General features: G+C 40.9%; 2 protein-coding genes, 1 long non-coding RNA gene and 2 pseudogenes across 5 annotated transcripts; 3 read left to right on the top strand and 2 right to left on the bottom strand.

Annotated features, from left to right (window-relative positions):
• Nucleotides 1–12,674: 12,674 nt before the first annotated feature.
• Nucleotides 12,675–13,662, top strand: LOC104598109 (uncharacterized). The gene is made up of 3 exons (XR_735313.3): nt 12,675–13,029; nt 13,120–13,175; nt 13,367–13,662. It is a non-coding gene; the product is annotated as an uncharacterized LOC104598109 (long non-coding RNA).
• Nucleotides 13,663–16,776: 3,114 nt separating this feature from the next.
• LOC104598108 (HNH endonuclease) lies at nt 16,777–38,957 on the bottom strand. Of its 2 annotated transcripts, XM_010260021.3 has the most exons (4): nt 38,515–38,954; nt 21,278–21,316; nt 17,766–17,850; nt 16,777–17,355 (listed from the first exon to the last, which is right to left on the bottom strand). In XM_010260021.3, exons 1-4 carry the CDS (start codon nt 38,893–38,895, stop codon nt 17,273–17,275), a joined length of 588 nt encoding a protein of 195 aa, XP_010258323.1. In that variant the 5' UTR covers nt 38,896–38,954; the 3' UTR covers nt 16,777–17,272. The 2 variants fall into 2 exon arrangements, with proteins under 2 accessions (XP_010258323.1, XP_010258322.1); XM_010260020.2 differs by lacking the exon at nt 17,766–17,850 and having other exon boundaries at nt 38,515–38,957.
• LOC148792048 (uncharacterized) lies at nt 34,253–38,505 on the bottom strand. Of its 2 annotated transcripts, XM_088904553.1 has the most exons (3): nt 35,516–38,505; nt 35,009–35,441; nt 34,253–34,931 (listed from the first exon to the last, which is right to left on the bottom strand). In XM_088904553.1, exons 2-3 carry the CDS (start codon nt 35,012–35,014, stop codon nt 34,317–34,319), a joined length of 621 nt encoding a protein of 206 aa, XP_088760679.1. In that variant the 5' UTR covers nt 35,015–35,441; nt 35,516–38,505; the 3' UTR covers nt 34,253–34,316. The 2 variants fall into 2 exon arrangements, with proteins under 2 accessions (XP_088760679.1, XP_088760678.1); XM_088904552.1 differs by having other exon boundaries at nt 34,253–35,441.
• A 15,450-nt stretch (nt 38,958–54,407) lies between the features above and the next one.
• Nucleotides 54,408–56,863, top strand: LOC148792049 (putative calcium-binding protein CML46 pseudogene; annotated as a pseudogene).
• On the top strand, nt 55,016–59,849 carry LOC148792050 (pentatricopeptide repeat-containing protein At4g39530-like; annotated as a pseudogene).
• The last annotated feature ends 9,440 nt before the right edge of the window (nt 59,850–69,289 follow it).

A 69,289-nucleotide genomic window follows, 5' to 3' on the forward strand; every position in this document is an offset into this window, starting at 1 on the left:
AGATACAAAACATATGCAATTATTATATTTTAATTACTATAGCGATTATTTTCTATTTTTATTTTTCAACATTAACAAAAAAGTCAATTAAATATTCAATTTTCAAATGTTTGATAATATCAAAATTACTATCATATGAAATTTATAATTTTTCTAAGATACATGTATTATTATCATATTTTACTTTTAATCTTAACTAAAAATATATCAAAATTATTAAAATTTCTAAGACGCATATCATATGAAATTCATAATTTTTAATTATTAAAGTAATGATTCCATTATTAACATTTTTATTTTCTATAGTTTTTTCTAAAATAACAATCCATTATTTATATAAATTTAAATTAGTGGATTTGATAAATTTAATTTAATATTATATTCTTGAATACTTTGTAAACAATATTTTTAATTTTTGTAAATAATAAATATGTTATTTTTAGTCTAAATTAAAATATCAATGAATAATTTATTAACAAATATTAAAGTTTGAAGATACATATAATGTACAAATTTATGAATTTTAAGTACTAAAATAATTATCTATTACTAATATTATTATTTGTATAGATTTATTGAGAGTAAAAAACAATTTTTGATATAAATGTAAATTTGATAGATTGTTTACTTCATTAATGTTTATAAAAAATAGTGATTTTAATATATATTTTTTATTTTAAGTTAGAATTATATAAAATAAAATTAATAAATTTTATTTTATTTCACTTAATATTACAAGTTGAATGATGACATAGTGGCTTATAATTTTAGCGCAGAATGGAATGGGTGCCAAGACTTGAGGTCTAATCTTCATAACAGTGTTTTTAAAACAAGACAAGAGATGCGCGCGTATCAGCATATCATGGGCCGATACGTATCATATCGGGGCCTTTCCTATACATCCCTATAGGGGGTGGGGGTGTATCGGGTCAGGCCATGGTTCAAAGGGTAGTCGGGACTTAAACCGACCCCTCTGAACCGATTTTGAAAAACATAAAACACAAAAAAAAAAGCACCAATACAAGTCAATGTTTAGAACCTTATACCAGTCATAACATATCTCATATCCATTCTTATCGATACCGATACGATACACTCGATACAAGGCATATTGTATCGATATTTTAATCCTTGGCCATTGTACAATTTTACCTAGAAAACACTTGCCCAGATAAAGTGTATTTGCCTAGGCAAATGACTTATTGAGATATGAACGATGTCTGAATTTTATTTTCTGTGGTTTAAGTGAAGTTTGAATAAATATTAGATAAGTTTAAATTTGGTTCAAAAGCTCAAAAAACTAATGTGTTTTTGTATTTATAAGTAGATGAATATGTATAATTGTTACTCATGTCAAGCTAGTGAGCTTTTGAGCCAATATTTTATTATTTAGGGGCAGAGCCAGGGGGACCCAAGGGAGCCATGGCCCCCCCTATGGTTCAGAAACTCCCCATTGAAAAATAGCTTTCCATGTAAATTTTCTTCTCTCCCCACTCTCCATCTCAATGGTTGGCCCCCCCTATGAGCCCATCCAAACTTCATTTATGTTTTGGCCCCACTTATAACAATTTCCTAGCTCCGCCCTTGTTATTATTCGAATTCAAGTTTGAAAAAATAATCAAAAATTGCCCTAACATAGAAACTCGACCAACATCAAGCTCAAGTTTGAATTGTACGATTAAAACTCAATTCAGTTTTACCCCTAATTGTGAATCCTAGTGCTTTTCACATAGCAGTGGGCTGCATATTCATTTCAAGTTCAAATTCCTTGTTGTCGTGGTCGTAGTGGTATATCCAATAAATATAAAATACATAATTTAATATCGTGTGAAGAATATCACTTGTGCCAAGATGGATTACTCATTTTACTTTTTTTGTTCGGCTTTAAAAAGAATTTTTCCTTTTTGTTCTTTTTTTTTAAATTTAGGCTCCGTTTGGTTAATGTTATGAAAATGGAAAAAAATAATACTCTTGTATATTCTTTCCTTCCAATGTTTGGTGAAATCGGCTTTAGTGCTCAGATGACCGTGCTCACCCCATTCAAACAGCCTTTTATAGCCTTGCATTGGAAATAGGGGTGGATTCGAGCCAAGCTGAGCCGAATAGCATGAGGCTCAAGCTCGGCTCGCCAATGTATTATAGGGCTCGAGCACGATTTGAGAAAAAATTATATAAAAAATATTTTTATATAATATTTAAATAAATAAGAATTATAATAATTGAAATTATAATGTTTTATTAAATATTTTATTTTCTATATATATATTCGAGCTCGGCTGAAACCGACTCGAGCCAAGCTTTTCACGAGCTGAGCTCGAGTAGCTCGTGAAGAGCTCGGCTCGTGGCCACCCCTAATTGGAAATATCTCTCCGTGAAAAAAAAAAAGCATACAAGTACGAAGGTATTCTAATGCAAGGCTGTAAAGGCTATGAGAACGTGTGAGCACGGCCTTATGAGCATTGAAACCGATCTCATGTTTGGTTTGTGCGTGTCATAAGATGGATTAAGAAAAAGGTAGGATTACAGTTCTCAATTTTTGGGAAGTATAACCATACCATTTTGATATGTAATAAGGGGGAAAGGAGGGGGAAACTTGATCAACATAAAAAACGCCTTCATTGTAGTGTTCTTAAGAGTTAATATTAGACCAATGGCCTATTAATAAATTAATTAATTATTTAACCGAAAATAAATGAAATAAGTTAATTAAATTAATAAATTATTTAAAAATATTGATTATAAAAATATTTTGATGTAAAACATAGGTGGCAAGGTTCAAAGTATTGATACCATACACCATTGATTAAACATATCGTGCTATATCTTGTGGTTGTGCACAATGATACACTTATTTTAAAGGTACTTTTCCAAATTCTTTTTTCTACTAATTAAATAACATAAAAATGGCCTCCTATAAAATTTAAAAAAAAAACTAAAGAAAAAGAGAATGACTGTTCAACTCACCCCATGACTGTTCAACTCTACCCCTATAGTCCTTGGGTATGAAGTACTTCTCGGCAAGATTCAAAATATCTTCCCTTCCAAGGACACTATATAAGTCAAAGCATGTCAGCCTCGTCCTTCAGTCTTTAGTCCCTGGCTCCTCCTCATCAGTCTCCCCCTCAGCCTCTTTCTCGTCAACGGTCACCGAGTGCACTACCAAGGAACCACCCGGGGCATCACCTCTACGAGACCTTAAGGGTCGAAGGAAAGGGAGATCCATCATATGGATGGCCGAACCATGCAGGGTGGTTAGGCGAAATTTCAAAAATTTCTTTTCTCCCTTCCAGGAATCATATTCCCAGTTTAGAAAAACTGCATTTTTCAATGATCATTCTTGCACCAAACCGGACCAGATCTGAAACCAAAAGAAAGGGAGGGGAATACCTGATACAGAATCCACACGCACAACTCCCAAAGTAGGTGTTCACGCCCAAAGAGAGTACCAAAACCCGCTTCCACTGAAGATGGCGCAGCTTGAGATGAACTAGGAATGCAGTCCTTCAACAAGAACTGCAATCCAACAGCTTGGATCAAGCAAGGGAGATGAGCATGAGTATGATCTGATATTTTCTTGCAAAAATCAGAACCAAAACTAATCTCTATCAGTTCAAGAATGGAGGTCGAATTAGGGTTAGAGCGGAAATAGCAGAAGGAGAGAGGGATAACTAAGAGCAGTGTCTAAACTTGGAGCAGTTCGCCCTCCTCTAATTATATAGGTCTTTAAAGAGCTGATCTCCTAATCTAATTAGGAGTTTCCTAATCCAAATCTTTATTTGGACCTAAACTTTTTAAGTGGATAAGACTTATCATCTTATTCTTATCTGTTGATCCAAACCCACATCCATACCCAAATTCGCCCATGCTGATTAATCCAAATAATCCTTGGGCTTTAGGCCCATTAAGCAGGTGGCTCACGTCCCTTTATTAATTGTTGGCTAACTTGGCTCTCTTTGTGTGGCATGGGACCCTAACATTGACCTCACAAAAGCCATATGGGTTTAGCCTTGCTTCTGTGACAAAACCTGGCCGAATTCACTACTAAACATAGTAAACCCCTGAGTCCATATAGTATGGGTTCTTAATGGGCCCAACATTTACACTAAATGGTCCTTGAGTCCAGCCATCTTATGAAGTCCCAAGGACAATGGTCTTAAGTGAGATTAGCCCATCAGGTATTACAACCCTAAATGGTCTTACATTTAACCTCTCAGCCCTTAATGATCAAACACTGCCCGATAAGAGATGACCTCTCCCTCGGCTGCAAGGTACAGTGTTGCACTCTTTGCTCGGATGGATCCCGGGAATTAAAACATAATATATATTTTTCATATAATTATATTTTGCAAAACAAGTATCAAACAAGTTTGAAATTGACTGCTGACTGTTTTTTATTTCCATTAGAGAGAGTGCAATCCCGGTCATTCACTTTATCTGACAAAGGGGTTGATCCTGTCATTGTGATCACCCACTCGAGTGAATTCTCCAACATACCCAGGTTTTGACCCCCTCTAAGGATCTCACTGATTGGCATATCAAAGATAGTTCAATCCGACACCCAGTGCAGTGCCATAATCAAGTCTAGGGGTTAGGTGTAACTTTCCAGTTTAGCCCACCAGTCTCCAAGGTACAGTGCATAATTGGAAAATGGTTTGGGTTCAGTGTTTCAAATAAACACAGACTACATGTGCTTCGGGTCTAACCCTGGCAGTTAAGACAATCTACCCCAACCTACTGGCAGCACATTAGTGTTAGCCTTGGCAGGATAAACTTCCACAAGTCTATCCAACGGCTGAGAACATTCTAAACTAACACAAGTCTCATAAGTGTCCAGTTTAAGGGTAATTTCCCAGAAACACACCAAATATAACACGAATCAATTATGTACTTTCACTCATTTACAATAAACGGATATATACATCAATCTGATTAGAGTTAAGGACATCGCCCCTCAGCCTTATGGACCTAGTACTCTCATCAATGGAGCCTTCACTCTTTTGGTCACACTCGGCCCACAAGCCACAACCCTCCTCTACAAGACCACCTCGGAAGGTTGAGAGGAGCCCTCGGAACTACTGCTACCCTGGGTAGGAGTGCTACTAGGGCTGCTCTAGTCCGGGAGGGAATAGACCTCGTGCCCAAAATCCAAAGTAGATATGGTGAGGGACGAGGTCTTACCTAAGTAGTGTGAAATGAAAACTCAAAAATGTTGAGCGGAAGTGGAGCGCTAGCCGAGGTGGTCTGAGAGCCCCAAGCAATCGCATGATCGACAAATGATGGGGTTTTCCCCTTCTCCTCTCCTTTTAAAGAAAATGAATGACCTAGATTTGTTCCATCCAACGGTCACCAGGGTGCCACCTCAACTGCCCACCAACAACCACCACATGGCACTGACCTTGAAATACGAAACGATGCCATGAGGCATGGTCCCGATTCGCCCAATCTCAGCAGCCCAACCTATGTCGAACTGATGCATTTACCTATCCCAATCACGGCTGCTTGCCAACATATGCCCACGCTTCCCGAACAGCACGGACTCGCTGATGGTCGAAGACTTGGAAGATTTCTTGGGCTTCCTTCTACTCCCTTCGGCCAGGACGAGGCCTAAACGAACGATCAAACGTTGACCTCAACCTCGACCTCAGCTTCAAGAGAGGGGCAAGTGATGTGGGTATGATCGTCCACTTCACCATGTGGCACCACCCAAGGGCAATCTTATAACCTCGACCTCGATTAGGGGCATTGTCGTAACTTCCCGAGTCATTTACTGTGGGAACATTTATTACAGGCGTTACGATCTCGAATTTTACTCTCTCCTACCGCGCTTATGGCGGGGTAACACTCGGTTGTCGTCCCTATAACAGCCGCACTCATGACCGACTTTCACGAGACAATTACTGACTACCCATTAATGCTCTCTCAGGCGATTCCAACTATAAAAAGGTATAGACACACATGCACACACTTGAGTTCTCTCTCTTTACTCTTGCTGTGACCTCGGCTTACCGTTGGCCATTTGACTTTAGAAGTTACCAAATTGCCCTTAACTCCAGATTTGGCAGCAACACGACCCACTAATACAAAGTGATGTGATTCCAGTTTAGTGATCGAGTGAGTCCCCAAGGCTCTGTGATCCATAAAATGCGTTTCTTATTGAAATTAAGACGTGTACGACCCATCATCAAATATAGCTTCTACTTTCGATGGGATTCTTGTTGTAGTTTCGCTCAAAGTTCATCAATGCAGAGAGGATGGTGGAAGATCGCAGCCATTGGATCTTCTCTGTCATCACCAACTGCATTAAACAACCTGCAAAGTGTGCCCATCTCACTACTAATAAACAATGACCCGTACGTTGATGTGGTTCTAAAGGACTACCGACCTTCAACAGGGGTATTAAATCATAGGTGGAGTTATTGATAAATAGAACCCAAAAATCTAATTAAAATCCTGAAGTGGACTGAATTCTAAATTTAAAGAAGATACAAACCAACTGAATATAATCCCAGTGATGTGAAATGGCTTCAGGTTAAATCTGGAAGAAAATGAAAGTTGTAACTTGTAAGAACGGCCAAGCCAATGTACTAGGCCTCCAACTCTCAAAGTCAACGCTCCACTTGTCTACCTTATCTTCTTATTTAAGTATGGTTGGTTTCACACTTTCACGGGGTGTGGGGCGCCCGGTGAAGGTCAGGTAAGGTAAGTTCTGCAGGTTATCAGATTCAGAACCACTGTACAAGTGTAGAGTGTAGAAGGATGCACCCAACCAAAAATAAATAAAGAAGGCCCAGCAGGCTCGTTAGAATGTGGATGAGAATATATATTTACGTTGGTGGGATCGAGCAACTCACTCAGTCTCAGACATCCACAACTCGTATAAAGGAAGAGGAGGTGCAGTCCGGTCCAGTCCAGTCCAGTCCAGAAATGAGTAATGAATAGAAGTAGGTGGGGGCCGGGGTTGATGTAATATTCATATTTATATATTGAAAAAAGCATATAATGGTCTAAAAGGCTCCTAATCATAAAACCCAATTCCCCAACAAAAATGTAGTCGTCCTCTCAACCTTTACTTTCTCACATAAGTCATAACCAACAACAAAAAGTTTGGGTCTGACTTGTGAGTGAAGACTGATCAAGACTTCCAATTTCACCCCTTTTCTATGTACCAGCATCACCCCCAAATTGCAATGTACCAACTGGTTGGTTGGTAAGGCATCCTGTTGGGGGATGGGCTACCTCGCTAGAGATGCGGGCATACCTTGTCTTCCACTTCCATTCCTGTTGAATTTTGAATCTTGATTGGTGAATACATTATTCTTAATCAATCAAGATCTATTCAAATTGGTAATTAAGATTTTATATTTTTTCACCCATCTTGCAATATTATTTGCCAAATTTCAGCATCATTACAAATAGTGATGTGTGGAGGCCAAAGAGTCCCATGGAGAGAAAATAGATTTATAATGATAATATTAAAATATTATTTATAATTATAATAAGATGTTTAATTAATTATTATATTTTATTACTTTACATTTATTATTTGTCTTATTGCATTATTTATTTATTTTTTCTTATTAGTATTTTAGATATTTTTTACTCATCCTATTTCAATATTAAAGTTTTAACTTAAACATTAGTATTTTTAATACATTAATGGAAAATAAAATGCATGTATTTAGAAGGTGGAGAGAGGTAGAGATAGAAATAGATAGACAAAGAGATAGGGGGAGGGAAAGAGACATTAGATTTAGATGGTTTGTTGGGTATGTGTGATAGATGAGAAAATGTTTTAGGAGAGGGAGATAGTTTAGGAAAAATTTTAGGAGAGGAGATGATCATATGATGTAGGTGATTGGAAGAGAGAGAGAGAGAGAGAGAGACAAAGAGAGATTTAAGATTTGAATAGTTGAGAGGAAAGATGAAGTGGAAGGATAAGATAGGCTTAGGAATGGTGACAGAGTAGGTTCGAGAAGGGTTTTGTAAATTCTAAACCCTACCCGCCTTCTGAAACCGCCCAGCCCATAGCGGGTTTGATTTTGAGAATCCAAACCCTCCCTACACATGAAAATGCAAAACTCTCCCCAACCCAATCCCTCCCAGCATTCAAGGATAGGGTGGGTTGGCTTTGAACCCTCGTATAATTTCTTATTATTTTTTTGTTACATAAAAACAACAAATAAGTAAAATAACATAAACAAACAACAAAATTTTCAATTATTTGATTATGACATGTAAAAATCACATAGGCTATCAATTATCCTTCACATAAAATTCAAACAATTATTAAATTCAACACCTAATAGATAAAGTTCATTTGCTTTTCAACAATATGCAGGTCATGGAGGGCCAGGTTTAGCCTAATACAGTGACCTACTGGTACCAAAATGGGTTGTAGAATTACAAAACCTGTCCCCGCCCAAAAATCTATTCTTCAAGTAAAAAAGGGGCAGGTATCCACAAGATAGGGTAGAAATTGCCATCCCTAAATTGGCTTAACCCCTGAGTTCAATTTGGAAGACTACAAATACAAATATGTAAAGTGCAAAACCTTATATTTTTGTATTATTTTGTATGTATTTGTGCTGTACATATTTGTATTTATACGCCTTTCAAACTGAGTTCTAGTGACTTAAGTAGGGGGGCTGGGAAAGGGGACAGAGAAATAAAGAAAAAAAAAAGGGTTTAGAGAAAGAAAAATGCTAACATGAACCACTTTACTTTTTACTTTATATATATTGTATAAATGAGGATACCCATTACCCAACCCAGCGTAGTATTTCTTTTAATAAAATTTACCTATTTAATTTATTATTCATTGTGTTTTGTTAAAATGGTACGCGTTAATTCATTCTATTGATACCCTGCACTGATGCAACAAAATATATCTTTCGACGTTGAGGGAATAAACCCAGATTATATTTTCTTATTCTTATTATTTTTTCAAGTAATATTTTAGTGTTTGAAGTTTTGGAGACAGCTAAGTTGAGTTCATTTACCACAACAAACCAACCACTTTGTAATCACAACATTTTATACGTTAACAACCCACATTTATCAAATAATGTATTGAAGAACCAACCTGGTTTCATGATTCCTAACTTTACAAGGATTGCTAATAAGCGCGATTATTTTTATCTTGCACTGCATTCGCCATTTGGTTTCTTAAAAAAAAAAAAAAATCCTTACTTAACTGTGGTTGCAAATGAATGAAAATAATATTAGCTGTGCCTTCAAGCAAATTGGAAGGCTATAGAACTGAAATCATGAAGCCACTACGCTACAAAACTATGAAGAACGACTTTGACTTATCAATGTTACCAACGAAAAGCCCAATATCAAGATGGATCAGCAGTTTTCGATGCACGCCAATGTGAAGTCAAATCATTTTAAAATTGGGCTTTGTTAGGGATCCCACTCTTAGCCCATAATGTCAATCATCCATCTCATCCAGAGGCCTGATGGAGGAAAATGGAACAAAACCTGAACCAGGAATTTATTTTATGGATTAAACCTCATTTTCTAGTACAGCCAGTAAGAAGATTTTGTAAGCTAGGTCCTTTAACTGTACAAAGTGATTAACCAGTTATGTTCTCGACTCAATGACTAAGACTAACTAGGCCGAGTTACGTAACTACCAAAGATCAAACTCAATTTGAAACCTTTTTTTATTCTTGAGTTTTGGGCCGTGGGAATTATAAAAATAAGCCAAAAAGTTCTTTGACCGTTTGGTAGGAGTTACTTTTAAAATTATAATAATTTAAAGTCAAAACACTTTTAATGTCAGAAGCACAAACCCTAAAGTTGGGCTTCGTGCTCTTCTTGGGCTTTAAAGTTTATCTAAACACAACCTTAATTTATTGATTGTGATCTTATACGTTGTACTCTTTTAATTTTTGACATTAACACAGCAATTCGTCGGCTCATTCTTATGGGGCTGTCTACTGTTTTCTTCTTTTCTTTTTTAACCTTCACAAGGGCCTTCTGTGAAACAGGAAATAGGCTTCTACTTATTTGTTATCTGTGTTGTCTGACTCGGATCGTAGCTTTTTTAATGCTCTATTCTTTTAATTTGTTCATTTTATTTTATTTTTATTTGAACAAGATGAGTGGTTAATCGGACCATCTGACTGCCAATCCGTAACCCGATATGACTATAGTGGTTTTATATCGGATCCAACTTCACAATAGTAATTTTATTTATTTAAGACACTCCAGTTTTTTATTCTCTTAAACTTACTCTTACTTTTTAATGCCTCCAATGACCCCTTATTGGACATTTGCCATTGGAAACCAAGGTTTTGTAAGATTACAATTATGTCCCTCCCTTCAAATTCCATCTTTTGAACCAAAATTCTAAAAATAGGCTTTTCCATACGCTCAAAATGAACTCTTGATGGATAAAAGGAATGGGTGGTGGGTTGTGAGATGAGTTAACATGAAATAGTCAATGAAATAGGGTAAAAAAAATAAACCAAGGGTATTTTTATTATGTAAAAATAATTAATAAAATAGACTGGTTGGTTAAGGTTAACTTTGTCATTAAAAGATAAAAATGGCACATGTAGACCAGTTCTATCAAGGTCTCCACTAACAATAATTTCACCGAAGGTACATATGTTATAAATAGAAATCTGTGACAGTAGGCTCTCGAAGGTAAGTGCAGGCGCTTGGACCAATCAAATGCTCAACCCGAATCCACCCAAGTTGCAGTTGTACTCTGGAGGTGTCTAGAAGGCAGAAGAAGGATAAATTTAAGGGGGTATTATTTTTTTGGAGTTTGAAAGGGAGGAAAGTTGATCAATGGGATTTTGGTTTTTATTGACCAAAAAATACATGTTCTTTTTTTTATATTTATGTGGGGATCACGGAAAATTTATTTTCTTGGGTAAGTGATATCCATCTCCTTTCCTATCTGGGGGAAATTGTCAAACTTGAATAGAACAAAAATATCTCTTTTAATATTGGATTTTTGAGGTTAAAATGGTCATTGTCTTATTTACCTGAGAAATAAAAGAACATGGATAAATACACTTAGTTATTTATTTGGAAAAGAAGTTGAAAGCATTCCACATTTATATTTCATCTGCATAGATCTGTTCATGGTCTGGGTTTAGACTTATTTTTGCCAAATTTTTTAAATGGGCCTAACCCAGAACCCCAATCCAAAATAGGGTAAAATATTTATGGGCCAAGCTCAAAGCCTGGTCTACTTCTGCACCTTTTTCTACGTAAGAAACTTGATCTCAAAGTTACTTAAATGTCAATAAACACTCCTTTTAATCCTTTGCCCATTTTTTAGTTAAGGCTCAGTTTGAGAAGAGTATAAATACAAATATTTTACAGTGCAAATGTAAAATTTAAAACTAGCACCGTTACATATTTATATTTATATTCTTTCCAAATTGAGCCTAAAAGTCAGAGGAACGGTATTGGGCAAAAGTGGATTCTAGGAGGGTATGCATAAGCCATAACCAGTCCAGAGGGTCCGGGTCCACATGGTTATTCCACGTGCAGAATGGGTGGTACAGAAATATAAGTTTAATTAGCCCGAATTAAACCTATCTTTTTCCTTTTTTATAGTGAATGAATTAAAAGCAACTTATAATATGAGATTTTGCTATTAAATGCATGCAGGAATTAATGCCTTATAATATTTAGCTGACCACAAGAAAAGATACTAATAAAGGAAATAAATTTATTATATTCCGAGAGCTGACTCAGAATTAAAAAATTAAAAAAAAAAAACAACAACAGGGATGATAGATTCGAGAGACATGTCCCAGATGAACGAGAGAGCGGTTTCAAAGTATAAAGAGTAGTTTTGATTTTAGGTAAAAATTACGTATAGCTACCCTGTGTTTAGGGGATATTGGTACTTACCTCCCCTTTACGTTGTATTGCAATAATGACCCTTCCAATTTCAGCACTTTGCCTTGGCCGCATTCTTCATTCCTCATTTAATTTCGTGAAATATTTCCTTAAATATTTCTAAAATGTTGAATTATCCTTATATTATTTTATGACTATTTTGTCCTTCTGGCCGAGTTTTCAAAAATCTTAATTCTTACATACTCTCTCAAGTCTCAACTTTCTTCCTTCAGAGTTCAATTTGATAATGCCTTGAGAATAATCGTATGTATTTAGTGTTTATTAGTACCATGAGAATATGTATGGAGCATTAGTTTTCATCATGGTTTGTTACACAGTATGTGATATATATATATAGTGCAAGCAGCCTATTCGTATGTATTAACACCTTGTTTTGAGTGTATTAACACTTTGAATTAATGATTTATACTTTAGAATAATTATCTTTGTCATTTTGATATTTGTTGTATTGAAATTGAAGGGACAATTTAATAATTTTACTTTCACCATTAATGAAAACTTCATTAGTGGTTAGGGGTAAAGTGCTGGAATCTAGAAATTAAGGATCTTTGTCAAAAGAAAAAAAAAAAGCTAAGGGAACAAAGTGTTACAACCCCTAAGTACAGGGTGGGTATCTGTAAATTACCTACCAACTGCAGAAGAAGCGGTTTCCGGAATAAGAGAAAAGGGTAATATATCTGTATAATAATTAATAATAATAAAAGGTATGAAGGACAGTTAGCACCCATCTTTGGACTTTGGCGCCTGCTACAGGTGGCGAAATCTACTGTCAACTACTCGTGAAAAAACGCATTAAAGTTTGAGATCCGAAGCCAAGGCGATTTCTTTCGCAGAGCAGAGAACAGAGATGGTATATTGATTTGATTAGGGCTTACCGGCTAAGCGCCTGCTACAGGTGGCGAAATCTACTGTCAACTACTCGTGAAAAAACGCATTAAAGTTTGAGATCCGAAGCCAAGGCGATTTCTTTCGCAGAGCAGAGAACAGAGATGGTATATTGATTTGATTAGGGCTTACCGGCTAAGATTCGGACATCCATTCATTCAGGAATTCTAAAAGAAAATAAGCCAATGGGTCGCTCAGACTTTCTCGCGGTTCTTCTTTTTTCAGCTCTTTTGGCCGTCTCCTTTTCTCAAGGTTCTTCTTTGTGAGAATTTTTTTGTTTTCTTGTTGTTCAGACGCTTTTTCTTTCTCCGATTCTCTCTTAATTCTGTTCTCCATGTGTAGGGTATGGAAGAAAATATGTGTCTTTTCAGAGGGAAGATTCTTCTGTGGTACTAAAAGTGGGTGCTCTCTGTCTCTTTCTTTCTCTCCGTTCTTTCTGTTTTCTATCCAAATTAAATTCCTGTAGAGGAGGTTTCTGTACCAGTTGATATGAGCTCAAATCATAAAATTTAAAGAGAATTAGATAGCCGGACCAGTATCTCGAAACTTGGGTATTTTGCTAACAACAGAGTTGATTTTTTTATTTCAGGGGAATTCACAGACAAGCGTAGATGAGATGGATTATACAGATCCAGGGCCGAACACTAACCCGAGAAGTAGTTTTCTGCCAACCCCTCCTCCTGCTCCTGTTCCGCAAGGTTAAATGAGATAAAACCTTATGGATTATAATAAATAATAGTGCTTTAAGTTCTGGTTTTCCATATGTATAAACGTAAATGTGTTACTTTGGATGAATATCATCTGGATGAAGTTTTAAGGAGCTTGAATTTGCCCATTCAGTTCAGACTTGAGAGTGGTGGAAATGTTATAGAAATTTGTCTATCATCTTTTTTTATTTTTTTTTATTTTTTTTTTGTTGTTGTTGTTTTCAATGTATGAATGATTCAGATGGTGTGGATGGTTGATGTCATCCTTAGTGTTGACTGTTGAGGACTTTTGATTTTGTGTGATGAGATTAGTCCTAGGTGGGCCCAGAACGAGAGCATTGGGACCCCCTGGTTCACGAGAAGAGAGCATCATTAGGGTTGCCACCGATTCCTACACGAATTATGGTGGTAGGAGGGGCCAGGGGGAGTTAATCTTGTAGCCGACTACTCTGACGAGGAGGAAGCCACAAGTGTCCAATTGCGCTCATTCATTCCTTAGTCATTACGGAGTTGGGCCAGTTTTGGACGAAGCTGACTTGGCACGATATGTGAATGGAATGGACACTTGAGTGAATTTCTTGTTGGGGATCGGCAGTTCAGTTGACATGATTGATGAAGGGCTGTAGGATGATGATGTGACCAGTTCAATTCAATTCAGAGTCCAGATTCCAGACTATCCATTGTTTGGGTTGCCCATTATTCTCTAAATCCATGTCCTCCCTCTACCCTCTAGTTTCAATTTGAAATTTCAAATTTGTCCATTCTTTACAGGTACCAAAGAGCTTTTAATTCTTTGCTGAAACCGTAAAACTTGCAGCATGGAAAAAGTTAAGTCTACATGTGGCTGTAGGGTAGTCTTTTAAAGGCCAAATTATTATACTTCATAGTGGAAGGTTTCCCTGGACTGGACGAAAAAAAAAAAACAAAGAAATACTTGAGCTATAAGTATCACCCTTTTTCGGATGAAGTTAAGTTTTTATTTTCCCAAACAAACTGAAAGGAATAAATGACAAAGCTTTTTCTTTGTAAAAATGAAATTAAACAGATCAAGAATTTCGATGTGAAAGTTTCTCCTTCCATCTTACGGAAAAGAAGAAAAACAAACAGCCCCCATGATAAATTGATGGTAAACCACTAACCATGTCCATGTGACGGAGTAGCAATTTACTTTTGATTTTCCCCTTTTTTTAGAGACCTCTCGTCTTAATCTTATCACAGCACTGAATATTTGAAAGGGTACTTTGGTCAAAACTCAAAAGCATGGTCACCGGCTTGGTTTCAGATTTGTGAGTTTGAGAGCAGAACTACATTCAAACTTATTTCAAACAAAAAAAATCAAAAGATGGGTAAGTACATGCACTCACTTCATGGTTGCTTTCTGGGAATCACCGAATAAAGAATCAATGAACCAACAAAGTGCACATTTCTTTTTTTTTTCTGTAGATAAAAAGAGGCATATAAGACAAGGGCCACCCACCGGAGTGATCGTGGACTATTATTAGAGTTGGGGGACGGCCGGACGGGGAACTCTTCTAATATAATATTGCCTTTGACAATCTAATCCAATTCATACAAACAAACAAACAACTATTGTCCGATTTGTGCCGGACAATGACGCCTGCCATTCAAGCGTCAGAGCCACCAACTCTTAGGTTTCAACTCTCAAGTGGGATATAAAAGGGCTCCTGTTTGAATTTCGAGTTCGATCCACAGATTCACAGATAAGGTTGTAGTCTTGTAGACCGCTTCACTCTTATTAACCTAACGCTACAGCTATGAGCTACTTTACCTACTCAATTCTTCTAACCTCCTCTCCCTGTAAGTCAAAATACTTCGTTTGTTATATTGATTGCATTTAAAACAGTCTCAAACAGCGCCATATCCTTCGCCGAGGTGGGGATCTTAGTTGTGGTCCGCGCCGCACCATGTAAGGCGGAGATGCGTTTGTTAGGCATTGCCTAATTTCCATTTTCCACCCCGAATATTCTCTGCTCCCAAATAGCGTCTATTATTCTTTATCGTTGAGATTTGATTTTCGAGCAGTCAGTCCACTTGGTGCATGGTTAACGGTTGCCCACCCATTTCTTTTTTCTTTTATTTTTTTTTTCTTAGCAGTTTTTTTTTGTGCATGGTTAAATTCGATTCCAGAGAATCAATTATTTGAATAATGAGGCTTTTATTCTACTATTATGCCAGAAAGATATGATATCTAAAAATAAATCAACTAGAATCATAAACGTGATAGCCAATCAGGTGTTATTTATCAAAATTCATAAGTGGGTTTTGATTCATCAAAATTCATAGATTTTCCTGAGTTTTCAATTGAATGTGATTACGTTTTGTATGAAAGAAAAGGTAATGTAAAGGAAGGGCAGAGTAATAGGGAAACCTATACAAGGTTTGTAAAGGTTTTCCTACCTTTCCCTAATTCTTCCTTCCAACCAAATACAACATAATCAATACTTCTTTTCCTAATTCTTCCTTCCAACCAAATACAACCTAATCAATACTTGGGGCTTGTTCATTTACTCTGAAGAGTTTTTCTTTTCTCTGAATTCTGAATGGAGAGAATGTTGTTTTGAATTCTAAAAATTATCAAATATCCATTTTGACCTCATATATAAGAGTTTTTGTTTGTCTTTTTGGGAGTATCATTAAAAAACAAAAAGTTGTATGATTGTACTTTAAGAAATAAGAGATAAGAAGAAACAAACAACCATTTTTCTCTTACAATTAAAAGATTCTTCTTAAGCTGAGCCCACACAATTCATATAAATCGCATTTGGTGAAAATCTGAAAAGCCAGTATTACTATTCCAAACACAAAAAAAAAGGCAATTATAAAACTTGTTCCAACTTCCAACAACTTTTTAGTATATATCAAATTTTAAATTTGATTACCACAAAATTCATAAGATCTTTTTTTTAATTTTTGGTAGGACAATTAATTCTCTACAAAGTATAAACATTCCAAACGCAGCCAAGGTCCAAACCTTATAGTGTTGACTAACGCGGGCAGTAGCAGACTGGCAGTGGCAGTGTGGCACACAAGATTGAGGCTATGGTTAAGCCATGAAAATCCTGCTACAGTCACAGTATATTACTTAATCCCATAATCACATAAATGCTTTATTTTGATGCCCAATGGTGAAACCTTAAAAGCACTGGAAAAGCATGCAAGGAGCCTGATTTTATGTGCTATTTAAGACATTTCTCTCACAAATGTTCTAATTTGGTCTGTATCGCCTGAATTTTTTTCTTCCTTCTTTTAAGAAATTGTACTTCTGAGCAAGTTGAATGAAAATGGTTTCCCCACAGATTTTCTTATATAAAAAAATTTAAAAAAAAAAAAAAACTCTTCAAGTGCACTTAAGCCAGAAAACAATAAAACCAATGGTTATGATCACCAGATCAATAAACGATATCCTTGCATATGTGCAGCATCATGTAATGCTTTCTTTATAGAAAAAAAAGTATAGTGCAGTATGATTTGAGGCAATTAAACCCAAACCTTATTGGGCTTACTAGTATCTCCTAAGCACTAAAAACTTTCTTTAATTTGATCCAAGTATTAACCAAATTCTTCTCTTGCATCAAACAAAAGCCTATCCAGCTCTGTCAATGATTCTCATTTGGCATCTGAATTCTGAACAAAGATTTTTGTGGTTGGACACAGACAAAACCACCAGAGTATTGTTCATCCTGAGAACTTCATAAGGGTTGTCCATTTCTACTCGTGTCCACTTTAACCTCACTTCATTCGGAAACCAAGATGCTGTCTGTCCTTGGTTATTGGATGCTACAACCCCCCGAATCTTGCTCACGATGAACATTACCATAGGCCGATAATTCCAGAAGATCCATGTCACGGCCTGGAGTTCATTCAAAGAATTCAAAAAACATGTTTTATTATTTACTTTCCCAAGTAAAGATGTTTAAAATCAAATAGGAGAAATTAATAATGTCAGCAAAGTGCTTCCATGCAAGGTTCAAAATATCGATACCGGTGTATCGGGCTAATCGATACAGTTTTTGGTACTTTTTTTTTTATTTTTTTCGCAACTGGTTCAGGGGAGCTGGTTTAGGCCTCCTCCACACCCTGAACCGGTCAGACCCCTGATACACCCACTGTAGGGGCGTATCGGAGGGGTCCCGAAACGATATGTATCGGCCGATATGGGCCAATACGTGTCGATACTTTGAACCTTCCTTCCATGAGTTGTTTTCCCAAATTGAGATATTCAAAATTGAATAGAGCATTCCCTTGTTAGATTTAGAGCACCTGAAACACGACAGTATGAGCTCTTCTGTATGAGATCAGCTTTAGATAAGTCAGTCCGATTTCCCTTTGACCGATTAACTGTTGCCTGTAACATGGGCATCAGTGAGTTTGTGTAATGCATAACAAGGTTCACTTAAAAAAACGTGGCTCAAACAATAAGCCACTGACGTTACCAAAATATACCCAGGAACCACCCAAATGTACACAAACAAGAGAGCATTCAATGGGAAACCATACACAATTCTAAATAATATTTTGGGAAAGACATTACGTAATATACAAGGACAACTGGAGAACATGGCTTTGCAAAACACAACTCCATGGGTTACAGGGAATACTAAAAAAACACAGGGCACCAACTCCAGAAATGGAGCAATTACAAAGGCTTCTATGATGTGAAAACCCATACCCAAGAAAAAGAGAGGACCTGCAATTTGAAATTCAGCAAATTTCTTTATGCACTGAATTCTACCCATTTTGTAGACATTTTTCCATCTTTAACCAGGTCTAGTGTATAAATTTTCAGAAAATTACAAAGTATTGGAGCCCATCTGTGCCTTGACTAATTAATATAGGGAAAATCTATGATATGGGAAAGATATGGTATCGGAAGAGTTTTGACCAATCAAAACCCACCCATGAATTTTGATAGATAACACCTGATTGGCTACCACATTTATGATATGGAAGGGCTTCATCCATAAGCAAATTATCTTTAGAATTGTGTATGGTTAAACCATACAAATTATAAAAACCTTTACAAAGAAGATTGTGTATGAGGCTATGGTTAAACCATGCACAGAGAAGGGCTTCATCAATAAGCAAGCTGGAATGGGAAGTGTGGGAGAGTCAATGACTGAAGTAAAAAGGCTATCCACTGCTTTCTATAAAAACCATTACAAAGAAACTTGGGCCAGAAGACCTTTCCCTTCAGAAGCAGCTAAGTCTCGATCAATCTATGTTTCTTGAAAGACCTGTTACTGAAGAGGAAATTAAGGCAGCAATCCTAAAAATGGAGGGTGAGAAATCTCCTGGACCTGATGGTCTAACTAATCTTTTCTACATTAAATGTTGGGATGTGATTAAACAAGATCTCTTAAAGGTCTTTCAGGATTTTCATTGCAATGCTTCCTTGCAAAGAAACCTTAATGCCACTTTTGTGACACTGATCCCAAAGATTGAGGGGGCCACAAACCTTAGGGACTTCAGACCAATTAGTCTCCTAAACAGTTTCTACAAAATTCTGGCAAAAGTGTTGGCCGAAAGAATGAAATTAGTGTTGAGTAGTGTGATCTCAAGTGATCAATGTGCTTTCGTCCCGGGGAGACAAATGCTTGATTCAGTTCTGATGGCCAATGAGCTCATAGACTCGAGACAAAGGGAGGGAATTCCAGGGCTGGTGTGTAAACTGGACATAGAAAAGGCCTATGATCATGTTAATTGGAGGTGTTTGGATCTAGTGCTAGAAAATTTTAATTTTGGACAGAAGCGGAGAAATTGGATCAAAGTATGTGTATCCTCACCCAAGTTCTCAATCCTAATTAATGGTTAATCGATGGGGTTCTTTGAAAGCTCTAGAGGCCTAAGACAGGGAGATCCCCTCTCCCCCCTGCTCTTTATTTGCCTTGTGGAGCTTCTTACTCGGTTCTCTCTTAAGGCAGCTGAAAATGGGCTTTGGGATGGGTTTGCAATTGCTCCTCAAGATAAAAAATTTAACATTCTTGCTGATGATACTCTCTGTTTCCTTGATGCCTCAATTGATTAGTTGGAAATCTTGCTAGGGATTCTCTACTGGTTTGAGGTGGTGTCAAGCCTTAAAATTAACCTGCATAAAAGCAAAATCATTCTGATAGGGCAGGTCTTGAACTTGGAGGAATGTGCAAGGGTTTTGGCTTGTCAGGTGGACTTCTTCCCTGTGAAGTACCTGGGGCTTCCTCCTGGGGGTAAAATGCTCCTCCTCTGCTATATGGGATCCAGTCATTGAGAAACTAGAGAGAAAATTATCTTCTTGGAAGGCTAAATACCTTTCAATTGGGAGTAGAGTGACCCTTATAAAGAGCACTCTGTCCAATCTCCCCACCTACTTCATGTCCCTCTTTCCTATTCCAGCCAAAGTTGCCAAAAAAACCACTGAAAGCATGCAGAGAAACTTTCTTTGGAGGGGTTGGGAAGAAGAGAAGAAAATAAATTTAGTGAATTGGGACCAAGTATGCTTACCGAGAAAGCAAGGGGGTCTAAGAATTAGGAAGCTGAAGGTGATAAATACTGCATTACTGCCTTGCTTAGTAAGTAGTGCTGGAGATTTGCTGCTGAAAGAACCTCCTGGTGGAGGGAACTTAATTGCCTCCAAGTATGGGGTGGACTGGGGTAACTAGAAATCTGAAGACCCTCTCTCTAGTTGTGGCTGCTCAGTATGGAAAGGTATCCTAAAAAGTCAATCTGTTTTCCTGGAAGGTGAGGAGTTCAAAGTGGGCAGAGGTGACAGGGTTAAATTTTGGAGGGACCCCTGGTGTCTGAACATCCCCTAGGCTGAAGCTTTTCCATAGCTCTTTCAGTGTGCTGTAGACCAAGAAGTTTCAATGGCAGATTCCTATATTTTGTTCAACAGCTCAGTGACCTGGTTTCCATGGTTTAGAGAGATCTGTTTGATAGGGAACTAAATGAGGTGGTGGGTCTGATGAATCTATTACAGGGCCAAAATATTGATATGCTTAGCGAGGACAAGTGGATATGGAAATGGATTAAGGATGGCAACTTTTCAGCTTTATCATCTAAACTTGGCAGTTCTGGGCCTGTTATCTTTCCATGTACACAAATCCGGAAGGTGGTTTCTCCCTCTAAATCCAATTTCCTGGTGTGGTCTATGCCTCTATGGTGCTTAATAAGTGCCTATCAAAAGTCAGCTTGGAAAGGAGGGGTCTGCAGCTCTCAAACCTTACTTGTGGGCTGTGTAGACTGATGCCTGAATGTACAGATCATCTAAGCATCCACTGTCCAATATCTTCTAGAGTATGGGAGCATTTTCTAAAGTCTGCTGGTGCTGGAGTATGTTGGGTCATGCCGAGATCAGTCAAAGACCTCCTATTTAGCTGGAATCTGGCAGGCTTGAGGAAAAAAGGAAGACTAGTCTGGAAAACAATTTCTGCAGCAATTCTTTGGTCCTTGTGGTCAGAAAGAAACGATAGAGTTTTTTTCTAACAAGTCAAAAAGCCCAGATGAGCTAGTTCAGCAGTCAGTCAGCAAGCTGCTCTCCAGGGTGTCAGTTATTGCTGAATTTAAGCACCTGAATGTAGCTGAGTTGTTTAGTTCTCAGTCCATTTGGAGTCTGTAATTTTAGTTGTTTCTGGGCTTCTATTGTCCGGGAATCTGTTGTACTTTGTTGTTCTTTGAAATAAATCATACCTTACCTTTTCCAATATATATATATATATATATCAGCAAACACATGGAACCATTTGAAAAAGAAAATTGAGCAAACAAATTATAAATGAACAACAAGATAAAAGACAAACCTGTAAAACCTGGCAATTCTCTAATGTGCTCTTGCCACCCTGCAATTTGAGGGGAAAAAAAGAATTAGACAAATGCCCTCATACAGCAATAGCAGAAAAACAATTTCATTAATGATAAGGTCCCCATAATGGCCACCTTCATCCTGTTACTAGACCATTCAAATTATTTCTATTTATCAAAACTACACAAAAACAAAAACTCAAGCACAATCAATAAACAAAAAATGAAGCAGCAGAATTGAACTGTCCATCGTTCTTTAGAGGCATACCATCTAAGGTGAATTAGAAGGAGAATTCGTGGTGTGTGTCCTTCCAAGATAGAACTTGAACAAAGCAAATTGACGTCAATATCACCATTAACCAGGAAGTAACTCATATGAGGATATACTGATCTTGATGCCAAAACAAGGTAAAAACAATGTGCATTTTCTTATATTAGATACCAGTAATTTATTTTTAATCCTTCCCCAGTTAATTCTATCAAAGAAACAAAACACCAGGTCCAATTGAATTGTCAACAACCATGAGACAAATTTGGATTTCTAGAATATCTAGAAAAATGGAATTATTATCCATGCAGTTATTTCGCGAATAGTAACAACAGTAACCCTCAATTCTCACTTTATCTAAGGAAAATATAAGTTCACTTTCACAGAGTGGCATTCCAGAGCATTGGTTTGGAGTAATGGTTTCAGCAGCAGTTAAACAATCAGGATATGATTACAAATCAAAATATTCATTCCATAATATTGAGAGAGAGGTTTACATGTAGAAAGACAACTTGACCTTAATGATTCACTTCTTCAAATCCTACATTTTTTTGTTATTTGAGTTTATGTAATATAAACATTCATGCTCTAAAAGTTTGAATTATGAAATGAGAGAGCAAGTGGTCCCCCTCTTGTACAAAATAAGGCACTATGGGCTACCCCAGATGCAAGTAGATCAGACAGCTCTTAGGCTCTTGTTCCATATTTTCTGATTTGGTGAGATTGTAATGACACAATTGACATCTTAGCAAGATCCATAGTTCATTAAAAAAGAGTGTATCTAGATAAAGAAAAAGGAAGAAGGTTAAGAGTGTGCATTTTTAAAGGAATGACAAGATCATTCATGAAGAGCAGTTTGTAATTTATTTAACTAGCAAAAATAGCAAAGGTTTTCATGCATTATGATAGTAGTAAAGGACTACAATTTCACATTTACTAATCTCATGTCCCTTTGTGTTCTTTATTTGGTCTTGGTTCTCTTCTCTCTTTGGCTACAGGTGGACTCCCTCCTCAAGGGTGGTGAACCTCTTTGATCCAACTTTTTACAGGCAACCAACAGTTCGTGAAAGGATTATGTGGAGAGCCACTAGAGCTGCTGTATTGTTGTCAGTGTGGGAGGAAAGAAACAATAGGATCTTTAAAGGCAGATGTAGATCCAAGGTTATCCATTGGTTGAAATCATGTGATCTTTTTAAGGATTTCTCAGTTGAAGACATTTATAAAAGTTGGGGTATTGTGGCATCTACTACTACTTTCAAAGCTATGATACAGGAAGTTTGGTCCCCACCGGCAAAACAAAGGGTGAAACTGAACTTTGATGGAAGTTCTATAGGTAACCCAGGCCCATCTGGTATAGGAGGTGTTTTCAGAGATAATGAAGGCAAGATAATGGCTTTGTTTTCAGGTCCAATAGGAGTTGGAGATTCCTTAAGAGCGGAAATCTTGGCACTACATCAAGGTGTAAAACTGGCCAAACAGTTGGGGCTACAGCAGATTGAGATAGAGGGAGACTCCAAGTTGGTAATTGGGTGGATGCAATCAGGGCAGCTGGGAATTTGGCAATATAGACAGCTGATAAGGGAAATTCTTAGCATTACAAGGGAGGGGGGTGTTTGGTTCAAGTGGGTAAGGAGATCAGCAAATGGTTTTGCTGACGCCCTAGCAAAACAAGGGACTGCAAGGGAGAGTCTTTTTTGGGCAGTGCTGTAATGTTTGATGTTTATTGGATCAACCTTTTCTAATAAGGGTTGAATTCCGTATTTCAGGCTAATTTATCTCTAATGAAAGTTATCGTTTCTGATCAAAAAAAAAAAAGGACTACAAGTAAAAATAGAATACAAAAGCTAGCATGGCATACCTGTGGGTTATTATTTGAACAACCCTCAACTTTTCTGTCTCTCTTGGACATCCCCTGACTTTTTAATACCTCCAAGGACCCCCCCCCCCCCCCGGGCTAGACATTTGCCGTTAGAAAACTAGAGGTATTTGCAAAATTACAATGATACCCCTCTATTCAACTCCATCCTTTGAACCAAAATCCTAAAAGCAGGCCTATTTATTCACTCAAATTGAACTCTGGTAGGTGAATGGAACCAAGGGCATTTTTGTTATATAAAAATGGAACCAAGGGCCTATTTATTCACTCATGAGATGAGCAAACATGAAACAAGCAATGAATAGGAGACAGAAATAAACCAAGGGCATTTTTGTTATATAAAAATTAGTTAATAGGGTAGACTAGTTGGTCAAGGTTATTTTTGTCATTAAAAAATGAAAATGGCACATGTGTACCAATTCTGTTAAAGTTGCTAATATTGACATGATGGAAGGTATATATGTTATAAATAAGTCACTGACAGGGGGCGCTCTGGAGGTATCAAAAAGTCAGGGTCAGTTAGAGAATGTTTTAAAAGTGAAGAGTTTCAGATAATAACCTTCCCCCAACAAGAAAGAATCCCTCTCTACTCCTCTAGTCAGACTATCAGCTAGAGTGTAAAGTCAACCTCAATGCCATCTGAATGAGCTATTGAAAATTGATGGCCAATGATTTTGCCTCCCTACTGTAGTAAAAGTTTTAGTTGTTGGCCAAGGATTTGAGGTAGAGTAAAAGTTAAGATCCTTTGGACATGTATTCCCTTTGTTGTTTGCTGGGAAATATGGAAGGAAATAGATAGAAGGATCTTCAAGGAGAAAAAGAAATGTATGAAAGAGATGGTAGCTGTTATTAGCAAGGTTCAAAGTATCGGAAACGCCAAGTGTATCGGAAAGGCAATTTTAAGAGACGTACCGGGATACACCTTGGATACGCATGCGTATCGGAGAAAAACTAAGATACGCTTGGAAACACTATAAATACTTTAATAAATCATAAAAATACACCAACAACACTAAATATAAGACCTCAAAGAGGTGTGGTGTATATACATTAAATTAATATATTCTAAAGGTTTTATGAAGAAATATATTATAGCTAATTATAATTTCATTGAAAATCCTATGCTTAACTATAATTTATAAATTATAACTCTTAAGTTTTAATGTTTTATGGGATGAGAAAAACCCAACTCTCCTATCCAACCATAAAACATGCATTGGCACAACTTCTATGTGAAAATATAATTAATAATTATTATTTATTACTTATTTCCAAAAATTATAAAAAATAAATAAGCATTATATAATATATTCAAAAAATAGTTATTAAAGAAGAAATTTCAATTGCTTTGTGGATATGATAGATCATCCATATAATTATAATATATTCAATCATTGCGATCAAATGATAAAATATAATTAATTATTTATTTATTTTTTAATTCTAAAAGAATAAAAAAAGATAATTATTAAAGAAGAAATTTCAATTGGTCTATGGATATGATAGATCATCCATAGAATTATAATATATTCAATGGTTGTGATCAAATGATAAAATATAATTCATTATTATTTAATTTTTTTAATTCTAAAAATATAAAAAATCAAAAAAATATTAAAAAAGATATATGATAGATAAATCCATAGATCTAAAACATATTTGGTCTTAAAGGCAAAGAAAGAACTTACATTTCAAATTTTTTGTTAATTGATATTTTCCCCAAATATCTTCATGAAATTTCCATAAATCTACTGATAGCACAAAAAAATTGTGATTTTGAATGTAAGAAATGTAGATCAACATAAATTTAAACATTCAACAAAAAAAAATGAAATCACAAGATATCATAAAAGATTGAAAAAAAATTTACCTATTTGTGCCATATTTTTTCAAAATTTGAAAATTTAAAAAAAAAATAACGATTCACACTATGGGTCCAATACGCCCCGATACGCCCCCAATATGCCCTGATACGCCCCCGATATGGGTCCAATACGCATGAAAAAAGACAACGTCTGATTTCCACGCGTATCTTGTATCGGTTTTTCAAAGATACAATACGATATGCCCCGTATCAGGCGTATCGTATCAAAATTTTAAACCTTGGTTATTAGTTCGACAGTTATTTGTTGGGTGCAAGGTTCAAAATTTCGATTCGATATGCCCCATACTGTATCGGTGGCTTCACAATACGCCTATTTAAAGGGGTTTCGGGAACCACTCTTTTTTAATAAAAAATATGGTTAAAAATATGCCCAAAAACCAAATTTTGAAAAAATATATATATAAAAGCGTGTTAATTTAAGTACCGATTCGCCCCTGCTGGCACACAGGGGCGTATTGATATTTTGAACCTTGGTTGGGTGCCTTTGCTTCCAGAGTTTCAAGGACTGCGTAAAAAAGACTTTGGAGCTGATTTCTGGACTTCTCTGAATTCTTAAAAGGAATGCTGAGATCTGTTTTGATACTGAAGTGTTGTTTTTTGCTTTTTTATGGTATTACATTACTGTAATCTGGTGGGGGTGACATCTTGTCACCTAGTTATGATGTACTTTTTTTCCTTTTAGCAATAAAATTTCTTTTTTTACTTATCTTCAAAAATAATAGTTCCATGACCCACCAACTTGTGAACTCATTTAGCCAACCATAATACTACAGTGTCCCTTTCAACTTCAGTTAAGAAAAAGAGCTATGAGTTGTCAACAAGATTTAAAAAACCACCTTGTGAGCAAGTCAAAGAAGGCCTTCATCTCTTACTTCTAGTGAGCAAAACACCATTGGCATTTCAGTTTGTGTGTTCAATAGTGCTGGATTTTCCGTCCTCATGAGGAGGATGAACTGATCTCAGTAGCCTCTCAGCCTCTCAAGATGACAACCTCGTGGGAGGGCATCTTTGTGGCCTCAAAGACTGATGACCTCACAGCCTCATGAATCTGTGAGGGGTGTATGAGCTTATTTTAGCTACTGGTATTTAGTATAAAACAACACAATGGTCATCCTCTGAAAACAGAGGAGAACTGAACTTATTTTTTTGGTGTGTCATCCTCTGGTAGAGACCAGAGAAGCTGTAATCTCACTTTGACAATAGTGGAAGTTTTTCCTGGACTAGTGTCCCATGGTTTTCGCCTTCAAATTTCTAGAAGGGTTTTCCACATTAAAATGTGTTTCTTTACTGTTCTTGTTCTGCATTTTGTTCTCTCCATCTAGTTTGCTCATTATTTGTTTTTGTGGGATTGCATAACCTCTTCTCAACAAATAGGGTCTTCCTTGTTGTCAAATGACCATGGCTCCATGTAGGCCAGGTAATTCCAATGTAGTTATACAAGAAAAAGTTATAACAACTCAAAATGAAGTATCAAGAGATAAATATTAAGACATAATATTCTCTGAAACTACTATGTTTACCCCCTCCATATGTTAGGTGCTTAATAAAAGGGAAACCGTGCAGCCTGGGAGAAAAGGAACAAGGCCCACATACAAAGGGGAAAAATATGTCTCAAAGCCTTCAAGGGATGCCTCACTCCTTAGACACTGACTAATCTCATATAAATATATAAGTTTCACTCATGATGAATTATAAGGAAGCTAGAGATCCTTCAATCCTCCCCTAGCCATCCTATCTCCCCTTTATGTTGACAAGGAAACCAAACGGTAGTTTGATGGCAGCTTCCTTGGGAATCATGGACCAGCTGGGATTGGTAGGATATTCCTCAAAAGGGGCGGCATCATTTTTATCCTTGTGCATCTGGTGAACCTATTCGCAACAAGAACTCAGTTTAATTATAGGTCTTCAAGTTGGAACCCAGATAGCCGAACTACTTTGTCTCATTTGGGGATTCATTTCCAATGCAATCAGGTAGAACAATGTGCTCGAGAAAATAAAATTAATTAAGGAAATTGATGAAGGAAGATTTGGCCCGACCTCGCAAATCACGCCACGTGGCAAAAAACAAGTAGCTCGGCACTTAAAACAGCGTACCGAGGGTACAAACACCAAAGGGAAGAGACCAGCGGTCCAAACTACCCTCGAGGAGACCGAACTCCCCTCGAGGAGACCAACTCCCTAAGAGGAGCCCGAACTCCCTACAAGGGGCCCGAACTCCCTACTTAGAGCTCGAACTCCCTACTTAGAGCTCGAACTCCCTACGAGGAGCCCGAACTCTCCCTTTGGCCCCGAGCCACACAAAGCAGTGACCCGAACTGGCCCGTCTCATGACAGTTCGGGACACCCCCCCCTCCTATCCGAACTCAAGACTTCACCTCACACACCGCTCCAAGCACTTCGCCTCCAGAGCATTGAACTGGACGAACCACACCGTACCTGACACCGAAGGAGTCCGTATCCAGGGGCGGCGCACCTGACTGACTTGGGATCTGACACTTGACAGCCGCACTTCAACGGCCACCTGCCACCGTCACCTGCCACCGCCATCTCCAGTTACAGAGACGGCTCCGACAAAAAGAGCAGTGACGGTCCTGCCCCAGCAGAGGCAATGACGCCCGAACTGGCAGAAGCACGGAAGTAATCATTCCCGACCTGACAGAAGTCTAGGAGTGAGTGCGCGAGGTGGTTATAAAAGGCTCTCCACTCCCCCAAAGAGGAGGTATGCAAAAACTTTGCGCTATCTGGTTTTATTTGCCTTTGAAGGATTCTAACTTGAGCTTCGGAGCCTTTACACCGGGTTCCCCCCGGAGCTTCCTCATCTCCCCCGTTTCAGGTTCCCTGCTACCGAGTTCAGAGGCAAGGTCGTTGACAGCTAAGACCGGCCGGATTGCGCATCATCAATTGGCGCCATCTGTGGGAAACGCTTCAAAAAGCCTCCTTCCAAACTCTCATAACCCCTTTCTTCAAAAAAACCCAACACTCATGGCTTCTTCCAGCAACGCCGGACGTGGCACGAAACAAACACCACCGGGGAACAACTTCAAGTCCCCGTGGTGTGCGTTGGACAGTTCACCATCCCCCTTTCGGTGGATGGGATCCCCAGCTTGAATGCGCCACAAGCAGTGGCGCCCGTAAACCTTCCTGCCACGAGCATCCACTTTCCTCACCCTATTGAGACAATCTTTGCTGAACCGACTGCCGTCCCCCTGGCAGCCAGCCAAAACCGGTTGGACGACCTGATGCAGTGCATGCGGGCAATGCAAGCCCAAATGCAACAGTTCCAGCAACACCAGCTTCACCAGCACCAAGTACTGCACAACATCTCCCAGTATCACTATCAACAGCAGTTCCCCCAACTGCCGCTGAACCAACCACTACTTCCACCTCGGCACCCTGCTCCGAGGCCGGTTAAGGCCTCCCCGCAGGATGGACGCCCCCACCAAGGAAAGACCTCCCAGCCCCAGAACCCCCCTAACAGCCAGGCCTCGACCCCAAGCCGAAGAGAGAGAAAAATCATCCCCGCCTCGCAGCTCGCAGGCGAATCGGAAACCTCGCCCGCAAGATCGGCACCTCGGCGCTCCAAGCCTGAGTTCCCGCTCACGGAAAACCGATTCGGCGCCCTGGCAGCAGACAACCAGCACTCCAGGCCCATCGAGCTCGGCAACACGGAGGCCAGCAGCGCCAGTACAAGGCCCACTCAACAACGAAGGCGCCGGCGAAGTCGCCAAACCGCCACCCGTGTCTTGTCAGAACTCAGAGGCAAAGAAGAGACGAGCTCGGACGAGGTAGGAGCTGCCCCGATTCTCTCAGTTCCTTCCCCCCTCGCATCAGAACTCCTGGTGGTCCCCTTGCCCAGAGATTTCAAGCTTCCACCTCTGGACAAGTATGACGGGTCCTTCGACCCCAACGACCACGTTGACGCTTTCCAGTCCCAAATGCACCTCACCAGGGCCAGCGAATCGTGCATGTGCGTGGCCTTCACCACCACCTTCAGGGGGGTAGCCCGCACTTGGTACAGGAACCTGGCCCCCGGGTCGATAAAGTGGTGGGCCCAGTTCGTGCAGGTCTTCACCGCACACTTTGTCACCAGCAAACAGTGCCCCAGAACAGAGGAAAGCATCTTCGGAGTAGTCCAAAGGGAAGGAGAATCCATCCGGGGCTACATCAAGCGATTCAATGAAGCATGCTTGCAGATACCGCGGTTAGACCCCGCGGTGCAGCTCGCGGCAGCCAAAAGATGAGTAACGCACAAAGAGTTCAAATGGCACATGGTAGCTAACCAGCCCGCAACCGTGGCCGAATTCCTCAAGCTCGCGGACAAGTTCATGAGGACAGAGGAAGAAATCAACCAACAAACCGAAGGCGGGAACGAGAAAAGAAAGAGGGAAGGCGAGCCCTCCAACCCAGTCGACAAGAAAAACCCGGCCCGGGAGCCGAAGCCGAACCAGTCGTTCCGAGCTTCCCTAGCAGTTCGGACGGATTACACGCCGTTAAACACGAGGCGGACCGAGATCTTAATGACGATCAAGGACGCCCCATACGTGAAGTGGCCACCTCACCTAAAGGGAAATCCGAACGAGAGAAATAAGAATTTGTATTGTAGTTTCCATAGAGACCACGGTCATAGTACCGAGCAGTGTAATAATCTCCGGGACGAGATAGAGGGACTCATCCGTCGCGGATACTTAAGAAATTTTGTACAGCACAACAATAATAACAGTAAGGCAGGTCGGCAAGGGGAGAGCGAAAAGGATGCCCCCGAATCTAGCAGCAGACCTGCCGAACCCGTTGCAGCGACAGCCTCCGGAAGAGAGGCCAGTTCGGGGAACCATCCATGTAATTGTGGGAGGTTCGGTGGTAGCAGGGTGTACCTCGGCAGCAGCCCGGACTTCAGTTCGCGAAGCGGCCCTCGAGGAACGGAACCCCCCAAAAAGACCAAAGATCGAAGAACCAATCTTCTTCACGGAAGACGACGCGCGAGGGGTCCACTACCCCCATGATGATGCGCTTGTCATTAAACTAAGGATCAGCGACTTCGAGGTCAGACACGTACTCGTAGATTCGAGCAGCTCAGCGGACATCCTCTTTAAATCAGCATTTGACCAGCTACAATTACAGAGGAGCGAGCTGAAGCCCGCGAACACTCCTCTGGTGGGTTTCAGCGGAGAGGAAGTCAGGCCCCTCGGAAAAATAACAGTACCTGTGGAAGTCGGCACATGGCCTTGTGCGGTCAGACTCAACCATGATTTCCTGGTGGTCGCGACCCCCTCCCCATACAATGCCATAATAGGGCGGCCAATCACGCATATCCTACGGGCGGTGGTCTCCACCTACCATTTGGCCATGAAGTTCCCTACAGTCTTCGGTGTGGGGGTAGCACGGGGCGACCAGCTCGAATCCCGCAAGTGTTATGTTGCCGCCCTGAAGGGAAAAACCAAGGTGGCCAACGACCTCGAACTGGAGCGGCCTGCGGAGCAAGGCGAGAAACGAGCTTCGCCCACAGAGGAAACAGTCGCAGTCCCGACTTCGGCTACGGACCCAGCTCGCACACTACAGATTGGTGCTTCCGTCGAAGAACCACTACGAATCGAACTGGTGAGTTTTTTACTTCAAAATTTAGATATTTTTGCCTGGTCCGCGGCCGACATGCCCGGTATTAGCCCCGGCCTGATAACTCACAAACTTAATACTGACCCTGTAGTCAGACCCGTTAGATAGAAGAAACGCAACTTAGCCCCAGAGTGCTGGAGGGCGGTCGACGAGGAGGTCGAGAAGCTCCTCGCAGCAGACTTCATAAGGGAAGTCCATTACCCGAGCTGGGTGGCCAACCCAGTGCTGGTAAAAAAGGCGAACGGCAAGTGGCGCATGTGCGTCGACTACACCGACTTGAACCGAGCTTGCCCGAAAGATTGCTTCCCCCTCCCCAGAATTGACCGTCTAGTGGACGCGACCTCGGGACATGAGTTGCTAAGCTTCCTGGACGCCTACTCGGGCTACAACCAAATCCGGATGGACCAGTCCGATGAGGAAAAAACCAGATTCATAACCGAGTTCGGCCTGTACTGCTACAAGGTCATGCCCTTCGGATTAAAAAATGCCGGGGCGACCTTCCAAAGACTTGTAAATAGGCTGTTTCGGCCCCTGATTGGCACGAAGATAGAATGTTATGTAGACGACATGGTCGTCAAGACAGTTTTCACAGGAATTAATACAAGACTTAGATTCTGTCTTCCAAATCCTGCGTCAATTTAGCATGAAATTGAACCCTAACAAATGCGTCTTCGGCGTCACCTCGGGCAAATTCCTAGAGTACATTGTCAATCGGCGCGGTATTGAGGCCAACCCGGACAAGATAAAAGCCATCCTATATATGAGACCACCCCGGAAAATAAAAGAAGTTCAGAGGCTAAACGGCTGTATAGTCGCTCTAAGCCGCTTCATGTCCAAACCAGCAGACCGCTGCCTACCTTTCTTCAAAGCAATCAAAGGCAAAGGGTTCGAGTGGACCCAAGACTGCCAGCTCGCGTTTGACGAGCTAAAAGGTTACCTCGCTAGTGTGCCAACCTTAGCCTGGCCCGAGGAGGGCGAGGTCTTAGAACTGTACCTCTCGGCAAGCGACGAGGTGATTAGTTCGGTACTAATAAAAGAAACAGACCGGGTCCAGCGACCCAACTATTATGTTAGTAAAATTTTGCAAGGAGAAGAGACAAGGTACCCGCAGATAGAAAAGCTAGCATATGCACTGGTGATAGCAACTCGGAAACTCCGCCCGTACTTCCAGGCTCACACCGTCATCGTCCTAATTGACAAACCTCTGAGGCAAGTTTTACTTAAACCCGATGTTTCCGGTCGACTGACGAAATGGGCCATCGAACTCAGCGAGTACGACCTCTAGTACAAGCCAAGAACTGCTATTAAGGCCCAAGCCTTGGCAGATTTTATCGCCGAGTGCACGTTTAGCCTCGAAGCCCCTGAGCCGGTCCAGCCCGAGATCCCCAGTTCGGGCGAGCTCGGAGCTCCCGAGCCAATAGAGTCTGAACCCCGTGAAGTAGCAGCTAGTGTAGCATCTCTCCTGGTTAGACCAAACGCGAACTGGGATGAGGAGCCCTGGATCCTTCACGTAGATGGCTCCTCGAACCAGCAGGGCAGCGGGGCTGGAATAGTGCTACGCGGCCCGAGCGGAACAAAATTGGAATACGCACTACGCTTTGAGTTCGCAGCATCCAACAACGAGGCGGAGTACGAGGCACTGATAGCCGGGCTGAACCTAGCACAGAAGGTCGGAGCAAAGCACGTAGTTATCTGCAGTGATTCCCAGCTCGTGGTCAACCAAGTTACAAGCGAGTGCGAAGCACGCGAGCTCACTATGATTGCATACTTGGCAAAAGTAAAGGAGGCTCTGCTCAACTTCCAGTCACACTTCATCAGGCAAATCCCGAGGTCAGAGAACACTGAGGCCGACGCCCTGTCCCGGCTAGCCAGCACGAGTCACAACGCCATGAGAACCGTGTACATAGAGGACTTACCTCGGCCCAGCATTCTCGATGGGGCAGAAGAGGTCGCTCCCGTCTTTGAAGCAGAGCCGAGCTGGATCGACCCACTCGCAAGCTTCCTGCTAGATGGAACCCTCCCTGCGGACCGCAATGCAGCCAAGAGGGTGCAGCGCCAGGCAGCCAAATACGTCATAATAGACGAACGGTTGTACCGATGATCCTACACGCTCCCCTACCTGCGATGCTTGCAACCTGCCGAAGCCGAGCTCGTACTCCGCGACACTCATGAAGGCTTGTTCGGCGAACACCTAGGGGGCAGAGCCCTCGCTCAAAAGGCACTTCGACAAGGATACTACTGGCCAACGATGAAGGCAGAGGCCGTCGAGCTCGTCAGAAAATGCGACAAGTGTCAGAAGCATGCCAATATCCACCATCAGCCTGCTGCCGACCTCAAGTACCTCACCAGTCCATGGCCCTTTGCACAATGGGGCATCGACCTCTGGGGCCATTCCCGCCAGCAACAGGTGGGAGAAAGTTCCTAGTAGTGGCAGTAGATTACTTCACAAAGTGGATAGAAGCTGAACCTCTGGCAACAGTTACAGCCCGAAACATACAGAACTTCTTTTGGAAGAACATAGTATGTCGCTTCGGGCTACCCCGGATACTGATCTCCAACAACGGCAAACAGTTCGAGGATATCAAGTTCCAAGAATGGTGCCAAAGTATGGGAAATAGTCAGAACTTCATGTCGGTCGCACACCTGCAGGCAAACGGTCACGCAGAAGTAATGAACAGAGCCATCCTCCGCGGACTGAAAGCACGACTAGACCGAGCTAAAGGGTTGTGGGCGGACGAGCAACCAAGTGTTCTATGGACTCACCGAACCACGGAGAAAACCGCCACAGGAGAGACCCCCTTTAACCTCACCTACGGCACCGAAGCGGTAATCCCGGCGGAAATCGAAGTACCTACGCTGCGACTAGAAGCATACGACGAGCAGACAAACGGAGACGAGTTACGCACCAACCTCGACCTACTGGACGAGGTGAGAGACCTCGCGCACATCCGAACTGTGGCCTACCAGCAAAAGGTAGCTCGGTACTATAACGCCAGAGTAAAGAAGAGGAGCTTCCGCGTCGGCGACCTGGTTCTCCGTAAGATCATGGTACCCGAACCCGGCGTAGGAAAACTCAGACCAAATTGGGAAGGACCCTACAGAGTAAAGAAAGCACTCGGGGGGGCATACGAGCTCAAAACCTTAGAGGGAAAGCAAGTACCCCGAGCATGGAACATTGTCAACCTAAGGCGATACTACCTATAGACCACCAAGCAAAGTGGATAAAATCACCACCAAAACAGGCCGCGCGAGTGCGGTAGCCCGGACAGGAAACAGATCGGACGTATGATCAGTTCGGCAAATATGCTCAGTTCGGGAGAAAGAACAACCAACACTTAAGCAAAAGTCATTTCATTTCAAAAGTAAGGTAGTACATAAAAAAATAATAATAATAATAATTTACAAGCCCGGAGCTATTTCTTCATTATCAGAAGGCACTTCAACAATACCCGAAGGCCCCGCCTCGCCCTCGGAGTCTGGCTCACCGTCAGCAGCATTAGCCATCTCCTGAGTGATGCGCGAAGTGGATATGGCGCTAATATCGAGCTCGGGGTACGTATTCCAGATCATCCACCGGCTTAGTTTAAAACCCCTCCTGTATGAATCCACCATCAGATCATCAAAGCCCGGCGAAGCAATGTACTCATCGACAGCCTTCTTCTTGGCATCTTCGATACCTTGAGAAAATATCTGCGTCCTCTCCCTGATGTCCTCCTGAAGGTACTCGACCTGATGCTGCAGATCTAGCCTCAAGTCCGCCATGTGCTTCACCACCACTCCCATGGCCTCGGCATCTCTCTGAGACCTCGCCTGCCTGATCCGTGAAAAACGAGTAGTCTCTTCGGCAAAACGAGCAGTCTCTTCGGCAACACGAGCAGCCTCCTCAGCAGCACGAGCAGCCTCCTCAGCAGCACGAGCAGCCTCCTCGACAGTGCGATGAGCCTCTTCGGCAGCTCGCGCCTGCCTCGAACTCCTCTCCACCTGAGCCGCCAAGGCGTGAATAGAAGAATTCACCTACCAAAAGGGACCGAGTGATCAAAAGAACCAACAAAACGAAAGCCAAAGAGCTCTAAAAAAGGAAGAACACTTACCACCATGGCATGGGTAACGGCACGACAGGCCACTTGATGCAGAGGGAGATCAGTCCACGCCGCGACCTCCTTGGGGAAGATAGCCTCCTTACTCTTTTGAAGAGCATGGGTCTCGACAACACACTCCTGAAATCCCCCGAGGCCCCCGAGCCCGAGGGCCCAGCTCGCGTATGAGCAGACCCGGAGTAAGCAGGAGCACCAGAGTATGTAAGAGCCCCTGTGTAGGTAGTCTCAGCATAAGGGCCCCCTGCCGGCTCCTGCATTGGAGGGACGACCATCTCGGGCTCCCTAGGCAGATCTCCTGGCTGATAGTCCGGCACCTCGAGCTCCGCATCCCGAGGCATCTCGGCGCGACTTCGCTTGGCAACCCGCTTTCTCCTCTTCATGCCTTGAAACAAGTGCCCACCCCGGGTCCCTCGAGAATCCACCACACCTGCGAAAAGAAGTTCGCCATCAATAAAAAGCAAGAAAGACAGCAAGATAAGAATCTCTAAGTGAAGAACCTACCTGAACTCAGGCCGGCCGCAATGAGCTTGGCCTCCGTCAGATACTGTTGACACTTCAGCCCAAGCCGCGCGCATTGCTGGAGGCCCTTCGCCGTTTCTTTGTCAAGCGTGACCCCGGAGTCAGGAGCGGCCATCCCCCACCCGGTCTGAAACGGCCACCCCAGCACACTTCGCACCCCGAAATAGTCCCGCTTCCATGCTGGGACCTTGTTGGGGAGCTCATGTAAAAGATTAAAGCCCGGGCGAGGAGACAGGTAGTAAGCCCGCCTACGCTCGGGGAGGGAACCCGCTTGCTTCTTAAGCATCAAGATTGAAGAAAAGATCTCCAAGTCCAACGGAAAGCTCTCTTCGCTAAATAAGGAGATTGTCCCCACCAAATTTCGAATGGAATTCGGGTGAAGTTGGCCGACCGTCACGCCGAAGTGGTTCAAGACTTCGACAAAGAGGGGATGGAAAGGCAATCGCAGCCCCGCAGCGAGCTGCTCCCGGAATATCACGATCTCATCAGGACCGTGTTCCCAAGGAAAGCTACCCGAAGGTATGAAATAAGCGTACTCCCCGGGCAAGTTATAGTAAGTAATGAGGGATTGGAGCCCCTCGGGTGTCATGGTCGAAGGACCAAACTTGTCTAACATCCGACCCCGACGAGAGGTGGACGCCAAACTACCCGAAGCGCCTCGGCCTACGAGCTCGAACTCTTCCTCGAGCTCTACCTCCGGCTCGCTAGGGCTATCGGGGGATGCGACTCGGTTCGTAGAACCTGCATCAGACCCGCTGAAAGGACTATCTGAGCCATCCAAGCTAGACATCGGGGAGTGAGATGGGATCCAGGAAAGTACTCACCCGGACAAAGGTTGTAGACCACAGGAGCTCAAACGAGCGGAAGGCCTTGAATGCGAACTGAAAAAACCTGGACGCGAACTGGATGCGAGCTGAAACTCGGACGCGAGCTCGAGAGAAATATAGAAGTGACAACAACTGGGGTCCCCCCCGCTATTTATACTCACAGTGACCGAAAGGCAACGGCTTAGATCAAAGCCAATCCGACGGCCTACAGCCGCACTAACCACATGTCCCCCGAGACCGAGACGTGATTGGCGCACGTCTTTCTGAAACTTACAGAGCGTCGGCGCACATCTTTTCGAAACTGACGGAACGCCAACGCACGTCTCCTCAGTAAAAACGGCAGCGACACGTCTTTTTCAAATTTGAAAAGACGCCCGCTATCGCGCCCCCCAAGTGGCGCGCTTTTTTGAAATTTCGAAATAAAGCGTGTGCCGCCACATCTATCAGCATTTGGGCAGTCCGGCGCGCTTCCCGCCTAATGGACGCTCGAAGAAACCCAAGGAACCCTGATAACGCACCTCGCGCCGACAGAACCAAGATTCAAAGTGCAGGGCAAATCTACCTGACACCTTGCGAACTCCCCGCGCCAGGGCAAGACCCTCAGCACGAGGAGTGGGGGGCAATTGATGAAGGAAGATTTGGCCCGACCTCGCAAATCACGCCACGTGGCAAAAAACAAGTAGCTCGGCACTTAAAATAGCGTACCGAGGGTACAAACACCAAAGGGAAGAGACCAGCGGTCCGAACTCCCCTCGAGGAGACCGAACTCCCCTCGAGGAGACCAACTCCCTAAGAGGAGCCCGAACTCCCTACAAGGGGCCCGAACTCCCTACTTAGAGCTCGAACTCCCTACGAGGAGCCTGAACTCTCCCTTTGGCCCCGAGCCACACAAAGCAGTGACCCGAACTAGCTCGTCTCATGACAATTCGGGACACCCCCCCCTCCTATCCGAACTCAAGACTTCGCCTCACACACCGCTCCAAGCACTTCGCCTCCAGAGCATTGAACTGGACGAACCACACCGTACCTGACACCGAAGGAGTCTATATCCAGGGGCGGCGCACCTGACTGACTTGGGATCTGACGCTTGATGGCCGCACTTCAACGGCCACCTGCCACCGTCACCTGCCACCGCCATCTCCAGTTACAGAGACGACTCCGACAAAAAGAGCAGTGACGATCCTGCCCCAGCAGAGGCAATGACGCCCGAACTGGCAGAAGCACGGAAGTAATCATTCCCGACCTGACAGAAGTCTAGGAGTGAATGCGCGAGGTGGTTATAAAAGGCTCTCCACTCCCCCAAAGAGGAGGTATGCAAAAACTTTGCACTATCTGGTTTTATTTGCCTTTGAAGAATTCTAACTTGAGCTTCGAAGCCTTTACACATGGTTCCCCCCAGAGCTTCCTCATCTCCCCCATTTCAGGTTCCCTGCTACCGAGTTCAGAGGCAAGGTCGTTGACAGCTAAGACCGGCCGGATTGCGCATCATCAGAAATCATAGCATCTATATCTGTCTAAATCAAGTGGATTCACAGTAGATATGAACTCAAAGGCAGATGCCTAAGGTAGATATAGCCAGAGCCTCAGAGCTCTATACCACTTAATTGGTCCTTTCTGGTGGTTGGCTGGGGTTGTATTCCTGTACTTGGATAAAGTCACGGAGACATAAGTTGTTTGATTTCTATCTAATCAAAGAAAAAAGACTTCAAAACTCACTTAACGGGTTATCAACACTTTCAGCAAGCCAAGGCTTCCAAATTTCATGTAGACTACTATAGTTTTCTGAGCATACATCCCCAATAAATATCAAATAAAAGATTATCAAAAAACACTTAACCTGCAATTAAATTACAGATTCAAGTACTTGTTACCAAAATGATTCTACTTTATTTCTTCCCCGGGAAAGAAAACTAGCATCGCCACTCGCATTTCACATAAACTGGAAATTTGAATAGCCTAACTGCTAAACTATATTAAAAAAATTGTCAAGCATGCATTGATATATTCTATGAATTATAACATCTGAGTCACTTACAGGATAAAAAACGAAAAATAGAACATACACAACTTCCAACTCATTTTTACAAAACCCAAAACTGTTTTAAAACAAGAACATGGAGGGAAAAAAATTAAAGAGGGAAGGATCAAGAATACCTTGGAGTAGGGCATAATGTGATCGTAATCGTGACAGAGACAACCTGGGCAACCAACGAGCTTCCGAAACACGATGTTGCCGAGCGCGTCGCGTCTCCACCGATCCGGGTCTCGTCCTTTGATCTTCTCTGCCTTCTCCCAGCACTGCTGCTTTACACTGTAAGGAAAGCTCCTAGGGTTGGCGTCGTCGGGCGAGATATGGAGTCCTTCAAATCCCACAATATCTTCTTCGATAATCAACTCACGATCGACAAGAGATGCAGTCCGAGACACTCTAGGCGAGCGAGACCCTGACGACCTTGGCTCGAGCCCAACCGAATCGACGGTCCGACTTCTGGTGGCAGATGAAGTGGTTCTCCTCCCCTCCTTTCTAGGCTTCATCTTCTTTGCTGTCACGGGATAACAGTCACTAGGAAATCAGACTAAAATGGTAAAATTGGTTGGAAGGATTCAAAAACATTTATACCCAAAAGTTCGGTATTACACAGTATCGTATCGGTCTATCGACTATCGGACAATTTATTATTTATATACGGATAGGATGCGTTTTAGAAACAAATGAATAAAAAATTTGAATATATTATGAAAACACATGAAAATTTCATAAATACATTAATAATATTAAATCTATATATATTTAATTGTATACATAAAAATATATTATAATTAATAATAGAATGCACTGATATCATACAATGTATTAATTAAGAGTCCAAGATAGACTTATTATATTTATCCTATTATTATATCAATTTTTTTATTTTATTATTTTTACATTTTAACATTAACAAAAAAATTAACCAAATATTAAATTTTCAAATATAAATTAAACTATCATTTAATAATTTATAAATATATACAATTTTAAATTAAAATATATAAAATTGGTTAAATTTTCTAAGATATATATCATATACAAATTCATAATTTTAATTATTAAAATAATTATTTCATTACTAAAATTTTTATTTGTATATTTTTTGAAATTAAAAATCAATTTTTCATATTGATGAATCAATTTTTTGGTGATGTATCAATTTTTTGTGCTAAGTACCTCGTCATTTGGTCTGCTTCCAAGTGGTCGATGACTCAGAGGGCGAAGTGAACTTTTGCTGGATGAGGAACTGTATGCCGAGCTGGGGGCATATTAGGTGCCGAGTTAACTGGGCCAAGCTGGGCAGGTTAGGTGCCGAACTGACTGGGCCGAGCTAGGTAGGTTAGGTGACGAGCTGACTGGGCTGAGCTAGGCAAGTTAGGTGACGAGCTTACCAGAGTGCCGAGCTGCCTATTAGGTGCCGAGCTGCCTATTAGTTGCCGAGCTGACTAGAGGGCCAAGCTGCCTAGTGGCGAGCTGGATTGATTGTTGTAGTTATTTAGAGACCTGCAAGGAATCAATGTCAAAAGACCCGGGGTGGCTAACCCGGTGAGGTCGCTCCGATGCTTAAGTCAGTACTCTCATAGTAGAGTGCGAGCTAAAAATCACAAAGTATGAGAGCTAGAATATGCTTACTTGCCCCTTATGCCATTGGGGTTGGTGCCTTTATATAGGCATTGTTTGGCATGGGCTTCACGCACCGCATCCGAGATTTCCGAGAAGTCGTCTAAGTGGTCCAAGATTCCCTAAGGCAACCGCCATGCATGCTGACCACCCTCCAGATCGTTCGGCACGTGGGCCAACTTTTAAGGATCGTGGGAGTGTTAGGATATGCATGTCGAATTTATCGACGAGCACGCCTCGCGGGTCGCCAAGTCGGCGCTTGGGCCAGGCCGCTAGGTCGGCGCCTGGGCCAAGCCGCTAGGTGGGACACCATCAACTTAGCTAAGGAAAGTTGTTGCCTAAGTGGTTCTGGGTGTCACCTAGTTGTTCCGAGGTGCCATGTGTCACAATATCATTGGAGGGCCAAATCTGCCCTTTCATTTGCCCCCCACTCCTGAGCTGAAAGTAACTCGGCGAAGGGAGTAGATGGCTCCTTTTGGCCTGAAATGACTAATTTGATGAGCTCGTAAGCGTCGATTCAATTCCATAGGCTCTGGAAGCGACTCGCAGTCCACTCTCCTTACCCTTGATTTTGCCCATGCTGAAGAAGCGACTGGGTCTTATGTGGTGCCGAAGTCTTTGCCAGTTTGGCATTTTAGCCCTTAGGCTCTGGGAGCGACTCGTAGTTTACTCTCCTTGATCTTTGATTTTGCCCATGCCGAAGAGGCGACTGGGTCTTATGTGGTGCCGGCGTCTTTTATCAGCTCAGCACCTTAGAGCTACAGCTGCGCTGCATCAGCCACGTTAGTGACGTCGGTTACCCACTCCTGCAAGAAGCTACTAGGAGCTCGACCTACGGGGGCAACACTACTGACTTTAGGTCACCAGCTCGCATGGGAGCCTTGGAAGGCTCGACCGGCAAGGGCGTCCATGCAATCTATTGGCCGCCTAATCCCGCAAAAGCCACGAAGAACTCATCTTTGTAGAGGGTACCTCGCGAAGAGGACTGATGAGGCTTTATCTGAGTTGAAATAAAGTTGGTAGAGCTGCTTAGTCTGTTGGCCATCAACTTCCTGCATAGTCTTTGAGTTCATAAAAAATTGAAACTAGAAAGTGTGAGCTTTTAGTTTCTAAAAGGTGAGAACTTAGCTTTCTAGAAGAAGAGGACTTAGCCTTTTGGAGGATTAAAACTTAGCTTTTTGTAGTGTTTCCCACAGACGGTGCCAACTGATGAATCAATTTTTTGTGCTAAGTACCTCGTCATTTGGTCTGCTTCCAAGTGGTCGATGACTCAAAGGCCGAAGTGAACTTTTGTTGGATGAGGACCTGGATGCCGAGCTAACCAGGTCGAGCTAGGGGCAGATTAGGTGCCGAGTTAACCGGGCTGAGCTGGGCAGGTTAGGTGCCGAACTGAATGGGCCAAGCTAGGCAGGTTAGGTGACAAGTTGGCTGGGCCGAGCTAGGCAAGTTAGGTGACGAGCTGACCAGAGTGTGGAACTGCCTATTAGGTGTCGAGTTGCCTATTAGTTGCCAAGCTGACCAGAGGGCCGAGCTGAATTGATTGTTGAGCTTTGTAGTTCTTTAGAGACCTGCAAGGAATCAATGTCAGAGGACTCGGGGTAGCTAACCCAGTGAGGTCGCTCTGATGCTTAAGTCAGTACTCTCATAGTAGACTACAAGCTAGAAATCACAAAGTATGAGAGCTAGAACATCCTTACTTGCCCCTTATGCCATTGGGGTTGGGGCCTTTATATAGGCATTGTTTGGCATGGGCTTCACGCACCGCAACCGAGATTTCTGAGAAGTCGTTTAAGTGGTCCGAGATTCCCTGAGACAACCGCCATGCACGCTGACCACCCTCTGGATCGTTCGGCACGTGGGCCAACTTTCAAGGATCGTGGGAGTGTTAGGATATGCATGCTGAATTTGTCGGCAAGCACGTCTCGCAGGTCGCCAGGTCGGCGCCTGTGCCAGGCCGCCAGGTGGGACACCATCAACTTGGCTAAGGCAAGTTGTTGCCTAAGTGGTTCCGGGTGTCACCTAGTTGTTCCGAGGTGCCATGTGTCACAATATCATTGGAGGGCCAAATCCGCCCTCATCACATATAAATGTAAATTAGTGGATTTGATAAATTCAATTTAATATTATATTCTTGGATATTTTGCAAACAAATTTTTATTTTTTTTTGTAAATAATAAATATGCTGTCATTTAATGTAAATTAAAATATTAATTAATAATTATAAAAATATATAAAATTTGTAAAGTATATCATGTGCAAATTTATAAATTTTAAGTAGTAAGGTAATTATTCTAATATTAATATTTTATTTGTATAAATTTATTGAGATTAAAATCATCTTTTGATGTAAATATATTTTTTGGGTACTCCTTTTGATGTAAATATAGAATTGATTGATTATTTATTCCATTTGTTTATAAATACTAATTTTAAATATTATTTATTTTAATTTTAATTGGGGTTGTTAAACATAAATATTGATTATTTATTTGGATAGACATTAATATAAAATTGTTATTTCGTTAAATATCACAATGCATGGTATGGCCAAGTGGTTTGATGGAGTGTTTAAGGCTTTTAGCACCACGCGTGCAGTTTTTCGGGTGAAATCGGATCTGCTCCTCACACCTGGTGCCTCACACGCACATCCTACCATGTGAGGAGCATATCCCATCTCTTTTCAGGTTCAAATCACGCTATTAGCAATGTTTCCATTTTTAATTGAAGACGTAATGTATCCTATATCGCCCTAATCCAATACCGATATGAAACACCCCGGATGTATCGCATTGATATTTAAATCATTATTGATACTTTTAGGGGTGGTGTCAAGTTAGTATCCGAACTTCAAATCGTGCCATTGTATCTAAACTTTCAAAAAATTGTCAATTAAATCCCTAAATGTAATGATATAGGGAAAATCTATGGTGCGGAAAAGATATGATATGGGAAGTGTTTTGACCAATCAAAACCCACCCATGAATTTTGATAAATAATACCTGATTGGCTATCACATTTATGATTCCAGTTGATTGGTCTGAAGTTTTTTAGATATCATATATTTTCCATGTCATAGTCGAACCCATATAGGGAATATATGTATGATTTAAAATTTTTAAAAATATTAAAACTATCCTTCAAAAGAAAACACCGTTAATCGTCTACCTTCAAAAGTATATCATATGTCTCACAAAGGGTGTCTAAAACACCAGAAAAAAAAATACAACCAAAGGGCGTTTGAAATACCAAAAAAGTAATAATATGCATCTGGGTGTGGTAGAAAACAATTCAAGACCAATAAGCACTTATTCAATTTTTTTTCCAAAATTATTCCTAGTTGAATTTTAAAATACTACTTATAAAGTTATCCCTAGTTGAATTTTATAAAAATACTTTTATAAAAGTGCTTTTGTAAAAGTGCTTTCATAAAAGTACTTTTATAAAAGTATTTTCGTAAAAGTGCTTTCATAAAAGTGTTTTCGTAAAAGTATTTTCATAAAAGTACTTTCATAAAAATATTTTTATAAAAGTACTTTCATAAAAATGTTTTTATAAAAGTAATTTAATAAAAGTGCTTTAAAGGGTATATTTTGAAAATTGAAAGAAAATGAAGGACAAAATAGTCACAAATGCTTATTTAAGTGCTTATTAGAGAAAAGGACTATCAAAAGCCCAATATAAAATAAATGCTTATTTTAAAAAATAAGCACTTGAAAAAGTTGGGTGCCAAATACAAATAAGTATTTATTTGAATAAGCACTTATTTTTAACTTAAACACTCTCAAACATGGCCTTGGAGCTCTTTCAACCTAGCTAGTGATGCAAGTTAAACTGTTTTTAAGTTCTTTTCGGATTCAGCTTTTAAATCTCAATTTTGTTAGAGATTGAAGTACCTCTTTTCATATTCAACTTTGAACATCAGATTCCTTTCTTAGCCTTTTTAACTCTCCGAAGTATATTTAAGCTCCAATAATTGGAAATGTGAATATCTCCTTGGATCAATACAATTAAGAAAATTCATAATTCCTGTGTATGATCTTTATCTTAAACTGTTTTTAGGTCAATAATGTAAAACACTGTTTAGTTTCTTGAAGATCAAGAAACTAAGGCCCTGGCATCACTCCCAGAGAATCGTTTCTGGCAATTTTCGTGATTCTGAGAATGACAATCGTGTTTGGTTTTGCCCGACCCCCATTTCTCATTCGAAACTGCAAAAACCCCTCCGTCAACCCAATTCATTGTAGTGAAAAAACCCGGATTCAGAAAATAAGAATTCTCGGTCAAAGTCATTCTCGCATCATCATTGTTTAAAAAATGAACACGTGATAAGAGTCACACGTGAAAGTAAGGGTACTACGGTAATTACAAGCATCTTGACCTAAACCCTCATTCTCGTTCCCATTTTGTCTTGTATCTTCTTGCAAGTTGCAGAGGCTCTCTACCATTCTTCTCTAGTGTCGTTAACATCCATCTTCCTCATAATCTTAGGTAAATATTTCAAACTAGGTTTGTTTTCTCCACATTTAAAACCTAAGTTTCAGTCATTTTTTTCTTTGCTTTTTAGTCTGAGAATCGTTTCAATTCAATCGTTCTTTCTCCACCAGTCCTCTCCAGCACCATCGTCACTCTCCTAATCCATAGGTATGAAACTCTTGATCACAATAAATTTTATTGTTGCAAGTTTAAGGTGCATGGGCTGTTACAGATGTCATTTTTCTCTCTGTTTCGCTCTACTCCTATGAAACTTTTGATCCCAATAAATTGACTGTTGCTCATGAAGAGACCTTAGAATCATCATCAGAACCATGATACCAAATCCTCTAGAATGACGCCCAACAACCAATCCCTGTTTCAAATTTTCTGGCATGCATGTTTTAGGGTAGAAAAAGATAAACTTGATAGAGTTTTCAATTAATTCATCTGCAACGATATCAAAGACCTTCAAATAATACATACTCAAAATCGAGAATAACTTCCAAATACAAAACCTCAAAAGCAAAAAAACACCCAAAACACTCATGACAGATTCGTTCTTCTCCGAGAACAATAGCTTTCAAAAATCAACGAAAAAAAATCCAACAAAATGTATTGGGAAATAAATCTAGTGAGATATGCCACCCTATTGTCAACCCAACTAAGTTGGCATTCGCTTTTGTATATTTTGTACAAGTTGTCCATATGCTTTCATAGGCTATGCCAAGTTTTCCACTCACCATGTTCTTAACTAGGGGTGTCAATTGGACTGGATTTGGTCCAATCCGGTCCAGTCCAATGTGAGTCTATTACAAATGGACCTGGTCCAATCTAGTCCAATGAATATTTTGGACCGGTCAACAGACTATCCAATCTATTCAAATTCTTGCTAATTTAGATTGGTTTCAACTCAAATCTTGTCCATTGACACCTATGTTTTTATCTTCTATCAGTGGACCAGATATTGGCTCAATCCAATATAAATTTATTATGGACGGACCAGGTCCAATCTAATATGTCATATTGGTCCGTCCAATCCATCCAAATGGATTTTGATTTGGACAGAGTCCAACCCAAAACCGGTCCATTGGCACCCCTATTTTTAACCGTGTCCATATAATTTTAGATTATATAAGACAAGGGTATCTTTGGCACAACAATCTTGTCCACCACCACCTTAATGCTGTATCCAAATTGTTATCAGGCTTGTATTTAATTAAATAAATAAAAAGAAGGCTCCTGGTATGAGCCTAGAAGGAGAAGAGACGAAGAAGAAGAAGAGGAGAAGAAAGGTCGAACAGAATAGGGTTATACAGTTTCCGTCGAAGAAGAGAACTGCCCCCCAGAATGTTTAATTCATAATAAAAGATAAAATTACACTATTACCCCTGTATACAAATGCTTGAGAATATGAGACAAAAAAAACACTGATTTAAAGAAGGGAAAAGATTAAAATAACCCTAAAAAAAGCTGTATTTTAACACTCCCCTCAAGTTGGAGCATATATATCACACAACTCCAACTTGTTACAAATGTATTTCATCCGAGCACCACTCAAGCCTTTGGTAAACAAATTAGCTAGTTGGTATTCAAACTTCACGTATGGGGTAATGATTTCCCCATTGACCACCTTTTCTCTAACAAAGTGGCAATCCACCTCTATGTGTTTGGTCCTCTCATGATACACTGGATTGGAAGAGATATGAATGGTAGCCTGATTGTCACAAAATAGCTTCATGGGGGTTGTGACTGACATTCCCATCTCTTGTAACAATTGTTTCAACCACACCAACGCACATGTAGTGTGGGCCATGGCTTTGTACTCGGCCTCAGCACTACTCCTAGCCACCATATTCTGCTTCTTGCTTTTCCAAGTAATCAAATTCCCTACCAAAAAGGTGTAGTAACAAATTGTTGATTTCCTGTCAATAACCGACCCTACCCAATCAGCATCTGTGTATCCTTCCAAGGAAAGTTCTCCCTCTTTCTTATACAACAACCCTTTACCACCTCTGGGATAGCTACTTCTACCACGTGAGCCACCACTACCACCTTTGGTTGTGGCTAGGGCCGACTTCTCTAATAATGGAGAGCTATCTGTATGTGGACTCATAACCCTTTTTACTCTGGAGAAGACTTCTGATAGTATAGGTATGTCACTACTACCTAAAATCTGGGCACGCACTGGTTCAAATTTAGACCTCAATCCGGAAAAAAAGCGTACCACATCCAATTGATCTCTCTATTATTTTTGCACTTTGAGATCAATTGAAAGAGGCTAATACGAATCCAATTCATTCCGTAAACTCTTCAAACAAGCATAGCATTCTTCCACACTCCTATCACCTTGTTGTAATTGAAAATACTCTTGATATAATTGATAGATTCTAGTCACATTGTTTTGTCCAGAATACAACTGCTTAGCATGTTCCCTAATTTCTTTCACAGTGTCAAAGAACATCAAGTTCACACTGATATGAGGTTCCATACTGTTCCAAAGACATGTCATAATCAATGCATTTTCTTGGATCCAATCATCATACCCTGCAACTCCTGGGTTTGGTTTGTTTTCTTTAATATATTTTAACTTTCCTCTCACTGTCAAATTTACCTCCACCGATTTTGCCCATGGTACGTAGTTAGTACCATTAAGTTTAACTGACGTCATTTGTACAACCTTGAAATCAGGTTGTACCATCACACTAGTTTTGTATTCACTGCTGGAGGTAGCCATTAGTTATTTATGCAATACTCTCCCTAGATGAGCACCTTCCTGACTCAACAACAGCATTCAACCGACTTGACTATTGTTTTTGAAACTTCAACAGCATAGCCGCAACCCCTAAACCTGGAACATCAGCATAAAAATTTCTTCTACAAGTCAACCAACCTCCCGATTCCTAGAAGATAATTCACAGTCCCTCTTCGAACTATCGAATAGAGGGAGTCTAAACCACCATCAAACAGTCGACCAATGGTGCAGGTTGAGGCATAGAAGCCTCTAAACCTTCTGGGTGATCAGTCCTTTTAGGTTCTTCTCCTTCCTTTCTTCTCATATTGGTATAAAAGCTCAACCGAACCAGTTGCAGGCATCCTTCACTGATGCAGTCAGGAAACTCGATCAACTAGGCTCTGATACCATGTTATCAAGCCTGTATTTAATTAAATAAATAAAAAGAAGGCTCCTGCCTCCTGGTATGAGCCTAGAAGGAGAAGAGACAAAGAAGAAGAAGAAGAAAGGTACAGAATAGGGCTATACAGTTTCTGTCGAAGAAGAGAACTGCCGCCCAAAATGTTTAATTCATAATAAAAGGTAAAATTACATTATTACCCTGTATAAAAATGCTTGAGAATAGAGAAAAAAACACTGATTTAAAGAAGGGAAAAAACTAAAATAACCCTAAAACAAAGTTGTATTTTATCACAAATAATGGGCAAACCTTACCATGGGTGCTAGAATTTCCCAATTAAATTCATAGGGAGGGTTTTGACAAACAGTTGCAGTGACTATTTTATCTGATCCAGAGTTGAAGAAAGAAGGTCATTCACCTGTTATTCACAATAACTTTTCAGACATTTGGATATATTCTATTAAAACAAATGCAATTCGTCTCACAAGGGAGGTTTTGGGATTAGGTCAACATACGGAAGGTCATAGCAATTCTCAGAAAAGTGAGGAAACATGTTAAGTGTTTATCGAAAGAAATAAAGAACTAAGTGTTAGCACTCAACTTTTCCGTGTTTGGTTCTTGCTATTCCAAATCTTTTTTTTCCCGACCAAGTTTGGATTCTTTACCTGGGCTTTTTCAGATTGTATGTTCCTCCTTCGATGGCCAATCACTCCAGCTACCCCATCTACGGTGAAAACTTGTAATCCAACCAAAACTACAAACTAATATACTTTAAATATTAAGAAAAGCAAGTAACCAACATATTTTGAATATTTGCAACCACTTTGAATATTTGCAACCAACATAAGCTCAATCAATGATAGTCATTAGTAAGATACGCATTGATTATACCATAATTCACATGTAGGCATATAAAAATGATTTCATCTGGGTTGATCAATATATGCCCAAACAAGAAATCATCGTACATGATGAAGTGCAATAAAACCAATTTCCAAGGAGGGATTGGATTTTTGCAATCACTGCATGCGAGTTTGTATGATCACAGCTTGTTGGACATTTTTTTATTTATTATATGTATTATTTTAATTTTAAAATAAACATGTGTGGACACAGGAACTGATATCTTTTCTTTTATATGTATTTGATAATGTTTAAAACGAATTAGAGTGCAATGTAATTTTATTTGAACTTATATTTATTAGAATAGAAATGGTTTTATCTATCAATAGGTCAGAGAATTGATTCTAAGAAATTGGCTGCTGCCAAACGTAATTCTATTTTTGAGAAATAGGAATCAAATGACTGTGCCTAATAAGACCGGTGATTCTCATTATGAAAATTCTCAAAATCCATTCTTTATAAAAGGATTTTGAGAATGAAAATCCTTAAAATTGATGCCAAACGGGGCCTAAATTCCTTGGTGAATTTAGCGTTTATTAGAGCGTTGCTTTTTGTTTTTGTGCTAAATAAAGTAATGACTTCTTGTTTCATGTAGGTTTGACACTGAAGAAGCTCTAAATGAAACAGTAAACGAAATTCTTATGCGGTACTGCAATTTGTGAGTTTATATAGGACAAGAAAATGTGTTTAGGCACTCGTCTTTACGGTCAAGTGAGAGCTCAAATCCATATCGCCAGGGAGCCTAACTCCGAGGGGTTTTCCGTTATTTCGAAGATTGAATTCTAGTCGAACTCCACATAGAGGAGCTCAAATCAGTGGAAGTCATTTTTAAGATTGAACCCTGCGATGGTCAAGGTGTTGATAAAACATTTTATGTGAGTGTGGTAGATAAAGAAAATTAGATGGTAAATGAAGGTCATTTTTGTCTTTTTATATGATACTTAACACCTGTTGATGATTTTGGACCAATTTGACAGTTTTTGAAAGTTTAGGCATTGGAGTGACACGATTTAATGTTCAAGTACTAACTTGACACTACCCCTAAAGTACAGGGTACTAATTTGAAATTTTCCCTAATTTATACCCCTTTGAATTATAGGGAGAGAAGAAATGGGTTAAGATGAGATATTTGAAGGGATGCAAACCAGATCTGGATTCAAAATAGAGTATATCCAACTTCGATCCAATAGTACAAATTCTAATCTGATCCAATCAGGTCATATAAACATTGCTTCGAATCCAAATCTAGGGTGTCAGATATTTGATTCTGATCTAGTGCAATTTAATTTCTGAAAATTTTAATAAATTATTGAAAGGAAAATATGTAACAATTCATATAAAGAAAAACAAAAAATACAGGTATTTTTTCAACTATTTCCAATATATATAAACATGTTTTTTATAAAAATTAAATAATATAATAAATTTACAAAAAAATGTAATATAAACATATTTATAAATAAACAAATAAATAACACACACCCACATATATATCTGATCCAAAATCCAATAAGAGGGATATCCAAAATTGACAAAGTAAGACCAGATTTTGGATCGGATCAGATCCCATCCCTAGATTTAATGGGAAAGGGGAAAAGTTATAAACATTGATCATGGAGAGAGAGAAAGGAGAGAGAGAGAGAGAGAGAGAGAGAAAGAGATATGAGAGGAGGTTTATGTGAGCATCGATGTGAGAATTCTTGGCCTCCCTCTTTCTTATGTAATTAAGGGTGCAACTTGGGCCGGCTTGTGTTGGGGTTTTGTCAAATTTTCAATGGGTTTGACATAGAGCTTGAGCTTGAGTAGTGTAAAATGCTAACTCTGGCCAATCCAAATTGCACCCCTATCTTTAATCTCCTCTTATTTCTAACATGTCATTATTTTTTTTAATTTAATTATTAAAATATAACAAGTCACAATAAAACAATCTTAGGTCTTAAATCTTAATTTTCTCTAATAAGATCCATTACTTACTCTCTACTCTCTCTCTCTAATTGTCAATATTTGTAACTTCTCCCCTAGCCTACTAATTCATCATTTCCCCTTAAACCCCTTTACTCCTCTTGGCTCTTTCTAATAAAGTAGATGGATTGGATTAATTTAAGAGCCAAATCAAAACAAATAATAAATATGGAGAAATACGGACAAGCCCAATGCAGATGTCTGATTTCCACTACAGAGCTATAAACATTCAAAATGTCAACAACCCACTCTATGCACCAACACCCGCTCGTAAATTGTCATCAATTCCGAGCTGACACCTACCCCAACAGTGTTTTAAGCCTACAAATTTTGACCCTAGGCTGAACTGTCATTCTCTCTAATAAATACGGACCCAAACTGTGTCCAAGTTAACCCAAACCTAACCATATATATGATTGTCGGCAACATTTTTACATAGAATTCCATTGCATTGCCCAACCCCTGTGACCACCAAATTGCATCATATGAACATAAGTACATAACAACGGAATTTGTTCATGATGCTAAACTATCTCAATGACTGACATCCCTGCCCCCACCCCAACCCCCATTCTCCATTCCCCATTCACTAAAACAAATAAATAAAACATAGACATAGACAAAAAAGGTCTCAAGCTATCTAATGTTGTGGGTGTATGTAATGGGAAAGGAAAAAGATAAAATGGATAATTACTTATGTTTAAGAAACTATAAGTCAGATAAGATGGTCCCACATAACACAAATAAATCAGATTTTACTTACAATGACAAGGAAAAAATATTAAGGGATATTATTAATTTGTATTGTTTTTATTATTGATTGGTAGACCCTGTTTTCTATAGTGCCAGGTCATATCCCCCTCCCAGTTTTCATAAATAAAATTTCCTATTTATTTTTTTTTTGGTATTTGGTGTTATGTCTGAAATCTGAATCCCCCATAAGGGCCATTGAGTAGTGCAGCACTACACTAATAACCTCTTCTCTCCAAAGAAGGTCGTAGCGGGAATCAAGTCCATGTCTATATTGGAATAAACCAACTCACGTGCCAACTGAGCCATCCATCAATTGGTAGTGAGAGAACATTGGAGTAACATAAAATTGGGTTGTACTAGATTTAGAACTTAGCACAACTTAAAAAAAAATGGTAAATCAGTATAAACAGTTCTCTTGACCATCCTTAATTTAGTATAAATTAACATCCTTCCTTATAACTGTCCTTACTCTAGTTATCTATAAATGAAACGGAATTCTCACTAGGGTTGTTCATCAAATTGATGAGATCGATTAACCTGATCCAATTCGATCTGAGTTGGTCGTTTTTCTAATTATTTCAACTGGTTTCTGTTCTACTTTTATGTGCATCCGAGAGGTCGGATTGATTTCCATTTGGCCATTTTTAAACCAACCTAACCCGATCATAGATACATATTAATATTTTACATTTTAATTTTATATTTTTTAATATGAAAGGTGGGATATTTTTTAAACCAATTGGCTAAATCCAAAACTGACCCAAACTAATACAATTTGAGTTGACTGATTTTCACCATTGGTCAGTCAATTTTAAGTAACTAACTCCCTAATCTGTCCAAATTGATTGGATTGGCCAAATAAGCCTGAAACCAAATCAAATTGACCGATGAATATCCCTATTTCTCACCAATGTATGTAGTATTTTGAACCACTATTCCTGGGTGAGCTGATTGCATCTGATTTATCTTTTTAATATAATTTGATGCTTGGGGTAATGTTATAAAATGAATGACATACATAACAAAACAGATGTCCCATTCACCAGCCTCTCTTATTTGTTAATTTTAATTATTTTGTTGACTTTCATTTTCTTCAGGGTTTAAACTCAATTTAAAACGGGTGTGTATTGACATGACCGTCATAGCGTGCTCCTAACTCCTACTTGAATATTTTATCATTTAAATTATTTATTCATAAAAGTCATTTGTGAGGATCATGGTGAAATTTGAGCTAAATTCAACTGGTTTTAACCGCTTACAAATTAGAGCTCATTTAGGAGGGTTACAGTGCAATGGCTTCTAGCTTTCCAAGGTGGGTTTTACATAGACAGCTTTTGATGAAAAAACTCCAAAGAGCCCAAATCAATTATGCCCTTAAAACATGACATTCAATTGCATATTGGAAATATCTTCTATACTTATATATTAAATTCATGGGATATATCTCCATGCATAGTTGGATGCCATGCTTTGATATATACATGAATTTTTATTTTATTTTAAATAATCTGATAGGCACCTATTCAAAAAGGTTAAGGTGTCATTTGATAAATCTTTTTTGAAAGATTTTTTAGAAAATTTGACAACTAAAAGACATAATGAATTTTTACATGAAGATCTTGATATCCCACAAACCATTTGATTAGAGGCATACCTTTCCACATGAAAACAAGACGATAAAAAAGGCCAAAATCTTCATTTCTAACGTCTTAAAATCAGGTCGAATCATATTTCTTGTGTCATTTTAAAATGAAATCGTTTGACCTAGACCTTTCCGAACCAAACGAAACCAGACTTATAAACAACTGACATCTCGTATGAAAAGACATGCCAAACGCGGACCAGTAGCCAGTAGCATTCAAATGACTGGTTAACTTACAGCCATTCAAACATTTTGGGGCCCACTTTGGAAACCTAAAAGTTGCTGTTTTTTGGTCTTCCAAAAGAGCATTAACAAACCGCCTCTTAGCCACTTCCGGGAATGAGTATGAGCGGTTTGTTGCTTGTCATACAAGTAACAAAAAGTATCCTATAACAAGCAACAGACAAACATGGAAAACGCGGAGCTCGCATCGTCTGTCCCCAGGAGACAGAAATTTCTGTGTCATCCAACTAAAATGGAACACTCCACCCTCTCCCTCTTACCTTTCAAACTGACGGAATTCAGACTAACGACAGTCTGGACTCCACAGTTTTATGAAATCTAATTAACGCTCCAGCTGCTTTCTCTCTTTTTATTCCTTCTCTCTTCTCTTCTCATTCTCCTCCCTCCCCACCGTCCCTGCACAGCACCAAACCGCCCTACAATCATCGCCACTGAAACCACAGCTCTCTCCACATTCTCTCTGACAGGAGGGGGGAAATGTCCTTGAAACTGTTCAAAGTTATCAAACACTGACAAAGTGTGTTAATGGAAGACAGAGATAGCTGTTCTTCGAATGAAACTCTTCAACTTAACCAAATCTATCGCTGATTTGATCATATATTCAATTTGGATTTCAGGATTTGTTTATAATATCGATGAACTCACACACTATAGTCACGCAGCTATTTGGAAGCTCCCTTCCTCTCATAATAAGAGCCTATGTTGATAGATCACTTGCCTATATATATGGTCATGCATGATTCACACTCTTCCTCGCCTGAATATTTGGCAGGAATTAGCAAATCCATAAGAGAATTGTTCAGTTGGAGATTCATGGAGCAGAGCAACTGTGTGTTGGGTCTCTGCTAAATACTAAATAGGATAAAAGTTTGGTAAGATAAACCCTTGACTCTTGCCTTTCTGTGAAATTTAATTTCAAGGACGTCAAAAGAGAAACCCAAGTAACCAATGCCCTTGCAAATTGCAATCTAATTTACTCAGGAAAAAAAATCATCTCATGCAGGCCAGCGACACCGAATAGTTTTGTATCTGCTTTGACAAAGTCTGTACAATTGAGGTCAGAGACTGTGGCCACCAGATTTGAGCGCATTGCATGATTCACATTGCATGCTTGCCTGCCCCAATCTGCCCATTTTGCCGCAACAGCATTGCCAAGCTAATGGTTTCCAAGGGTAAGACGGAGAGAAAGTCGGACAAGGAGATCAACTTTTCAAAGATGAGGAGATCAAACTTCAGTGAAGGCAGCAGCAGCTTCTAGGGTTTGTCAGCTGCTAATTCATTTTGGAAGATGGGTGGCTGTGGTTCAGGGAGGATTGTTGTTGATAGCAACGTTTGGAACGCTATCAGCTCTAGCACTCGGTGTAGGGAAGATTGCTTCTCGAAGCGATACAGAGAGGATGGAAGACCTATGCTCTTAGCTCTCAGATGGTGAGAACGATCGTCGATGGAGCAAATGACGGACTGGGAGATCTGCGGGTTCACCTGTAGAGAAGTGGGTGAGGATAAGATGGCAGACTGGGAGAGAGAAAAAGGGAGAGAGGGGAGGAGGAGAAAGAAGCAAGTGGGTAAGAGAGAGGGGAGTTGGGCGGGTTAATAAAATTAAAATGAGTTTTGGAGTCCAGACGGTCGTTAAATCTGAAACTCCGTTTAAATTTAAGTTTTAGATACAAAAGGTGGCGTGGCGATTTTCTATTGGAGGGGACAGACGATGCGAGCTCGAAAACGCGTCCCTTTTTTATCTTTCATGCCACTTATAAATTTGTCACTTTTTCAACTAATGGTAAAGAAATGAGTTACGCTTACACCGTTACACGTATATGCTTTGCCAAGTGCAACCATTCATATTCAATTATATTCAAATCACGAGTTGGTTGAATGCCAGCTCCATGATTTATCCCATTCCACTTCACTAACCATAACCACTGCATACAGAAATTAAAAGAAGACCAAACGTTGAAGGAATAATAATATAAAGTCCTGATTCTTCAATGTTGTAATTGGAAACTCTTTCCCTGGACGGGCCTTTCTTCCAAGTGACTTGGCACGTGGAGAAGGAGTTGATTTGATGTGGTGCAAAATCACAAATTCATAACGAGATATTCCCAATGCAAAACTATAAAATATGTTCGAACGAGTCTTGCACCCACTGAAACCGAGTTCGTCCATAACATAATAATTGCTTTCACGGGACGGGACAGAGGTCCAGAGGACAGTCGAAGGATCTCTGGGGTATGGGCCGCCCACCTCTTCCCTTGTGCTACACGACTTAGCAGCAAACCCCACGCAACTGCAAGAATTCAGCAATTTCCACTTTCCACCGAAGAAACTACAACGTAGTTTTTCAATTCCTTACCACGACTGGACTCCGGACACCAGGATCGGGGAAGAAAAAGATACCACCTACTAATAGTAAAACCTAAAAAGTGGCATTCGCCACATTCCTCCTACTAATTAAAGTAATTAACGAACCCCTAATGACCTACCTCTTCATGGATAACCCTTATCTAGGCCTTAGCCAAATATAAATGAATAAAAAGACCTTTAGACTAACGTTTGGTTTGACACGGAAAGTAAGAAAAAAAATCTATGAAATTTCGGTAAGAGGGAAATATGTACAGCGTAAATATATACAAAATAAAATAAAATATAAGATTTTGCATTTTACATATTTAATAATATTTAACTTCCTCCAAAACTAAGCCTAAAGAATTTTATGGAATTTACTCTAAAAAAACAACACAGCCTTTAAAATAACATAATGGAAGAAAAAGATCAAACGACATGTCCTAATCACTTTTCCTACCTACGAAATTACATTCCTTCCTCCAAGCCTCCAACCAGAAATTTCTTCTGTTGCGCCGAGGACCAAATCTAATAATGTCCTTCTTTTTGTTTTTTCTCCTTTCTCATCACTTTCTGTGTGTTTATCTTACTACTTTCCCACGAAGACTTGGCGAATCTCACCAGGCACCTTCCTCTTCCAAATCAAAATTCTATCTTCCCCAAAAGTACACAACATGCATTGTATTACCTAAATCACCATTTAGACAGACAGTTCTTAACTTCAATGGTCCTTTTCTCTTCTTCATCCTCCATTCCTCTCATCACCAGGCCAATTCATACTATCTTAACATGGAGAATACATCCCCCATCAGCACTCTATTGCGATACTTACTAGTTGTCGGTGGTGAATACATCTTGTTTCACAGAATTATGAACTGCAGGGTCTTCAGAATTCCAGAATTATTCCATTCAAGTTTTCTCTCCTTCCTCCAATCAGTACTTCTCTTCGACCTTAACTCCGGTAAATCAAAGGATTGCTCATCTGAGATGAACTGTCAGACCCATGAATCATCAAGCCAGCAGTTTCATGATAAAGTAGATCTTGATGATGGGAGACTATGCAAAGGAGATATTGAGGTGGTTATGGAGAAGCTGGAGCTGTTTTTCGACCCGCACGGCGATATGTTTCAGGAGAAATTAGGTTTGAACGAGATTACAAAATTGTTCGAGGATAAAGATCCAAGCTTGGATGAAGTCAAGGATGCTTTTGATGTGTTTGACGATGACAAAGATGGATTCATAGATGCGAGGGAATTGCAGAGGGTTCTCTGTAGATTGGGTTTCAGGGAAGGCTCAGAGGTGGAACAATGCCAAAGGATGATTGAACCCTTTGATGTGAACGGAGATGGGCGGATAGATTTCAGTGAATTTTTTAAATTCATGGAGAACAGCTTCTATTGAATATATTCTTTTTGTAAAAAACAATCAGCAAAACTTCCATCTAATTTTACTTGAAATATTGCTACCTCGATTTAAGCCATGACGCTAATTAATCAAATTAAGTTCTACGTTGTTTGTTTATTCATTCCCCCATACTGTGTTAGTCGTAAGGTTTGCGTGCGCTGTACGTGAAACGCGTTGCTGAATCGGCCGAATCTCATCGTCATTCACCAATGACCAACCCGTCGTAATGGTATGTGCTGATTTTTGTTTCAGCTTAGGCTGCGTTTGGTTGGAGTATAAATCTGAACCGTTGCAAATTTGTACTCCGGTTTAGATTTGCATTCATTTGATTAGGTTTCAAAATTGCATCGATTTTCGATGCAAATCTGTATACTTTATTACTTTTTAAAAAGGAAAGAAAAATTTGCTCCTATGATCGGTCGAAGTAAATAGGTTTTGAGTTTTTCCAAAACTCTCGAAAAAAAAGAGAGATAGAGGAGAGGCGAGCGACTCTAAAGCTTCGCGAATCTCTTCTTCCTTCTTCTTCTTCACAGGCTTGAACCATTTGCTGAAGAAAAATGGGATTGATTCGTATCAACCAAACATTTGCGACGCGGGTGAGTCCATCTAGGGCATATTAACACGTTCTCAGGTCGTCTTCTCCGGTAGAAGCGATTCTCTGCTGAACTGGACAAATGCGGTTTCAGTAGGGGATTGGAAACCTTCTCACAATTGATTGTGCACCGTTTGATCCGTATACGGCATGGACGATTTCTCAGAAGTTGCACCCCCTACTTCGTTTATTTCCCTGAAAATTCAAATACCAGTTTTTTATCGAATACTAGAAACTGGACCAGGAAGTGTTACTCAGGAACCTACTGATGAACCTTTTCGAACATGATCTTTGTGAATCGTTTCTGGCTTTCCTTCCCATTTCAGAGAGAAATCCTCTCTGCAAAACTGAATTGTACAAATCTTTTCATTCATTTTAACAAATGCATTTCTGGGATTCAGAGAACGGTTCGCGCCATCAATAGCTTCTCCGACATTGAGAACCATAGACCTCAGTTTTCCTTACAAGAGAGTGCTTCACTTTTGTAGCGTTTCAGTGATCTGAGAGATGTTAACAATGGAAAGTCACTTCAATTCATTCAGCCCTCATCAAAAGCGGTCTACATCGAGATGCCTTTGTACAGAACAACATTCTCCGTTTGTATGCTGCTTGTGAGGAGCTGATGAATGCTCGTCTACTGTTTGACGAGATGCCAGAACCAAATTTGATTTCTTGGACAAGCATGATCTCAGCCTATGTACAATACGGTTACAACAACCTTGGTCTGCAGTTGTTTTCTCTTATGTGTCGTTCAGGGTTGTGGCCCAACGAGTTTGGGTTCTCAGTGGCACTCAAGGCATGTGGAGTTACAGGCAATTTGCTAATGGGAAAAGTTCTTCATGGTCAAACACTGAAATCTTGGGAAATGGATGATGCTCGTAAGCTCTTCAATGGAATCTCCCTGAGTGAAAGATCCGAGGCCTTGTGGAATACATTGCTTGATAGTTGTGTTCAGGTATCAGAGGCTAAGGAAGCCATTTTTTCATCAGATGATGCATTCTAATGTATCACCCACATGTTTTACTTATGCTATTCTTATTAAATCATGCACAGACTTGTGGAATTTCCACCTGGTTAAGTCTTTTCATGGCCGTACTATTAAGGTAGGCTTGGATAACCATAATTTTGTTGGTGGAGCCCTTGTCGACACCTATTCCAAGTTGGGACTCCTGGAGGATGCCTATAAAGTATTCCAGGAATTAGAAGAGAAGGACAATGTGGTCTGGAGTTCTTTGCTGGCCGGTTTCCATCAGAGTGAGGTTGCTGAACAAGGCCTGCATTTGTTTCGCCAATTTGTGTCGGAAGGTCATAAGTTTGACCCTTTTATCTTTGCTAATGCATTTAGTCTGTGTTCAAATATAGAGGTTACGGCAGTTGGTTCGCAAGTGCATTGCAATTTTATCAAGTTTGGCTTTGCATTGGATTCTTTTATCTGGAATGCTCTCATCAATATGTATGTTGGTACAGGGATGGTTTGTCATGCTTACAAATGTTTTCTTGAGGTCAGGCATAAGAATGAGATATGCTTCAATGCCATGATTGCAGGTCTAACCTTTGATTCAGAAGATGGAAAAACTCTAGAACTGTTCTGTAAGATGAGGGAGCTAGGACTGATACCAGGTCATTCCACAATAAGTTTTGTTCTCAGAGCCTGTGCTAATCTGCATTAGTTGGAAGAAGGCAGAGCTCTCCATTCTCATATTGTTAAAACACTTGTTGATTCCGACTCTAATTTTGGAACTGGGAATGCTCTTATTGAGTTGCATGCTAAATGTGGAGTTGTTGAAGAAGCAATCATGGTGTTTAAAGAGATGGATGTTCCACATGAGTTCCGCTGGACAACTATTATATCCAGTTACACTGAATCAGAGAGGTGGGAGGAAGCATTATGCTTATTTCTTGATATGATCTGCTCTTCAAAGTCTGTAAAACCAAGTCTATTCACCTTGGTAGTTGTTCTTCAGGCTTACACAAGACTTCCAGCACTGAACCAAGGGAAGCAGATCCATGGTTACATCATAAAAGCAGGATTCGAGTTGCATTCCTTTGTTGGAAGTGCTTTAATCAGCATGTATGGGATGAGTCCAATCAAGAGTGATATCTATGATGCTTCTCGAGTATTCTCTTCCATGACTGAACGAGATATTGTTTCCTCGAGTGCCATTATCACAACATGGGAGCAACATGGTAGAAGATACCGTTGTATTTGCATTGATGGTGGGAGTAGCTGGTTGTTTTTATGTTGTTATTTTTTACCAAGACGCCCGTTGTATGCCCATTGTATGCTTGGGCAGCTTGTTATTTTTTATATTTGTTTAATGGTGGGAGTAGCTGGAACACCATTTGGTAGCAAGAAACAGTTGTATTTGCATTGATGGAAATGCTAAAAATCCACAAAAATTGTATTCTTATTTGCATCTTTCAAAACAAATGAGCTGAGTGCAGAGTGGGTGTGTAAATCTTGAACCACTTTACACTCACATGAACCAAACATTTTTGTTTTGCACTCTACAAATTTGCATTCGTACTCCAACCAAACGGAGCCTTAGGCTCAATTTGAAAGGAGTATAAATGTACAAAATAAAACAAAATATCAAAATCTATTTGTATTTGTACTCCTTCCCCAAGTCAATTGACCTTATTTCAGTATTTATAAACAACCAGCAATTAATGGATCCACACCATTAAAGTCAGATACAGAATATATATAGAGAGAGAGAGAGATGATCCAGAACCATCCATTGTCCAATTCAAGCCAGTGTTTGATTGAACACGGATCATGGGAATAAGAATTTGACGTCTAGGAAACTGTCTCAGCAACACGTCTATAGAAAAGTATAAACCATTAAAACGGTCTTTTTTTTTTCAAAATTTGACATGAAATAACCATGCAAAAGCTCCAAAACTTTGTGTTTCGTAATGATTGTTTTAAAAAAATGGCATTCAATTCATTATATATATATATATTAGTCAAATTATTTATTTTAGATGCAACAAGTAGATGAAGGAAAATGGCATATCTAAGTGTTTACTAAGAGCCCATGGAGTGTTAAGAATCCAATGTGTTTTGGATATGGGCACTCCATCCACCACCACCATGGAGTATCTATGAAACATTGATTCAAACATATTTTAAGATGGATTGAAAGTTCTGATGTTGTGCGGTCTGCGGTCTCTATTGGCGGACAGTTTGGACGTTGAGCTGAGTAGGTCATCTGGTCGAATTGCAAAAAGAGAGAGATCAAAGTGTCTGGGATGCTTTCCCGGTGGGTAATCCGATGCTTAAGTCAACGATGAGTGTATTGAGAGCTAGAAAGCAAGAGAATTAAAGTGTTGTGAGAGTTAAATCGCACATACCTTCTGAAATTGGAAGTGAGACCTTTATATAGGCATTGTTTGGCGTGAGTTCCACACTCCATGTCCGAGATTCCTGGAAGACGTGGCTGACCGGTCCGAAGTCCTTGAAGGTAGTTTTGCATGCAGACTAGGCTTTTGTGCCTTCCTCCAGAATATTTGGTGTGGAAAATGACTTCCAAAGGACCCAGAAATGATGAGATGCTCGTGGAGGAGGTCAGCGAGCACGTCTCACAGGTCGCCACCTAGACCTCAATCAAGTCAGCAAGTTTTTGAGGGAGGTCACTCCTCATGTTGAGGTCCCTTGGAACGGTACTGACAGGTACCATAGGTCGGCAAGTCCTTGAAGGAGGTCGCTCCTCACACCGAGGTCCTTTGGACCGATAATGACAAGATACCATAGGTCTGCCATAGACGAGGTGCTGCTAGCCGCCTTGCCGAGATGCCCTGGACTGATTCTAGGATGCGTCTCCTTGACTAAGCGAGATATGCAACTATCCCTGAGTGCCAAATCACCCCCATCAAGTTTCATTTAGGTTCGAAATGGAAAGCATGAAAAGCATGGAAAGCATGTAAGTTTGTAAGCCGTAACGATGAAAAGGTTAGCAGTAGATATGGGTGATCATGTGCCAGGTTGGGCTGGATTATGGGCTTTCATTTATAAAATATAAAATATATTATTTATATTATATGGCATATAATCTATATAAAAAATTATTTTATACATATAATATAAGTATTATATAAGTATTAGGTCCATGCCCAGGCCCAAAAATTTATGGGCCTAAAATGGGCCTTCAAGCCTGAGTCCGAATCGGTTCAGGACAGGTTAAAACATTTTTTTTTTCCGGGCTGGACTGAAAATATCACCCATTCAATGGAATACCTTTTGCGTTATTGTCCGGTTGTCCCTTTTGTTCTAGCAATGTGGTTCAATGACATTGCTTAATCTCAAACCTCGAAGAGGAATAGAGGAAGTCCAGACTAATCTAATGTTCTAGACTTCTAGGAATGCCAAAGTTTTCAGAAAGTAGATTAAATTAGTTGTTGACTTGACAGATGACGACCAGTTAAATTATTTGTAGGTTCTCTACTTACTTGGCCTGTTATTACAATCAATAGTACTGAGAATAATGTCACGAAGAAGAAAGGGACTGTTCTCTTGAAGTCAGCCATGAAACACAAAATGAGCATGAAGAATGTAGGATACAAAATACTCAAAAGAACAGAAAAAGCATCCAGTTCATTTTCAGTCCAGTCTCTAAGTTTCCTACTTTTTCTGTTTATTTCAGCACTGTTAACTTGTTCAGGATCAGATCAAAGGAAGCTCAAAAGAATGAGCTTTCTGGGGTTAATTATCTTTCTTGACAAAGAAAATTCTCATTATGATGAAGAGGATGATAATCTACTGCAGAATTCATGGGCTTTGATATTACTGCATATGATAAAATTGCTCCATTTAGCAACAGTTTGCTTTATCTATCACTGGCTAGTACTGTATAGTATATTCAAAAAGCTTAGATGCAACTTGAGGAAACCCAAGGTCAAACTTATGAAGATCAAGCCAGCAACCTTAACATATCAACTCACAGGCTGCAGATGCTATTTCTGGAATATCTCTTAGAGAAAGTCTTGGAGATATAGAAGGTTATCTGTATAGTTCAGCATCCCCACCCAAGGGTTTGAATTGTTTTGGAATTTTAGAAAACCTTTGTTTATTAATTTGGTATTTCTTAGGCAGCAAGTTTTAGAATGCCACATAGCAAATGGTTTTGGGCAGTTCACGAATGGTGTGTCTATTACTTTTCTCTATGTATATCACTGTATATCTGATGAGAATAAGTGGAAATAAATAAATAAATAACTTTGAAGTTCTTGGTTTTAATGTCTGCTGCTTCTGATTCTGTTTCTTTACTGTTGACTCTTTGTGTCCTTTGGTGCCAACCCCAATAAGTCTTCCTTTATGGTTTCTTTCAAGATATTTGTGATTTACTAGATGTTGTGTTATGGGCCCGGGTGTAGGATCTTGTCACGGGTCGGTCTACGGGGAGAACCTCTAGCTTCCCCTTGTCCTTCTCTTTGCGTGCAGACCCTATCGTGGCAATCTAAGGGTGATTTGTTCAAGAGATCACCCTAACTCTCCTAAACTCTTTCTTGACTGAAAATTGAATGCCTTATTTTCAATTTGCAGCTCCTTAAATAGGAGATTACAAGAGGTGTGGGAAGACTCCCAGTAGAATTTGACCAAGAGGTGTGGGAAGACTCCCAGTAGAATTCGACTACTTACAGATAAGGATAAATCACACTTTTAAGATCAATCAGACTCCTACTTCTAATAGATAAATCAAACTCTAGAAGATAAGGAAAACTACTAAGAATAAGATAAGAATAAGATAAGCTGAGAGCTGATAAGATAAGCTGCCGCCTTGTGGGCCCCTCTTCATTACTGTTGTCGGCGGCTGTACGTCCTCCCCACGAACGCATCCACAACATTACACCCCTCTTGGGCGACGAGCTTGTCCCCAAGCTCGAGATTTGGGTAGGTGTCTTGCAGAATAGTCCAGGGGATCCAGGTGGCCTCAGCTGATGGTAGGTCATCCCATTCCACTAGGACTTCGAGAGTACCCCGACTGACGCGGGATCGAACCAGAACCCGAGGTTGTAGAATGGGTCTTCCATCCCTTAAGGGTGGAAGGGAAGGTACCTCCTCAGGAGGAGTTATCATGGAGTTTGCTGTGCTCTGGTAGCTCAAGCCGGTATGCAACTTTCCCGATTCGCCGTAATACCTTGAAGGGCCTGTAAAACTTGGGGGCCAGTTTAGGGGGAGATCTGCTTTTGAGAGAGTGTTGCCGATAGGGTTGGAGCTTCAACCACACGAACTGTCCGGGCTCGAAAGTTAATTCTCTGTGGCGCTGAATGTAGACATTCTTCATGCGTGTCTGAGCCTGCTGTAAGCGAAGAGTGACTTCGGCTAGGAGGGCATCGCGATCTTGTAGACTACGATCGACTTCTTCCAGTCGTGTTGAACTGGGTTTGTAAGACAAAAGGCGGGGGGGGGGGGGGGGGTTCCCGACCATAGACAACCCGGAATGGAGTCATGCCAAGAGAGGAGTGATAGGTCGTGTTGTAGCAGTATTCGGCCCATGGAAGGCAATCCACCCAATGCCGTTGTTGGTCTCCCACAAAACAACGGAGGTACATCTCTATGGTACGGTTTACGACCTCCGTTTGCCCGTTCGTCTGCAGATGGTAGGCGGATGAAAAGGATAGGGTTGTACCCTGCAATCGAAATAGCTCCTTCCAGAAGGTGCTAGTAAAAATCGGGTCCCTGTCACTGACGATGGATTCGGGTAGCCCATGCAAGCGGAAAATATGTGTGAAGAAGACGTGGGCAACCGAAACCGTGCTATACAGGTGGGATAAGGGAATGAAATGAGCATACTTGGAGAAACGATCCACCACCACGAATAAGATCGATTTCCTGCCGACCTTGGGCAGGCCCTCAATGAAGTCCATGGAGATATCAGCCCAGATCTGTGTTGGAAGTGAAAGAGGCTGGAGAAGCCCCGTCGGGTGCAAGTTTTCCCATTTTTGTTGTTGACACATGGAGCAATTCTGGATGAAATCCCGAATCGAAGCCCGCATACCATGCCAATGGAAATCGGTGCGGACGCGGTGTAATGTTTTCTGAACCCCTTCATGTGTGGCGTTATGAATGCTGGAGATGGCGGAGGGAATTAATGGACAATCGGTCGGGAGATATACCCGTCCCATGTATAGTACTAGCCCGTCGTGAATGGACCAGTTTGGGTTGGTCGCTCTGGACTGTATCTTTTGAACAAGGTCCCTCCATTCTGGTGATTGGGGCAGCATGCTCCTAATGCTTTCCAATAGGGTGACGCGGGGTCGGGAGATTGCACAAAGGTGTATAGCATCTTCGTCACGCCTGGACAGTGCATCCGCGACCCGATTTAAGGTCCCTGCCTTGTAGTCTACCTGGAAGTCAAACCCGAGCAGTTTACTAGCCCAGTGCTGTTGAGGTGGAGGGGTAAGCCACTGCTCCAGTAGGTACATGAGATTGTAGTGGTTCGTCTTGACGACGAAGGGTCTCCCCCACAAGTATGGCCTTGGCTAGTCCAATCAACTCATGCTCGTAGGCCGGTAGCTTTAGGTGCCGGTCAGCTAATTTGCGGCTAAATAAGGCTATGGGGTGCCCTTGCTGTTGTAGTACTGCTCCAATGCCTATATCGGAAGCATCACATTCAACCGTAAATTCCAGGTCAAAGTTTGGTAGCTGCAGCACTGGGGTGGAGGAGAGTGCATCCCTTAAGTTTGTGAAGGCGGCGTCCGCTGCTTCATCCCACTAGAATGTGTTCTTCTTCAGCATCTTGGTTAATGGGGCAGCCAAGAGTCCGTAATTCTTTACAAACTTGCGGTAATATTCGGTAAGTCCTAAGAACCCGCAGAGAGCCTTGGTGGACTGAGGTTTGGACCACTCTTGAATTGCTTGGATCTTGGAGCCATCTACCGAGACACCTTGCCCACTGATTACATGTCCCAGATAAAGGACCTGGCGCTCCCCGAAGGAACATTTGGGCCGCTTTAGGAAGAGTTTGTGTTGGCGCAGTAGTTCCAGAATAGTTCGTAGGTGACGAACGTGCTCCACCCATGATGTACTGTAAACCAGGATGTCGTCAAAAAATAATAGGATGAATCTGCGGAGGTGGGGTCGAAATACCTCGTTTATCAAAGACTAAAATGTGGATGGAGCGTTGGTGAGGCCAAATGGCATGACTAGAAACTCGAAGTGGCCATGATGCGTCAAGAAGGATATTTTTTCTACATCCTCGAGGGCCATCTGGACCTGAAAGTACCCTGATCTGAGATCCAGCTTTGAGAAGTATTGAGACCCGTGGAGTTCATCTAGCAGTTCGTCTACCACGGGAATCGGAAATTTGTCCTTGACAGTTCTGTTGTTGAGTTCCCTGTAATCCATACAAAACCTCTAGGTGCTGTCTTGTTTTGGTACCAATAAAACCGGCGAAGAGAAGGGGGAACGGCTGGGGCGGATGATTCCTTGTTTCAACATTTCTGCACACTGTTTCTCTATCTCATCTTTTTGCAAATGCGGGTAGCAGTATGGCCGGATGATGACGGGTTCTGAACCTGGTATTAAAGGAATCCGATGGTCACACGATCGGATAGGTGGGAGTCCCTTGGGTTCTTGAAACACGGCCGGGAAGTCGGTGAGAAGTCTCTCCATCTCTGCAGTGTGCATGGTTTCACCATGGAGAGTATGCACCTGCGGTCTTTTTGCCCTTACCCTGGTTCCTGCCAGGTGACTTGTTTTCCATTCAGGTTGAATGACATGGTCAGGGCACTGAAGTCCCACAGGATGGGGCCTAGAGTGATGAGCCACTTAACTCCAAGCACTATATCAAAATCATCCAAGGGCAGTACAAATAAATCAGCGGAGAAGGGTTCGGATTCGACCTGTATTTGGATGTTCCGGCAGATTCCAGGGCTGTGAACTCTCTCCCCATTTGCGACGGCTACTTGAAGTTGTGGTCTGCCTTCCACCGGTAGTTTCAGTTGAAGTGCCGCTTGCTTGATGACAAAATTGTGTGTGCTTCCCGAGTCCACCAGAATACGTACTGGTTCCCCTACCACCTATGCCCGTAGCTGCATGGTTTGGGAGTTTTGTATTCCGGTGATGGCGTGAAGGGAGATCTCCGGTTCTAGTGTTGTATGCTCCTCCTCGTCTTCCTCCAGTTCATCGACCAGGAGGCAGAATAACCGCTTGCATCAGTGCCCGACTGAGTACAGATCGTCACAGTTGAAGCATTGCCCTCTTGCCCGGCGCTTCGCCATCTCAGCTCTAGATAAGCGTTTGATGGGAGGTGCCGTCATTCTGCTTCCTATGCTAGGTGCCGATCTGGAAGTGTTACCTGTGTGAGGTTGTTGTTCCCTGCTGGCTGTCAACGAAGACCCTCCTCCAGTTGATTTCAGGTTTGTCCATGAGGTCGCTGAATGCCCCATGCTGAAAGACCCTCGGCTGATCTGTAGCTTGCGCTCGAAAGCGCGAGCTAGGTTCATTGCGGTGACCAGGTTGGGAGGGCTCTACATCTCTACATTGACTCTCAGAGGTTCGGCTAGTCCAGCAGTGAACATATCCACCTGCTGATCTGGGCGCACTGAAGAGGCTCTGGCGAGAAGGGTCTGAAATTGCTGCTGGTACTCGGCTACGGTCCTGGTCTGCTTGAGGTTAATTAACTCTCCCAATGGGTTGCTTGTCAGTGGGGGCCCGAACCGAAGGAGGCAGTAGGACTTGAACTGGTCCCAGCTGAGTCCTAGTTCCTCCTACTCCACCCGGTAGAACCAGAGCTGTGCTTCTTTTGTCAGATGAAACGCGGCCAGACTGACTTTATCCCTCTCCTCCGTGCGCTGATTACGAAAGAATTGCTCGCAGCGGTACAACCATCCCAATGGGTCGCCGCTGCCGCTGTATGAGGGAAACTCCAGCCGACTGTACTTGGGTATGACCGCTGCTGTTGGGGCGGCGATCTGTCATTCGCCGGATCCCTCCGCCAATTCTGGTTGGCGGCTGTTGGTGGTGGTCGCCCCTTCAAAGCTCCTCTCCCTTGTGGAGAAGTACAACTCGAGTAAGTGACGAAGCTCTCGAACATCTTCCTTGACTTCTCTCACTTTCGCGTGGTTCTCCACGAGTCGGTGTTCCAATTCGTGGACCCTGGATGATAGCTGCTCCATATCGCCCATGACATTTGGCTCTGATACCAAAATGTTATGGACCCGGGCGTAGGATCTTGTCACGGGTCGGTCCACGGGGAGAACCTCTAGCTTCCCCTTGTCCCTCCCTTTGCGTGCAAACCCTATCGTGGCGATCTAAGGGTGATTTGTTCAAGAGATCACCCTAACTCTCCTAAACTCTTTATTGACTGAAAACTGAATGCCTTATTCTCAATTTGCAGCTCCTTAAATAGGAGATTACAAGAGGTGTGGGAAGACTCCCAGTAGAATTCGACCAAGAGGTGTGGAAAGACTCCCAGTAGAATTCGACCAAGAGGTGTGGGAAGACTCCCAGTAGAATTCGACTATTTACAGATAAGGATAAATCACACTTTTAAGATAAATCAGATTCCTACTTCTAATAGATAAATCAAACTCTAGAAGATAAGGAAAAGTACTAAGAATAAGATAAGCTAAGAGCTGATAAGATAAGCTGCCGCCTTGTGGGCCCCTCTTCACTGCTGCTGTCGGCGGCTGTACGTCCTCCCCACGAACGCATCCACAACATGTTGTAGATGGTAAACAGTGGTCTATTACCCAACTGGCTCAGCTTCAGCAGTCAGTTGTAGATGGTAAACATGTTGTAGATGGTAAACAGTTGTGGGGTATACATACCCTTATACAATGTCCTGCAGGGTAGGGTATAAATAGCACCTAAATCCCACATGGAAGCACAAAATCATTCGGAAACTTTTTTCTATTTCTTTTTTCCTTTTCTTTTCTTCTTTTTTTTTTTTTTGGGGGGGGGGGGTCTTTATGTACACGACACTGAGAAGCTAAAAAAATCCAGTATTTCGTGAGGTTCATGATACATTAGTTGACCTGAAGGATATGGATTCTAAATGCAAAGTAGATAAATCCAGCTTCAATAACAAGGACAATACCAGATAAACAGATACTTAATACACAATTCAATAACAGAATGCGACAAAAGGATCTCTGCGAATCCTAGGAGGAAATAACAGTACCTGTACCTAGAAAATATGGCGTCATGGTTTCTTCTTACAGCTACCTGGAATAAATTGGTCCTTCATGAATTAACGTTCAGATATTAACTTCTGTTGTTCTAGTTTCTCGAGCAATGCCTTTTTTTCTCTTTCTGGAAGTGCATTGAACATAAAGATGGACTTGTCATCAATGTCATCCTTCAAGAAGCAAGGGCAGATTAGAGAATGCCATGCAATCTAAGTTGAAAGGTAACCAGGGCTTGCCAACTGAGTATTTGCTGCAAATACTAGAAAGAGAGCCATCCATGAACCCAATAATCCAAGTTTTACTCCATCATCCATTAAACCCGTCTGCATTTTCCAAATGAGGATTGTCGTGATTAAAGTGAAAGGTAGAAAAGAAATCTCATGCTTAATTCTTAGTTCTAATATTAGACATGTATCCACCTTGTAGGTGTAGGACTTTATTATCCCAACTCCTGATCCTGAAAGTATATGACAGCAAAAACTTAACTAATTAGATGGTTTCTGTAACACCTTTTAGTTCCACAATAATGGAAGGATAATAACCATTTCGTTAGTGGAATCCTGTAAAACTGTAACTCCCTTACATTTGTAGTCGTTGCACTGTGGTTGGTCAGCTATGTTTGGTGCTTGTAGTGTAATTTAGTTGGTTATATTTATCAAACGTATTCTTGGTCAATGTTCTAGAATCTATTCCAC

This window comes from Nelumbo nucifera, chromosome 4 (genome assembly GCF_055504915.1).
Source record: "Nelumbo nucifera cultivar China Antique chromosome 4, China Antique-T2T, whole genome shotgun sequence".
Lineage (NCBI taxonomy): Eukaryota > Viridiplantae > Streptophyta > Magnoliopsida > Proteales > Nelumbonaceae > Nelumbo > Nelumbo nucifera.

Coding starts and splice junctions, on each gene's coding strand:
- LOC148792048 (XM_088904552.1), bottom strand. CDS start 36,323: ATGTCTAGCTTGGATGGCTCAGATAGTCCTTTCAGCGGGTCTGATGCA. Junction 35,442..35,515: donor TGCGGCCGGCCTGAGTTCAG/GTAGGTTCTTCA, acceptor TTCTTTTCGCAG/GTGTGGTGGATTCTCGAGGG.
- LOC104598108 (XM_010260020.2), bottom strand. CDS start 38,895: ATGAAGCCTAGAAAGGAGGGGAGGAGAACCACTTCATCTGCCACCAGA. Junction 21,317..38,514: donor ACATTATGCCCTACTCCAAG/GTATTCTTGATC, acceptor CTCAAATTGCAG/GGTGGCAAGAGCACATTAGA. Junction 17,356..21,277: donor AGAATTGCCAGGTTTTACAG/GTTTGTCTTTTA, acceptor AATGAACTCCAG/GCCGTGACATGGATCTTCTG.